The sequence below is a fragment of the Papaver somniferum genome, chromosome 6 (assembly GCF_003573695.1).
Source record: "Papaver somniferum cultivar HN1 chromosome 6, ASM357369v1, whole genome shotgun sequence".
Lineage (NCBI taxonomy): Eukaryota > Viridiplantae > Streptophyta > Magnoliopsida > Ranunculales > Papaveraceae > Papaver > Papaver somniferum.
In genome coordinates this window covers 66239145-66300092 of record NC_039363.1, presented here as the reverse complement: position 1 = coordinate 66300092, position 60948 = coordinate 66239145, and the positions used below count along the sequence as shown (strand labels likewise).

Below are 60948 nucleotides of genomic sequence, written 5' to 3'. Positions count from 1 at the left end.
CCGAGCAATGCTCTAACAATCTCTCCCTTTGTCAATTTTAGTGACAGAACTATCAATACATATGGATAAAAATAAAGCTTTAATAACTCCTCTAATCCATCATGCTTGATTTCCTTGGTATCTTCAACTCTTTGAATTCTTCGTTACTTCAAGTTTCAATGATTCTGAAGGTGTTCAACTCAGCCTCATTGTTGTTGAAGATCCGTATCCATAACGATAACAACTTTTGAAAAAAAATATTCTCAATCGTCGTTATACAGAAACATATTATTATTATCTTCTCCAAAGTTCATTTGTATCACAACTTTGAAATAATACTACAGTGATATGTTTCTCTCCCTTAATCAATACTTATATCTTTTCCATAATTGGTGAAACATATAGATTATTGATTCACTCCCCCCTACATAATGATCCGTAAACCATATGTATGCAGTGATAAACTATTAATTAATTTTCCCCCTTATTGGCAAAGGTGCGGAATCATGGGATTGTAATGAATTCAACCAAAAGATATTTCAAGATTTAAGGAATCTATAGATAATACATAATCACATAGTTAATATGTAACTCCTCATATCGACTTTATTTAGATGATATCACATAGTAAGAAAATACTTAGCGCTCATCTAGGAGATTTAAGATACAAGTATGCCCTGTAAATTCTACAGCCATACACCCTAAAAAGATATAGAAATTAAGCACCAGTTCATTTAAGAACTCTCCCCCCATTTGATTTTGTTAGAGCACTGCTCGGTCGAACTCGTAAGCGTTTCTATCTCAAGATTGTTTGTCAAGTTTCATTGCCAAAACTATAAGTCTTGATTTCTAGTACTACAAATACATATGGTTTACGGATCATTATGTAAGAGAGAGTGGTTTCCATATGAGATGAAGTATTGACTAAGGGGGAGTAATACATATCACCATAGTATTGTTGTCAAAGTTGTGATACATTTGGACTTTGATGCTGTGTAATAATACTATGACACTGTATAACAATACGAAAACATCTTGTTTTTATATATTGTTATATCTACGGATCTTCAACAATTATGATGCTGAGTTGAACACGTTCAGAATTACTGAAGTACTTGGAAGTGATGAAGATTTTGAGTAATGTTGAAGAACCAAGGAAATCAAGCATTTGGATGAGAAGTTAAAAAGTTTATTTATTTTGTAATCCATATGTATTGATAGTTTTGTCACTAAAATTGAAAAAGGGGGAGGTTGTTAGAGCACTGCTCGGTCGAACTCGCAAGCGTTGCTATCTCAAACTTGTTTGTCAGGTTTAGTTGCCAAAACTACAAGTCTTGATTTCTAGTCTACTTATAGCTAAGTCTCGGATTAGGATAGTAAGTGTAGTTGAGCATTAGACTTCACGGCGTTCATAGATTGAAGACGAAGAACTACTAAGGGGAGCTTATGGAAATTCATCAATAAAAGGTTTGTGGAGACTTGAACTCATCTGTCAGTCAAAAGTCTATCTACTCTATCTCCTATTTGAGACAAAAGTCGTATAACTATATAGATTTCGATTTACACATTAGATATTTCGAACTGAGTTTAACTCGCTTACATATTTCTCGAAATATGTGTCGGTAAGCTTCGCTTTAACCAAGTTCATCTTATATTCTTGACGAAAGTCAAAAGATGATCATGTGAAAATCGCCTGGTAACATCTTACATGATTTGTGTGAGACAGACATAGACTCGGAATGTTTCGTATTGATCATTCGATCACTTGAAAATTTCTTTGAAGCTAATAGTTTGTGTGAGACAACTATTGTCGTCTTCTAAGAATGTTTCAATGATTGAAATGGGAGTTTAGAACAATTAACCATGATTGGATATAACACAGTATGCGTACTTGTATGCTAAACTGTTGCATGTTATTCCAAGTCCGGGAACCATAATATGCATACCCGTATTCGTACTGGTTGGTTAATGAAAGTCCGAGAACTTAGTATGCATACCCGTATACGTACTGGAGTAAATTTCATGTACGGAAATTCAACTGACTTAGGAGGTATGCGTACCCGTTCGAGTCTGGCCACATAAGTATGCGTACCCGTTTGTATACTTGAGTAGGTTATGTTCTAAAATCGGTTTGTTCATGAACTAATACATTTACATGTTAAGGAATGCAATCTTTTGAAAACCATGGCGATAATGTTCATGAATTGATTCAAGTGAATCAAAATCGATTTTGCTTCAATTGTGTGTTGTATACTTATATGAGAATATAAACAATTGAACAACTCTAGAACTAGTTTCATTTGAGTCATTTGAACTAGTTATGTTTAAGATGAATAAGGTTGATATGAAAGCGTTCATATTGCTAACTTCGGTTAACTATTGTTGAGCCAACAAGGTGCACACATTTAGGTACGGTTACTCATATCTAAATGAAGTCGCTTTTCATTTGTGTGTAACAAGCTAAGTTCGATCTAAGGTTGAAAGATATTAGCTTGAGTCTAATCAGGTTTTCATCTAACGGTGAATATTGAATGCTTTGTTACCAAGGTAGCGTTGATTGCAAACCCTGATTTGAAGACTATATAAGGGATAAATCTAGCAATTGGGAAACCTAATCCCCACACCTCCTGTGTGATACTAGTTGTGACTAGAGTTGATTATCCTTTAACCTTAGGTTTTTCCAAAACCCTGTAGGTTAACGACTTGAAGACTTCATTGGAATTGTGAAGCCAGACCCAACTATTTTCTCTGTAGTTGCGTGTTCTGATCTTGTTGTTTTCTATCGTATTGAGTATTATCTTATCTAAGATTTGCTCGAGATTTAATCTCTGATAGGCAAGATAAAAAGTAGTCACAAACATCTTCATCTCATCGTTTGTGATTCCACAATATCTTGTTAACCATACAATTAAGAGTATTGTAAGGTGATTGATATTACTAGGCTGATCTTCGGGAATATAGGAGTGGTGTATCAATTGGTTCATGTTCACCTTGATTTATCAAAAGACGGAACAAAACTCATAGGTATTTCTGTGGGAGACAGATTTATCTATTCAATAGACTTTTCTGTGTGAGACAGATCGGTTTATTAAGTCTTCGACTTTGGCTCATAGCAACTCTTAGTTGTGGGTGAGATCAGCTAAGGGAATCAAGTGCGCAGAGTCCTGCTGGGATTCAGAGGCGTAAGGAACGCGACTGTACCTTGATCAGTGTGAGATTGGTTAGGGATCAACTACATTCCAGTACGAAGTTAACTTGGAGTAGGCTAGTGTCTGTAGCGGCTTAATACAGTATGGTGTTCAAATATGGATTAGGTCCCGGGGTTTTTCTGCATTTGCGGTTTCCTTGTTAACAAAATTTCTGGTGTCTGTGTTATTTCTTTTCCGCATTATATTTGTTTATATAATTTAAATATCACAGGTTGTGCGTAGTTCAATCAATTAGATAATCCAACCTTTGGTTGTTGATATAAATTGATTGAAACTTGAACATTGGTTTTTGGTATCATTCAAGTTGTTTCTTATAATAATCACGCTCATGGATTTCTATCTGTTTTACTTGCTGATTACATTAAGAAACAAAGATACAACTCTTGGATATATTTCTTAATTGAGCTCGCTTTATTAGTTGGTGTTCTCAGTATTATATTGGAGTTAGTTTATACAGATTGCCTAAACAAAGTATCGGGTGAGGTTGTTAGACCCCCGCTTTTTCAATTGGTATCAGAGCAGGCTAACATGTTTAAGACCTTATAAGTCTATGTTTGCAGCGATCTGACTCTACGGACAGAAGTGCTATCTCAGTAAACGTACCACCAGTCTTCGATGACTCAAATTACTTATGATGGAAAATTTTTATGCGTGCCTTTCTTCAAACGCGTGATTTTCAATCATGGGTTTATGTTATTAATGTCTATTATCATCCAATGGTTACAGTAGACAGTGTCTCTATTGCAAAGGATATTGGTAGATATGAACCTAACGAGATTCTCGCTGCAAAGCAAAATTCTGTCGGTTTAAATGCTAGCATTCATGCCATTACCCCAGATCTTCAGCACCATGTGACTACGTGCACTCGGTCTAAAGATGCGTGGGATATCTTGGAAACTGTATTCGAAGGGAACACCTATGGAAAGGAAGCTAGGCTTCAAAACCTAAATTCTGATTGGGAAAACCTTTGTATGGCTGATGAAGATTCATTTGATGAATTTAATCACAAAGTGTCTGAAATTGTTAATGCATCTTCTGCATTGGGTAAGACTATTCCTGAAAAGGACATTGTGATGAAAATCTTCAGATCGTTACCAGCCAAATATGATTCTAATAAACATTCCGTTGTTGAAGGAAATAACCTTGATACGCTTTCCAAAAATACTCTTGTTGGGAAGTTAAAAATACTTGATCGTGATCAAAATACAGTCAGGACATATGCATTCAATGTTGTGACCAACACAAGCGAATCTTCTAACTTGACTTAGGATGATGAATGTCGTTCGAATCATGTTGATTTTGATAAATCATCGATTACACAAAAGATCAAGGATATTGTTAAAAGAAGCAAAAGATGTGAGAAACGTGTCTCTCCGGTTAATGCTTCAGATGATTCAATACAAAAAAATTTATCCCAAGTTATCAATATCGTGCATGCTTCCGATTTGTGCAATAAATTTTCAGCTCTCATAGCAGAAACTTCTTCCTACTCAAATTCTAATTCAGGGTTTGAGTCTGACACTGAGATTTTTGAATTCTTGCATAAGTGTGAAGCAATTCACCAAGAAAATCTCCAACTAAAGGCTTCGTTGGAGAAACTTGAGTCATCACTTCAGGTGAAAAATCTTGAGATAGATTGTCTTAATGATGAATTCACCAGGACCCTATCTCTGAAGGAAAAAGAGATTAATACTCTTAAGTGTTACCTGCAAAGGTTGTCTGGAAGTTCTGACAAAATCTCAGCAATGTTATTTGGTCAGAAGTCTTTTGGAAACACAAATGCTTTAGGGTTCAAAAGCAAAACTATGAGCACAAACAACTCTTTTGTTCCAACCGGTTTTGGAATGATTGATGATGAATGTTGTGATAAACAGGAGGAAAATATGCAAGAAAATAAATCTTCCTTGATTTGTTCGTTTTGCAGAAATGCAAATCATGTTCAAAATAAGTGTTGGAAATTCAAGAGGAACAACAAAAGGATTGCCAAACTTCAAAATGACATGCAAAGAATGAATCTGGCCTTGGGTAATCAACAGGGTACTCCTGAAGATAAGAAGAAATATAAAACAACCAGATTCAGACGAGGTAAGAAGCATGTTTATGCAAGAAACCTTGATAAGTCACTATGTGATAAAAGATGTGAGCATTCGGCTCACTCCGTCACTATCTAATTCTAGTGATATCTGCATCCTCATCTTTAACTTGAGAAAATGAGGATTGCATCAAGATTGCTCAAGTTTTGTATAATTGTTTTTTTATTAAGAAAATACCTTCTTAATTAAAATAGATAATGGATCATGAACCGTAAAAGACTTTATCAAAATTCTTCTAGGGTTTGGCTATCCATTAGTCTATTTATATTCATTTGTGATCAAAATTCCCTTCACTTCTTTTATCTTTGAAAGATACAGTTTCATGGCTCCTGTAACCAGAGGTACCACAAAAAGGTATGCAGTTGAATAAGTCAATGTGTATTTTTGTGAAGGAATCATTTCCTCAAGGAAGAAGAAGGAGAGATCTACAAATGATGAAGAAGGTTCTTCCTCTAATTGCCTCTTGTTTGTTTGTCATTTTGATAATAAATTTAGAGGTATGGTGAAGGATTACATCAACGAAAGGAATGATTTAAAATCTCAAATCATTTTCTCTTTAGAAAAGATAGCTCACTATGAACATATGTTGTCTCTAACAAAGAACACCTTGTGTGGACTAAAAAGAGAACTTAGTGAGTTAACTGATATTTCTGAAGATTTGGAGGAATTGAACGGTCCCATAATCAATGGGTTTTTCAATAATAAGAAAGAATTCTCAGTAGACGCTCTGAGAAAGATCTACGATGTGTAAGAAACTTCTTATGCGAATTGATTCTTGTATTTTAAGAAGGATAACTAGGGTTTGAAATAACAATTATTGCCAGTACACATAGCTATTGCCAACGATTTTCATCTTGCAATGTTTTTAGATTTATTTACTTAAATTCTAAAGTTTATTTGGAAGATGATTTTGCAGTATTAATCTTTATTGGTTTCATATATTGCAAAAATTATTATGGGATATTTGTGTTTGAGTCCGTGAACTATGATTGTCCCATATTTGTCAAAAGTTAAGTCTATTGTGTCATTATCACTACACCAAATTCAAGGATTAGTAACTAGATTTCTCAACAGCTTTGGTTCAGTTGCGAATTGCAAAACTCGCAACTGTTTGATTTTGTTACGATTTGCAACAGAAATGAGTTGTACGCATGCGACTCGTGTGTGGCTGCCCACACTTTCAAGCTGACTCGGTTTCAGCCCATTCAGATACTTTGAGTCAGCATCAAAAATGAATCAGTCTTTATGATTATTGAGAACACCTCGTTCTCTTCTTTACCTCTCATTCTCTTTTCTCTTCTTCTCTCGTTCTCTTCCCTAATTCTCTGCTCCTCTTTCCTTCTCTTCTTTGCCAGAAAAAGAAGTTCTCTCGTATTCAACTAAAAAAACATTGAAACCTAAAATCTATACCTTTGTTTCCTTGTTGATTTTTGAGAAAAAACTTATTAGGGTTTAGATTATCAGGGCTCAGACAATTCTTTTTCCCATTTCAATTTCAGACTCCAAACCTCAGCTAAGGCTTTGGTTAAACTGATTTAGGTAATCTATGTTTCTTAAATTTGTTTTTTTTTAAACTGCATGTTGATTTGGATGAAGAATGGAGTTAAAATTGATCTGTAAAATCTGTTAATTAGGTTTAATAATTGGTTCAGTGAGCTTTTTGTACAGATCGAGTATTCATATCATTCTGGTGGACTAGTGGATCTAGCGGGTTCAGATCTTATGTGTACAGGTATGAAAAAGGTTGGTTTCACATCGATTTCAATTTTTTTTTATCATTGTGGTACTTCAATTGAATGACTGAGCATGTGGATTAATATCTTCATCTCTCTCGGTGAATTGAATGACTTAGGAATATAAATTGAATATCTTTAGATGAACTTGTTATAGTGATAGAATTAATCTTAGAGATCTTTATTTTATTTATGTTTTGCTTATTAGATTTGGGTTTTAGGTTTTCTGATAATCATGATGAGTTGATGTTGTTTCTTAAACAGTTCATCCATCAACCAAAATCTCAGAAAAGTAATAGCGGGATTACAAATTATCTGGTCGAGGGGAAATGAGAGAGTTATATAGCCTTCTTGTTTCATCTTTTGTTTTTCTGAGTTTCTTTAAATGAAGATATACAATTTCCAGTAGCATCACTTACTCATGAATGCTACATAACTTTTCAAACTGCGAAGTATTTTAATAATGAGGAATTTAAAGATGAGAAGTACGATGAGTTCATAAAAAGTAAGTTTTTTAGATTCTACAACTCATACCTAACTTTACTTTTAGCTTCCAAGTAGTGCATAAGATATTGCCAGTATCCGGCATTTCTCGATATCTTATTATACCACCTTTAGTTATTAATGTTAGAGACTTGAGGTAATTATTACTACCTAATGCAGAGAATCTACTGCCATTTTCATGGGTATTGCATATCATTACTTTCTTTCTACTTTTTTTTTGGCTGTTTCGTGATGCTAGTACTATTTTTCAGAATATGAGGATGCGTCTTTAAAAACTAGCGGTAGTCTTGCTTTTTTGAACTTCGGTCAAAACGTGATATTTAGCACGGCTCTTTCAATGGCCATGGTATTGTGTTCAGATGGAATTATGAGGGGGGAGATGACAGTTGGTGATTTGGTTAGTTTTCAGTAATATTTTGTCGATCATGTTTTTACATATGATATCCCTTATTCATCTCTTTGATATGAATGTGATTTTGGAATACCAGGTTATGGTAAATGGGATTCTTTTCCAGCTATCTCTTCCTCTCAATTTTCTTGGTGGTGTGTATCGGGAGTCCAAGCAGGGTCTTGTTGATATGAAGTCCATGTTTCAGTTACTAGAGGTATCGCATGAACTTTTCTACTATGTTGTTCCTTCTTAAGATTAGCTACTTATGTATTATTAACTAGGCAGTTGATCTTTGTTTTATGAAAAGTTTCCATATCGGAGCACCATCTGTTTAACTTGATTTTGTAGAAACCATAATTTTTGCATGGGTTTGCAGTAGTGGCTAGTTTAAATAAACGTTTGATATCAGTTCTCCATACTTAAGTTGTTATTTAGAATCAATCTGTGCCTGATGAATTATGTATTCAGCTCTGCATTTAGATTTTTCAATTTTTTTCTTGATTATCATAAGATTTATAATGAACGCCTGTCGGTTCTTTTTTAATTTCAAACCAGCAAAGTGAATCACTACTAATGTAGTATAGATCTTCAATTTGTAGTCTCTGTACTAAGAAACGAGAAATGACCACAGGGCACGCGCTATTGATTCAGTGAGCGAGATCTTTGACATTGTTAATAATCCCGGAGCAAGCACCTCGTGATTCTGTGTGAAAGGATGTCCTACTCGGATAAGTTGGTTTATGGGAACCATATCAGCTGCCTAAGTTGTTGATACAATGTGTCGAAGTTGAACTACAGAACACTTATACATGCTTTAACTTCTATTTGTTCAGCATAAGGACCAAATAATGAGGTTCAAGCACCTTTAATTTGCTTTTCTAATAAGAGGTTTTGTTGCATCTCATTTCCTCACAGGCATACCGGTGGATCATGTTTTGGTCGCAGTTAGAGGGACGACTCTGTTCACGGGAGCTGCTGGGATGATTTAATTATTGTGTTGCTTTTCATTGTTCTACTCTGACTTTTTATATCTAGCTTTTCTTCTTACACTGATTAACATCCTTAACTAATTATGTCTTATAATTTAATGACTTTTAACAGTGTAAACAAGATTTGCTTTTCCTGACTTATTGCGAAGTTTGACACTCTTTTTAGTCGAGTATTTGCAAGTGTAAGTCAACTAGATATGCTTTAGTGAAAGATGGACATCTTAATAAATATACCAAAATCCTGTGCTGATAAACTAGTTTGTTGTACTTGCTGCAATAAATGCTTTTCCGATCTTTTTTTTCCCCCTTAATGTATACTTGTTGTCCTATCCCGTTTCCTGGTTCTCATTGTTTTTTTTCCATTTTCCACATGCATACCAAGTGGTATTACATTCTTCCTTAGAGGTGATCCTTGTTGGTAGATACGCACGTATCCCAGCTGTTCAGGAGCTTGTTAAATCATTGACTGGTAAAGACCCAAATGTTACTGTAAATCTTGGTGAAGTTATGGCGACCTCCTAATTTCGCAACTGTTTTAAACTGTTGCGACCTCCTAATTTCGCAACTGTTTTAAACTTTTGCGAGAATTTTACATTGCAACAGTCTAAAACTGTTGCAACCGAAAATTCGCAACTGCTTATGAGCCCTTGCGAAAATTTGCAACATCGACTTTCGTAATAGATTGAACTGTTGCAACCCCGCTTTGCAACTAAAATATGCCGTTGCTAATCACTAAAAAATGGTGTAGTGTATGCAAATATTGATGGAAGATAGGATGAAATTTTGATTACAAAGATTAAGTCTATGATATCATTATGAAAATATTGATAAAAATAGAATGAATCTTTGAATATTCCCCAGTATTGATCTTTCCCTGATCCACTTCTATGTGAAAGTACTGTGCGGCTCCATAAGTTTTCTTATGTTGTGCATTTCCGATTAAATTAATCATGGGTTCTCTTGTGGTTAATTTAATTGAGTTTTCCGGATACAAATTCATGTTTCATGTAATTTTTTAATGTCCAAATAAATCCTTCTTTTCTTGCAAAAGTAAGGTCGCTCTTGTTGTTCTTTCGGGGATGACAATTTATGCGGGAGAGTTCTTATTTGAACTTGTGCTTAATTGCCAAATATTTGTGGGGAATGCGGATGTGGAATATTGTAGGAGTTTTCTATTCCATGTCGTTAATGCAACAAATTAATAAATATATTTCCCACTAATTAACTGGTAATATAGCGGTAGTAGGAGATCGTTCCCACAGAGAGCTGTGTAATTGATATGTTATTTGAAATAGCAGGATAAAGTAAATAACAAAGGGGGTTTTGGTTGTAAGATAAATATAAAGACAATAAGAAGAAAGGGGTGATCAAGGAATCCTTCGCCGTTACCAAGCGTTAACAGGATTAGAATACTTATCTATCGCTCGTAAGAACCATTCATCACCAACCGTAGAATAACAGCTATATCAGTGTTATCCCTAAAGCTCCTTGTATAACTTGATGCCGAAGTGCTCGCATATCAAGTTCTATCCAACTGAACCACCAAGTAGTAGTGCACTCAAGGTGTAACCCAATCGGAAGCCTTAAGTTATGTGAACTAAGGTTAATCCTAGCAGTTAGACTCTTAGAGCAAGGTCCACTTATTAGTGTTTTGTTCACACACGATTGCTCCACAGAATCCCTCTCTAAGGTCTCGCGCTTTCTACTTGTGTAAGGGTTATTCAACAATTACACGGATATCCTAACCCATTACTAGCAATAGAATGATCAATAGATTAATCTAGCGTGCACTCCAAACAATCTAATAAATCAATCATAAACCCTAGATATAGTGAAAACAAACGATGATGATTAAAACTCTCAATATATTTGTATTATTAATAAAGCTTCACGCTTAGAACATTGAATTCATCCTTAATCAACAAAGGATTTAGCTACTCATATTACAAAGAAGATGAATAATGGTGGTTTCCTCCTAAAGGGGTAAACCCTAGGTTTTTATATAGAATTTGTGATATGAGATTCAATTCTATTTTACATAACCTAATACCTTTTTATAGGTTTACATTACTTGGTCCCCAAGTATTTAGTTTGGTTCAAGAATCCGACACGAAAACACGAAACCAAACGTGCCCTTAGGCTTTCCAAGGTGTGCATAAACGTTTTCCACTTGATAAGTACGCGAACCCAGTCCGTGAACTTCAAATTCCAGCAGATATTTTCGGAATTAAAGTATGAAACCTGTCCACAAACTTTACTGTCTTCGGTATTCAATAAAAACTTGTCTTCATCCGAACTCGGAATGAACTCATTCTTTTTATCTTTCAATTATATTCAAGATGATGATGAGAAATCCTTAATTTGAATGAGTTAATGTGACGGACCAGAGAATTTTGCATCCAGCGGGTCGGGTTACGGGTCGCTTGGCAAGCTCCGACTCCCTGACACGCCATTAAAGTAAAAATTTCGTTAAGTCATAATCCTGCACACGGTAGAAATCCCATTAGTCTCAATATCAGAATTCTATGAGCATATGTCCCATACCATAATACTCATAGAATCTGAAAAGGGTTCCAATTTTCAAAAATTAGGGATCTGCCAGTTGCCAATATAACAGACGACCCATTTCCAATAAAAATAAAAGATAGCCAGTTGCCAAAATCAAAGACGGCCAGTTGTTTTCTTAACGCAGGGCCAATTGCCCAAAATCACCGCTGGCCAATTGCCGAAAAATAACACAGGGCCAATTGCCCGAAACAACAGTCGGCCAATTGCCGAAAAATAACACAAGGCTAATTGCCCGAAACAACAGAAGGCTAATTTCCGAAAATAAGAATTAGACAGTTGACAACTCAAACAATTTCTATGGCCAATTGCCAACTCAAACTATTTATATAGCCAATTGCCAATGCCAAGGTAATTCTTGTTACCAGCCACTATCAGCCAGTTGCCAATAATATATACTTGCCAAATTGCAATCGTCTCTGGATGGATTGTATGAACTACAACGTAGCAACCAACCCTTTTCAAATGATATGAGCAATATTGCAGGATTGTGCTGAACCGCACAGCGGCTGCCTACGTACCCTCTTCGTTGCTCGAAGGGATCAAGCACGACCGTAGTTCGTCACAAGATAGTATGAACAACCCATAGGCAGTAACTATCTCTTACCAGCAGATGATATGAATTATCCAATTCAGATAACAAACTTGTATTTTCAAAAGGTCCATGTAGACATATAGAGCTAAAATAAATTTGTTAAAATGCCAAAACACGGATGTCAGTGAAAACTTAAGTTTCGAATAAATTTCATTTTGAAGCACATATATGTAAGTCTTATAAAATTCCAAATAAAAATGCGATAAAAATATATGAAAGTATTACTCGCCATCCTGGGTGAAGGAATAAGTCAGTAGGTACTACTAGTATTGAAATCACACGACCATAATTAGTAAATGGACGGCTAGACTCCTTGTTGCCTTTGACTTCATTTTTGTTTTATCATTCAACAGAATGAAATCTATCTTTTCCAAAACAATTAACAAAATTTACAAGGAGCATTACCTGATATTGATTAAGCATGGAAACATGCTGACTAGTACAACAATATATAGATCCATTTCCTTTCTCAACGGTGCAGCTAACGGAGATAACAACACACAGTTAGCTAATTTTTTGATATACAGTCTAGTTCATTCTAAGTATAGAACTGGGTTGATTTATTTGGTTAATCCCGAGGAAAACTTTGGGGTCTTACAGTTAAGATCGGTCTTTGGCCCTTCTCTTGATTTTGAGCGTTTTGCTCCTTTTCATCGCACTTCTTCTACTTCTCTTGGACTTGGATACTTGGAATACTTCTCTTCATAGCTCTTTTCAGCACTTTGTAGCTCATTTTTAGATGATTCACCTATTAGAGACAAATAAGAGAAAACAAGAGTTATAATACAAATACATGCAAGAATAATAGCTTAAACAAGTATGGAATGGATACTAAAATCATATGAATTATGTACTTATCATTTTATTGTATCTTTATGAACTCCTTGATGAATGCATTTAGTTTCGATTATATGATTGCATCTAAACAAAGTTGATATGTTTCCTTTTAGTCATGGAGAATCTCTATGAGAATTTCATTATGGTCCCACTAGTTTTCGTACCTTTGCCAATTTATATTGACAAAAAGGGGGAGAATTAATGTGTAGTTCACACTACAAATACATATGGTTTACGGATCATTATGTAAGGGAGAGTGGTTTCCATATGAGATGAAGTATTGACTAAGGGGGAGTAATACATATCACCATAGTATTGTTGTCAAAGTTGTGATACATTTGGACTTTGATGTTGTGTAATAATACTATGACACTGTATAACAATACGAAAACATCTTGTTTTTATATATTGTTATATCTACGGATCTTCAACAATTATGATGCTGAGTTGAACACGTTCAGAATTACTGAAGTACTTGGAAGTGATGCATATTTTGAGTAATGTTGAAGAACCAAGGAAATCAAGCATTTGGATGAGAAGTTACAAAGTTTATTTATTTTGTAATCCATATGTATTGATAGTTTTGTCACTAAAATTGAAAAAGGGGGAGGTTGTTAGAGCACTGCTCGGTCGAACTCGCAAGCGTTGCTATCTCAAGCTTGTTTGTCAGGTTTAGTTGCCAAAACTACAAGTCTTGATTTCTAGTCTACTTATAGCTAAGTCTCGGATTAGGATAGAAAGTGTAGTTGAGTACTAGACTTCACGACTTTCATCGATTGAAGACGAAGAACTAATAAGGGGATCTTGTGGAACTTCATCAATAAAAGGTATTTGGAGACTTGAACTCATCTATCACTCAAAAGTCTATCTACTCTATCTCCTATTTGAGACAAAAGTCGTATAGATATATAGACTTCGATTATACACATTTGATATTTCGAGATGAGTTTAACTCGCTTACATATTTCTCGAAATAGGTGTTGGCAAGCTTTCGCTTTAACCAAGTTCATATTATATTCTTGACGAAAGTCAAAAGATGATCATGTGAAAATCGCCTGGTAACATCTTACATGATTTGTTTGTGACGGTCATTTGATGTAGACTCAGAACGTTTCATATTGATCATTTGATCACTTGAAAATTTCTTTGAAGCTAATAGTTTGTGTGAGACAGCTATTGTCGTCTTCTAAGAATGTTTCAATGATTGAAATGGGAGTTTAGAACAATTAACCATGATTGGATATAACACAGTATGCGTACTTGTATGCTAACTATTGAAAGTCCGGGAACTTAGTATCCATACCGGAGTGAGTTTCAAGTCTCAGAAATTGAATTGAGTTTGGAAGGTATGCGTACGCGTTCGCACACTGGCGAACCCAAACTTAGTCCGACCACTTAGGTATGCGTACCCGTTTGCATACTTGAGTAGGTTATGTTCTAAAATCAGTCTGTTCATGAACTAATACATTTATATATTAAGGAATGCAATATTTTGCAAACCGTGGCTATAATGTTCATGAATTGATTCAAGTGAATCAAAATCGATTTTGCTTCAATTGTGTCTTGTATACTTCTATGAGAATATAAACAATTGAACAACTCTAGAACTAGTTTCATTTGAACTAGTTATGGTTAAGATGAATAAGGTTGATATGAAAGTGTTCATTTGGCTAACTTAGGTTAACTATTGTTGAGACAACAAGGTGCACATGTTTAGGTACGGTTACTCATATCTAAATGAAGTCACTTTTCATTTGTGTATAGGAAGCTAAGTTCGATCTAATAGTTGAAAGATATTATCTTGAGTCTAATCAGGTTTTCATCTAACGGTGAATATTGAATGCTTTGTTACCAAGGTAGCATTGATTGCAAACCCTGATTTGAAGACTATATAAGGGAGAACTCTAGCAACTGGAAAACCTAATCCTCACACCTCCTGTATGATACTAGTTGCGACTAGAGTCGATTCTCCTTTAACCTTAGGTTTTTCCAAAACCCTATAGGTTAACGACTTGAAGACTTCATTGTGATTGTGAAGCCAGACCCAACTATTTTCTCTGTAGTTGCGTTTTCTGATCTTGGTGTTTTTTATCGTATTGAGTATTATCTTCTCTAAGATTTGCTTGAGATTCAATCTCCGATAGGCAAGATAAAAAGTAGTCACAAACATCTTCTTCTCATCATTTGTGATTCCACAATATCTTGTTTCGCTACCATACAATTAAGATGTTGTGAGGTGATTGATATTACTAGGCTGTTCTTCGGGAATATAAGACCGGTGTATCAATTGGTTCCTGTTCACCTTGATTTATCAAAAGACGGAACAAAACTCATAGGTATTTCTGTGGGTGACAGATTTATCTATTCAATAGACTTTTCTGTGTGAGACAGATTGGTTTATTAAGTTTTCGACTTTGGGTCGTAGCAACTCTTAATTGTGGGTGAGATCAGCTAAGGAAATCAAGTGCGCAGAGTCCTGCTAGGATTCAGAGGCGTAAGGAACGTGACTGTACCTTGATCAGTGTGAGATTGGTTAGGGATCAACTACATACCAGTCCGAAGTTAACTTGGAGTAGTCTAGTGTCTGTAGCGGCTTAATACAGTGTAGTGTTCAAATCTGGACTAGGTTCCGGGATTTTTCTGCATTTGCGGTTTCCTCGTTAACAAAATTATGGTGTCTTTGTTATTTCTTTTCCGCATTATATTTGTTTATACAGGTTGTGCATAGTTCAATCAATTAGATAATCTAACCTTTGGTTGTTGATATAAATTGACTGACACTTGAACATTGGTCTTTGGTACCGTTCAAGTTGTTTCTTATAATAATCAAGCTCATGGATTTCTATCTGTTTGATTTGCTGATTACATTAAGAAACAGAGATACAACTCTTGGATATATTTATTTATTGAGCTCGCTTTATTAGTTGGTGCTCTCAGAATTATATTGGAGTTAGTCTATACATATTTCCTTAAAAAAATATTGGGTGAGGTCCATACATCTGAACCGGTCTTGACGTTGTATGTTCTTGAGAAAAGTAACAGGATATGGTGATAAGATTATCGTAAAACTCAACAATTCATGTGGAACCATCATACTCCATCTTCTTGTTATCTTCCTTTGTGCTGTTTTAAATCTTAGAAACGTCCATGGTTTGTGAATGTTCATGAGTTATTCTAGCACTTGTATATAATACAAGGTAGGGGTACCTTGAATATATATATATACAGTTTCTAGGTCAAGAAAACTGAAGGAAGAGAGATCCTTTATAGAATCTTCTTAAGATGTTTGACTCATTACTTCCAAAGGTTTGGACCGGATATGGAACCCACACGGTTACGGGTTCGTGGGCACGTAAAATTTGTGACTAATCAAATTTCCGAGATAGGTTATGTGAACAATTGTAAATAAACCTTGTTCTTAGATCAATAAATAAACTTAGATCACAAGAGATAGTTGATATCAAGAAGCTTGACATAACCGTTTTATAGATTTTCCTTATGGAGAAAAACATAACTTTAAGAGAAAATGTGCACAAAAAAAGATACAATATGCGCCAAGGAGGAATGGGTTACCTTTCTTGAGCATGTTGAGCATTCTCCTTTTCATGCTACAGGAGGAGGCACAATTTACCATAATCAAGTTATTTTATGCTTTGATATACTCTTTTGTTTAGTACATGTTGTGTCTTTAACACAATTTATATTAGATGAATTACAAAGAGATAAGGTGGTAAAAATATTACCTGTATTTAGCCTTTTCCTTGTCCTTCCAATGCCTTGTAATTGGTTACTCTGTTTTCTGAGATCAAAAATGCTACGATCAACCCTTGTCTGAAGGTTCGAAATTTTGCGATTCGATATCCTATTCTGAGTGTGTTTAGAAATAAACGAAACCTTCTTCCTGTTATTTTCTTCATGATTTCTTGAAAGAGGATTGACCATTCTTTTCCAAGTCAGTATTTATCTAATTGGGAGCATCATATCTTGTCTTCGTCTTTACAAAGTTATCCTTTTGATAATCATTACAATTGTGAAAAGGCTTTGCATGATATTTATAGGCAAATCTAGGTTTATCACAGAACTGATTCCTTTGCCTAAAAGTTGGACATTGGCAACCCATAATGTCAGGAGTATTAGCTTTAACATATTATCCAGGTTTGATCACTTCTTGTGATGCCCATATAAGAACATGTCATATACCCTTTTCCTTATTTAGCTTACACAGTGGCTGCCCCAAATAAGTGTGTGTCTGCCTTAATAATTTAGTTACGTGTCCCCTAACCATTTGGTGTTTGTTGCTGGCTAGGGTCATTACACGCGTCCATCTTTTATTAGTCATCTTTAGGGTTTTATCTATGCAATATTTGATTAGAGTGAGATTCATACTCTACATTCTAAAGTAAACAATCTTGCTATTCAACTCAGTACCATGTCTACTAAAGAGGATTTACAATCGATGAAGGTAGAAATTGAAAAGAGTTTTCAGTTTCAATTGGAATTTTTTAAATTCTAATCGAGATCTAAACAAAAATCAACAAGATGCTTCAAGTTCAAATACAGGTGGATTTCAATCTGGGGGTCGTGATTCTACTCAAATTCATCGAATGCCTAAGCTGGATTTTCCTAGATTTGATGGTGGTAACCCAAAAAGCTGGATCCAAAAATGTGAATACTACTTCCAGATGCACAACATCAATGAGAAACACAAGACAAGGATGGCAGCAATCCATCTTGATGGTAAGGCCAATAAATGGTATGATAAATTTTGTCTTACTCAAACTAATATTACTTGGCCATATTTCTGTAATAATGTGTGTGCAAGATTCGATAGGCCTGCACAAGATAACATAGTTGGCTTATTCAATAAATTAGCTCAACTTACTACTGTGGATGCTTATTTTGAAGAATTTGAGTATTACAAGGCTTTGTTATTGGGTGTTCATCATGATTTTCCCGAGTCTTATTTCATTGCTAGATTTATTGATGGGTTGAAAGAAGAGCTAAGAAGCTTAGTCCTTATGTTTGATCCCAAAACACTGCTTCATGATTTTTCACTTGCCAGAATGCAAGAAAAAACCCTTTTCATGCAACAAAAAGGCAAACAAAATTGCACCCAAATTTTTCTCACCCTCATTTTCCACCATAAAATCATTACCCCCAACCCTACTTCACAAAAATCTCCTTTTAAACCACCCAATACTTCCACTTCAATTCCTCAACCAAAAACAATACAAAACTTACCTCTCAAAAGACTTACTCCAGAACAGGTACAGGCAAGCAAAGCACAAAGGTTATGCTTCAACTGTGATGAAGCTTACAAGAGAGGCCATATTTTTAAAAAGCAATATTTATGTGTACTAATAGGGGAGGAAGCTGAAGAAATTTTTGACACTGGTGGTGACACTTCACATGAAACTGATGAGGAGCCTCCACTGGAAAGTGATATGGAAATCTCCTTACATGCCTTGACTGGTAATGTCTCAGGGGACACTATCAGAATTCCTGGTTTTATTAAGAAGAAGGCAATTTTCATATTGATTGATACTGGTAGCACTCACAACTTTATAGATTTTGCTTTAGCTGTCAGTTTACAGTGTTCAATTGCTCAAACTGGAAATTTATTAGTCACAATAGCTAATGGTGATAAAACTGTGAGTTCTGGTGTTTTCTCTCAGCTGGAATGGACTATGCAAGGTCACAAGTTCTGTGGTGATTTGAGACTACTACCTTTAGGTGGGTGTGACATTGTTTTGGGTGCAGATTGGTTAAGGAACTTGGGATATGTTCTTTTCAACTTATCCAAATTATGCATTACTTTCAAACAAAAGGGTAACAAGATCACATTAACTGGTGTTCAACAGAAATCTTCACTGAGTATGATGAGTGGCTCTGCAGTTAAGATTTTTTTTCCAGAAACACTCTCATGGCATTGTGGGTCAATTATTCTCAATCACAAGCTCACCTGTCCCACTCACCACCCCACCACCCATTACAAACTTACTCAATGAGTTTTCTGATATGTTCACTGAGAAGAAAACCCTTCCACCTGAGAGAACTTTGGATCATCAAATCCCTCTCAAGCCCAATTCTGAACCAGTGAATCTCAGACCTTATAGAAGTCCTTATATCCAAAAACCCATTATTGATAACTTGGTCAAAGAAATGCTCCATTCTGGCATCACACAACCAAGTCACAGTCCCTTTGCCTCTCCCATTTTACTTGTCAATAAGAAGGACAACACTTGGAGATTTTGTGTTGATTACAGAAAATTGAACATCATCACCATTAAAGATAAATTCCCAATACCTATTATTGATAAGATGTTGGATGAATTGCATGGATCTAAATTCTTTACTAAGATTGACTTAAATACTGGTTACCACCAAATCAGAGTATCTCCTTCTGACATCCACAAGACAACATTCAGAACTCATCATGGGCATTTTGAATTCAAGGTAATGCCATTTGGTCTCACAAATGCCCCAACTACCTTTCAAGCACTAATGAATGACATTTTTTAACTACATCTTAGAAAATTCATTCTTGTGTTATTTGATGACATTCTGGTTTATGTTCCTTCCTTATAAGATCACTTAGTCCACCTACAAACAACATTGGAGCTTCTAAGACTTCATCAGCTGACATCAAACTTCTCCAAATACTCTTTTGGCCAATCTAGTATTGAATATTTGGGACATATTATTACAGGCACTGGAGTTATGGCTGGCCCTAAGAAGATTTCTGCAATGGTAGACTGGCCAACTCCTACTAACTTAAAGGCTTTGAGAGGCTTTTTGGGCCTTACAGGGTATTATAGAAAATTTGTGAAGAACTATGGTCTCATCAGCAAACCACTTTTTGACCTTTTGAAGAAGGATGCTTTCAGTTGGTCTCTTGCAGCAACAACAACTTTTCTTCAGCTCAAGAAAGAAATGACAACTACCCCTGTGTTAGCTCTTCCTGATTTTACTAAACAGTTCATTCTATAGACGGATGCTTGTGACTTAGGCATTGGAGCTGTACTTATGCAAGAAGGGAGAGTTATAGCTTTTTACAGCAAACCTCTTGGTCCCAGAGCTGCTGCCCTATCCACTTATGAGAAAGAGCTTTTAGCAATTATTCAAGCAGTCACTAAATAAAAGCACTACTTACAAGGTCAGCACTTCATTATAAGTACTGACCATCAAAGCATACGTTACTTCCTTGAGCAAAAGATTTCTACAACCTTGCAGCAAAAATGGCTCATGAAACTTTTAGGTTTTGATTATGAAGTAAAGTATAAAAAAGATTCAGAGAACAAAGTAGCTGATTCTCTCTCTAGAAGAACTCATGTGACTGCTTCTTGCAATTCCATCTCCTTGTCACAATCTTCTTGGGCACAAGAAGTCATTGCTAGCTACATTGATGATCCTAAAGCAAAAGTTCTTATTACTCAGCTCACAATTACTCCTCAAACTACCACTCCATATTCTTATACTAATGGAGTATTGAGGTACAAAAACAGACTCTATATTGGCAACTCTTCTACAACAAAGTCCAAAATTCTTAATTCTTTACACCGCTCAGCTGTTGGTGGCCATTTTGGTATGCAAGATACTTATATTAGAGATAAGTCTTACTTCTATTTGCCTGCAATGAAAAATGATATCCTATTATTTGTTTCAACTTGTGATGTATGTCAAAGGAATAAAGGGGAAAACACATTTACAGTTGGCTTACTGCAGCCTCTCCCTATTCCAGATCACGCTTGGCAACACATTTCAATGGACTTCATTGAGGGCTTACCAATGAGTGATAGGAAATCAGTTATATCGGTGGTTTTTGACAGATTAACAAAATATAACCATTCCATTGGTCTCCACCACCCATTTACTGCTGCTTCTGTTGCAAGGGATTAATTTCACAGATTTTCAAGCTTCATGGTCTGCCATCCTCCATTGTCTCTGACATAGACAAGATCTTCAAAAGCAACTTTTGGAAAGACCTTTTTCAAGCTCTTGGCACTCAACTCCATCTCAGTACTGCTTACCATCCTCAGACTGATAGTCAAACTGAGAGAATGACCTCTTGTCTTGAGAGTTATTTAAGATGTATGTATGGTCACCATCCCAAAAAATGGAATGCATGGATTCCACTTGCACAATGGTGGTACAACACCAATTACCACACCATATTGAAGATGTCTCCATTTCAAGCATTGTATGGTTATCTTCCACCACATTTAGCTTTTCCTTCTACTGCTACTACTTATGTTGCTGAAGTTGAGTCTTGTTTGAAGCAAAGAGATGCAATGCTTGCTTTACTTAAAATGCTCTATATAAATCTCAAGAGAGAATGAAGTTTTATGCTGATCAGAAGAGGACTGATAGTGTATTCTATGTAGGGGACAAGGTTTATCTGAAACTCCAACCATATAGACAGGTATCTGTGGCCCTTAGAAGAAACTTGAAACTTGCTGCAAAGTACTATGGGCCATTTGAGATCATTCAGAAGGTTGGTCTAGCTGCTTACAAACTACAACTTCCAGCTGAAGCAAGAATACATCCTGTCTTTCATGTATCACAACTGAAGCAGCACATTGGTACCACTCACATTCCTTCTCCTTCACTTCCTGCCTTGGATACTGATGGCCAATTCCTTGTCATTCCTGCTGCTGTTCTAGATTCCAGGACAATTATAAGAAATGGCATCTCTGTCCCTCAGCTACTAATTCAGTGGACAAATTCTTTGCCCTCAGATGCTAAATGGGAGGAAGCGAAACACATTGCACATCATTTTCCTAAGTTCAATCCTTGAGGACAAGGATCTGCTGATGGAGAGGGGTGTTGTCATATACCCTTCTCATTCTTTAGCTTACACAGTGGCTGCCCCGAATAAGTGTGTGTCTTCCTTAATAATTTAGTTACGTGTCCCCTAACCATTTGGTGTTTGTTGCCGGCTAGGGTCATTACACGTGTCCATCTTTGATTAGTCATCTCTAGGGTTTTATCTTCCAATCATTATTTTATTTAAGCTGTAAGTAAACTCTTTTGAGGAGTAGTTATGAATTAATAAAAGTTGGCTGCTGCGGCAGAAGTTCCTCTTGTTCCATCCAATTTCTACTCATTTTTCGTTCAAATTCAGTTCATCTTCGTCACTCTCGCTCTCGATTTGACCAAGTACAATACAAAACATCGTTAAGTTTTTCATTCCTTATACGAAGTGACATCCCTTTTGCAGGCGACCTTTATTTCCGCAATAATAACAAACATAAAAAACGTTATTAATTGGATTCGTGTGTGTTGATTTTGGAGGTTGATATAATTTTCCCTTTTGAACATTAAATGTCTGTGTAGGTAATTCACTTTTGCCATCAGTGAAAATCTTTGGTTGAGAAGAAGTACTAGCCTAGATTTTTTTACCCCTTTGTTAATACTTGGAGCATCTATTCCCATATAGCCCAATCCTCGTGTACGATGATTTTTGCCTTCTTATAGCATAGTGGTTAATTTTTATGAACTGGTATTGACCTTTTTCAAGTCCTCTTCTAACTTCTTGATTTTATCAAGAGCAGCAGTTAAATCACCCTCTAGTTGTCTTTCTATAATAACAAAACCTCTTTCTCTGTCTTCAAAACAAATTTGTTGAGAGTTAATCCTTGCTTTGTTCTCTGCAAGTTTTTGTTTTAACACAATGAGATTTCTTCGAAGATTTTCACATTCATAACTTTTTGAACGCACACTGTCTTCGCGATCTTTAAGAAGGGATTATATCAGTTTATAATCACAATCATAACCTTTAAAGATCTTTCTCAATTTCTTGCTTTCTCGGTAGAGAGCAGTCAAAAAACCAATCATACATGACATTAAATTTTTTTCTTTATAAGATGATTAATAGTTTGGTATATTGTAAGACTTCCTTATCAACATCTTTATCAATATCAGCATCACTTTCGTCAAAAAAGTTCACCCAATTGTTCCTCTAGGCGAGTCTCCCAGTTATTTACAGTTTTAGATGATGCCTTGGATGTGACAGTTTTCTCACGTGAACCGACACCTTGAAAGTTGTCTGAATGATTCTGTACTGGTGATACGTTTATCGAGATTTTACTCATATCCATATAATCAGTTGCTTCAAACATGGACTTATTAGGTTTTAACGTGTTTTCCTGCAAAGATACCAATTGAAAACATTGGGGGTACCAAAATACACCACCAACTTTTTCTTAGGTAATCTGTATGGACAAACTCAAATACAATTCTGATAGTTCGAATTAATGAATCTAAATCAAGGAATAATATCTAGAGTTATATCTATTTCTCTCACAATCAGAAAGTTTACTTTGACTACTCCGTGAACCTGATTTACATGTGAGAGTACTTGGGTGATTCCAAAGATCAATTTACAAGTAATCAATCAAGTCGTATCCAACAAACAAGGATGGATGTATCTACTTGATTTAATTTACGTACAACATGTGATATTTCAATTACAAAGATAAACAATATAATGCGGAAAAGAAATAAACAAATACCAGAAATTTTGTTATTGAGGAAACCACAAATGCAGAAAAACCGCGGGATCTAGTCCAGATTGAGCACCAAACTGTTTTAAGCCGCTACAAACACTATCCTACTATCAATTAACTTCGGAATGAAATGTAGTTGAGACGGAATTAAACCCTCACAACAATTCAGTTACAGTCGCATTCCTTACGCCTCTTGAATCCCAGAAGGACTCCGCGCAAATGATTCCCTTAGATGACGTCCTTTACAGCCTAAAAGTTGGTTCAACTCAATTGAATACTTTAAACCGATCTGCCTCCCACATATAAGCATATATGTATGATTTCCTTTTTGATCGTAGAACAAGGTGAGACTGGAAATCGATATCGATAGACAAAGTCTAGATAACCTCAAAATCCGGAGTTATGCTTCCCGAAGAGCAGCCTATATTATTATTCACCTCACAAGTATTAAACTTGTGGAATCAACAAAGTCTGAGACGAAGAGAACTTTGATGATTTATATCTATCTCGATTGATGGAGCAAGCTCAACAATTGATCAAGATCAGGATACTCGAGCTATCAAGATAAATAATATCTGGACCTGGCTTCACCAATCCCTGTGAAGTATTTGTAGTCGCTAAACCGTAAAAGGGTTTTAGTAAGAGGACGACTCTAGTTTACGACTATGACACACAAAAAAGTAGTATCGGGATTCAAAGATCCTAGTTGCTTGAGGTTCCCATTTTGTAGACTTTCAAAGCATATGTTGCTTTAGGTTTAAGCTAAGATAGCTTTGGAACCAAGAAATCAACATCCATCGTTAGATAAATCTTTGAAATGTGATTGACATATCAAGATATACAATCTGGTTAGGATGAACCTTAACCGAACCGTGTATAAAGACAATGTTCATGAATGGTTAGCCGAGACTAGCTAACTGAACTATAAGCTTGATCATTTTCATATACCACTTAAGACTTTAATCTTGAGTCACACTCATGTGATCAAATATGTCTATGGTGTTTTTAGAGATTGTTCAAATGCTAATTATTTCAAATTACTCGACAGGTCAAGTACATATACTTAAACCTTGTTTGTGAACTTATTTGTCATGGTACGTATGCCGGGTATGTGTACCCTTAAGACAATTTAAAGTTTCGGAACATAGAGAACTTTTACAGTATGTGTACCGGGTATGTATACCATACCGGTTCCAAAACCGACAGATCTTTTTCAGTACACGTACTGGTTCGCGTACTGTTCCGGGTTCACAAGTTCACAGACTTTTCAAGGTATGCATACTGGTATGCGTAACAAAAGGTTGTTGTCGACATATAACTACTCCGTTACGTGTACTAGTATGACGTGCAAGGCAAGTGGCGCACACTGATTGCGCGTTACAGAGTTGCAAGCCAAGTCAGTGTCCGGCAATGATTGCATGATACTGCAAAGGTAGTGCTTCACTGTAAAGACATTTGGCTAAGTAATGAAGCTTATTAGTCGACACAATGAAGATTGAGTGAAAGGAAATACATGGCCAAAGTGGAAAGATGCAACATGCAATGTTGGCATTAAGGCATATCCATGGAATTGAGTTGTCCCAAACTCAAGGATGATGTAAGAAGGTATAATAGACCCATAGTTGGTCTATGCATTAGTTCAAGGTTGGCCAAAGATTGAATAATGAAAACAAGCTAGTAATGCAAGAGTATTATTGCTATTGTCGAGCAATTGGCTAAGTAAAGCAAGAATAACGCATATGAGCATAAGTTAGAAATCATATTGACATGAATTTGGCTTAGCTAAAGTGTCCTAAAAAGTTCAGAGAAAGGCTAAATGTGGTGAGGCGCAAGAGTGGCGTAAAAGTGGCGCATTATGGCTCAAGTGTCGGTTATTGGCTTTGCAAGCATGCCAAAGGTGAGAGACGAGTTGGAAGGGTTATGCAATGAGTTCATTACCTTATTAGAGTGTCCTTAACCGTTCAATACAAGTGTGACTTCAATCTGCAAGAAAATACAAAATATGGCAGTTGAAAAGCAGATTGGCGGTTAGGAAACTACCTGTGGACATGTGGCTGTCTGTAGGATGTACAAGCGGTTGCACACAGTTTTGGCCTGATCTTTAGCATGTATAAATAGCTTAGAGATCAATAAGAACAGTGGTTGTTCGATTGAGAGAAGAAATACTAATGTAGAGAGAGTTAAGCATTCACCAAGAGGGTGAATGACCTGTTTTGTTCCATGTGATGGACAAGTTTTGTAATCTTCCTTTGGTGCAATAAAATGGGTTTGTTGCAGTATTCTTTCTGTTTATTGTGGTTCTGATTTGTGTGAGAATTTTTCAAGTACATGGAAGAACCTCTTACGCTTATGAGGGCATGGAGAGTTAGAGAGAAATAAGATGAAGACTTCCGTTATGCCAAGCCCTTAGAGTGAAAGCAGATGCGTACTTTGACGCGAGTATGCAAGGCTGAGTCATCGTGAGTGAAGTTGATTCACTGAACCACAATCATTGGCGGTCATGTCCCATGAAACCTTTAGGCGATTAAATGGGCATGTGACAGCTGGTATCAGAGCTGGGTTAGGGGAAACATTTGCTGATTTTTCTCTCTTTTTACTCAAGTTGGTGTCATTTGTTTGTCGAATTCAGTGAAGAATTGTTTGGGCTTTGCTAGTATGGAGACTAGAAGAAGTTGGTATTGCGTGGAAAGAATAATTGGAATGAACTTTGAATCTTGGAGTAACAACAAGCCATGAAAGTTTATGACAAAGGTTTCAAAATTCTTGCCCAAAGTGTTAGACGAACATGCGAGAATCATTGAAAAACGGGTTTTCAAAGAGTATGCTGACTTCTATGGTGAAAGTCAGGTGTTAAAGTCCATGTTTCTCACAAGTATGCGAAGATTAAGCATCGGTAATGTATAATTTCTTAGTGTTATCAGTAGCGAGTACATTCCAAGTAGTAATGGGAATTTTGCGAAAATTCCTGAACTCAAAGAAGTTGATGGCCTTTGCAGTGGAAAAGTAGATGAAGAACCTGTCCATGCGATAGATTGAAGGTGTTTTCATCATATCCAGTTGATGGAAGATTATAGTTATCTCTCTCGAATGCATATACCTTGGTGGTAATGTAAAGTTTGGTTGCGAACCAGAATTTTTGTGGCAATGTGATGCCATGAAGGAAGAATTGGATGGCCAATTCTTATCTAGCATAAATCTTATGGAAAGGCTGAAGACATAAGCGCAAGTTAGGGGAAAACCGATACACCACGGTCATGCGTTTGCAAAGAGTTCTTCGTTGATGTTAGATGCACACAAGGAGTGTGTTTGCACCTGGTTTATGAGTGGGATCAATATACTTGGAAAGGGGTGTCCAAAGACCTGCATTTGATCGTAACCACAAGCGGATGTTCTTGTCAACTGCAAATCAACAATTGTTGCTACTAAAGTTGATTTTGGAGAAGTGGAAAGACAAGAGTTGCCATTTGTGCATGGATAGTAAAAATGAGTTCCAAGCTTGAAGAATAATGCGACATTCTTTCTTCATGGAATGTAGGCAGTGGCTCCTCATTTGCAAGGATTATGACCTTGTTTTCAACTATGCAAAGTGTTTATCCGCGGAAGCCATTGAGTGATATGACTTTGCTGAGCTATATGGTGAATTCCATTCCAGTTGTGCAAAGGTGCACAAGTTTGTGTCAACATTTGGGTGCTAATTGGCATAGAATATTTGCAACAATAGCATGCGCCAAATGGGATTTTGGCATGGCCAGGATGCATGATGCGTGAAGAAATGCAAGTTAGGAGAACTATAGATGCATGGAGAAGGACAAAGTAGTGGTGATGCATAAAGATGGCATGTGGCCATTATTGAAGAAATCTTCATGAAAGCTAAAGCAACGTGATTGCATCAGTTTGAAGGAGTATTCAACTAATTGTCAATTATATTGTGCTTCTTTATGGGAGTTGCATAAGAACGTTTATAGTTTGAAGAGTGCATGTGGCAAAGTGAATTGCCACATTGTGGACAGTAGGTGATGTCTCGCTTCCTTTGTTGCTTAGAAGCGAAGATGGAGTCAATATTGCAAGGCTTGTTAGGTATTACAAGTTGCAATCAGTTGGCGCGAGTATTTGCTCAAATTTAAGTATACTTTCAGTTTGGGTCGAGTGACCTTGGTGTTGGAATGAAGTCTCTCTATGTAAGGTAGTAGTGAATGAGGGTATTTGAAGTGAAAGATCTTACCTTTGTTCTTCAAAGTAAAGCTAGTTCGCGTGGAAGATGCTACATATCATATTAAGCCAAAATATGCAATAGAAGACGCTGAAAGTGAAAGAAGCAAATATAGTTGGTGGCATAGTCAAGTTTGCTGTTGAGAGTTATGTGGAAGTGCGAAGGCATTTGGCAGCGATAGCATGGAGTAACGCACCAAGAATGAATACGTAAGTCCATCAAGTATATGATTTAAGAGTAACTCATAGTTTGGAAGAACATGATGTTGTTTTTCCGCTACATTAAAGCGTAGCAGTTTGAAAGAACAAGTGATGCCTTGTTAGTTTCAAAGGTGCGTGAAGAGGAGCCTTGTCCGTGAGACGGTGTGAAGCCTCAGGTATCCTAAGTCATGACTATATCAAAGTCATTTATTTCAATCAAGGTGTAGAAACAATGCAAGCAAAGAACAACAAGGTGCTGGTTCTTTGGCATACAAATGGTGCGAAGCTAGGAGGCGTAATTTAAAATATGACTTGGAGGCCAAATCTAGTGTAAGTTTTGTTGCATTGCTGAAGACAACAAAGGTTATGGGTTGTGGCGTGTACCCGAGTGGTATGGAACCATAGCATGCATACCTTAAGGCATGGCATGATTTGGCGTAGGCGCATATGATTGAAGACACTTAGTCTACAGTAAGTCCTGTTGAATTACAAGAGTGCAATGTCAGTCGGAATTGAAGGAAATAAGGTAAGTTATGCATACCAGGGTGATATTTTGGTTGTTTGGCGTGTACACTTAGGCACGGAATGGATTGGAGAAAATATTTGTGATGCTGATGCAATTGTATGTGGAAAATTGGCTTAGGGTTTAGCTAAAAGAGTACTACCGAATTTCAGAGGAGTTCTGAAAAGACGAGGGTACCCAAATATTCCTCAAACTAAAACTTTTCCACCTATAAGTCCTTTATCCGAAAGTGATTGTCTATGGACTGAGTCGAGACAATACAACTAATCGGTTCATACTTCGTGTGATCGTCTATGGATACGAGATCGAGACAATACAACAACTAAGTGTGTTTACTTGATAAAAGGTTCAGAATTAACCAAACACAATAGGATTACTTATCAAGTAAATAGGAATTAACGTTTGTGTAATTTACTTTAAATTATAATAACAACAATTATAATTGCGGAAAATAAAAGTAAATGACACATCAAGATTTTGTTAACGAGGAAATCGCAAATGCAGAAAAACCCTGGGACCTTGTCCAGAATTGAATACTCTCAGGATTAAGCCGCTATACAAAATCAAACCAACTTCGTATAGTTGAGACCAAGCAACTAAACCTATAATTCACCTAGCTTCGTTTGTATTCCCACGCCTCCGACCTGTAATAGGTCACGTACTTGGAACAATTCCTTTTGTTTGTATTCCAAACAGTAAAGGATCAAAAAATTTGTTTGGTATCAACTCTTTTCAACCAAGTGATGTGAGTTCGACAAAAGGATTTTTTGTTTATCTCAATAAACTCTTTTGTCAGGTTCTTAGATCTATTTTATTATTAACTACCAAAGTAATTGTTAAGATTTTGCAATCAATACTTTTAATCACAAAGAATTGTATTGATGCACAGAACGGAGTCTGTTAACAATGGATTATCACAAGACGTCTTTAGATTTTCAAACAGTCTAAAGATCCCCGTCGAAACTTCGATCTAGTTTGAGTGAATCTTATATCAGAAGAGAAGATTCCCAAGCATAAACAAACAAGGTGCAATCAAAGTTCAACCACCGTTAGTCAATCAAATCAAGCGAAAACAAAAGATAAACCGCAGTTATCTAGTTTTCCACCAACGGTACTAGTAGAGCTTCTCAATCCCAAAGAAGTTTTTAAACAGAGCATCCGTAAGAGAATTCGCCTAATTAGGTTACTCTCCTCTCCGAATAGGCGGCTTCACCAGTAGCAGCACAACTGAGATAGTTTTGCTGTCTCTGAGGATTAGTTTACTTGAAATGCAAACTTTCATATTTATAGACCAAGGAAGTTTGGGCACCAAGGAATTTCCAAAACCAAAAATATTCTCAAGATATGCAATATATTCCAGATTTGGTTTCCATAATTCCTGGAAATGCTTTGTCCAAATATTTACCGAAAATCTCTTGGAAAATCTCCAACTAGTAAATGCACATTACTAATTTTCATTTTCCTAAAATAAAATTAAAAACCTTAAATAAAAAATTCTCAATTTATTTTATTCGATCCGGGATTTTCTTCCTTTATCTATTAAGGAATAATTTTGAACAATTAAAGATTAGTGTTACTGCATATGTTCAAAGTATGTCGACATCCTTACTTTGTAAGTCCTCTTTCATACTTACAATCTTGAAACCCACACTTCCAAACAAGTTTAGAATTGATTCATCTCACTTTCAAGAACTATGTGATTGATCAAGAAGACTCAATCACCAAATACGGGTTTCACGGTTCTACCAAAACAAGTTTCGGTTCTACCTCCATGTGAGTACTTTGCATAGTCACGCTAGTTACCAAAATTTGGTTGACTAGGTACTAGGATCGTTTCCCCACATATATATGGTATCTAATTTGTACTTGCTGCACATTTCTATAGGATCGGTTCCCCTTTGCCTAAAAACGTGTTGCACATGTCCACAGGATCGGTTCCCCTTTCTTCTAAAAACTTGTTGCGCCTCATATAAGGATGCATTCACCTTTGTGATAGGTTTCACCTCTTACTAGGATCGGTTCCCCTTTACCCAGTGTCGGTCATATCAATAACATAAAATCGATCATACCATCTCAGGAGATTACTTAAGATCGGTTTCACTAATAAAAGTCATACCAATACAAAAGTAAGGCCTTTATACTAATCACACATATTAGTAGTTCAAAAGATATGCAATGAATAATAATACCAATAATGCCTGGCGATTTCTCTTTCGATTTACAAAACAAGTTCATGAATTTACTTCCTTAAAACAAATGTAAGACATTGTTTCCTAGGATGAAATCTTCACCTTATACCCATACATAATCACAATAGCATTCAAACGATTATGTCGATGTCTTATATATAAAGTTTAATAGTTAAGCAGTAAACCTCGTATTGTATTCCTTAATACTATGTCTAACTAGAGTATAATCATTCATGCTTCGCAGTTTTGTTTTCAATATGCACGACTTGAAAGATACGTTAGGGAATGAAACAGTTCAAGTCAAATATCACTAACCTCAAGTGGAAGGATGATGTTGTCATTGTAGCTCCTTGCTTCTTCACTTCTTCAAGTCTTCGCAATACCTGTAATGTCTCATATCCTAATACTTTCAAGCTAACTTATACGAAGTTGACTCTAGTACATAATCAAACGACTCTTTAAATGAGTTATGGCTCACTAAAATATGACAACCAAACTTGACATACCAACGCTTGGTGGGTTCAACAGAGCTATGCTCTAACAAGTTCTGAAAGTGCATAGCAACAGATCGCAAGTGCATTTGGGTATTAATATGCAATTGCAGTGGGAGTTGAAGCATAGGTTAACGTGACAACAACATTGCAAGTCAGTAGGATCAATGACAAGGCAGTAAGCAAAGTTACGGCATAAAGTACTAGGCAGAGAAGTTTTGGAAAGGTTAAAGGCCAAGCAAAGTTTGCTGAAATCTGAGAAGGGCTCAGAACTGTACAAGGACACAGAACAAGTATAACGAGTATACTTTGTTGCGTTCAACGAGGGTGTTGAACGGATTATGTGGGGTAGGTCTATGACGTTCCATGAAAGTGGCGCACTATGATTGCGCATTCCAGAGTTGCAGGCCAAGTCGGTGTCCGACGATGATTGCGCGATATTGCATAGACTGTCAATTGCTAAGAATGGCATAACCCTGCAGGGCCGGTGAAGAGCAAAGGTAGTGCTACACTATAAATACATTTTTCTAAGTAATGAAGCTTATTGGCCAACATAATGAAGCTTCATTGAGGAAAACACAATACATGGCCAAAGTGGAAAGATGCAACATGCGATGTTGTCATTAAGGCATATCCATGGAATTAAGTTATCCCAAACTCAAGGATGATGCAAGAAGGTAGAATAGACTAAGACTTGGTCTATGCATTAGTTCAAGGCTATCCAAAGATTGAATAATACAAACAAGCTAGTAATGCAAGAGTGGCATTGATATTGTCGCTCAATTGGCTAAGTAAAGCAAGAATAACTCATATGAGCATAAGTTAGAAATCATGTTGACATGAATTTGTCTTAGCTAAACTGTCCTAAAAAGTTCAGAGAAAGGCCAAATGCGGTGAGGCGCAGAAGCGGCACAAAAGTGGCGTAAAAGTGGTGCATTATGGCTCAAGTGTTGGTTATTGGCTTTGCAAGCATGCCAAAGGTGCGAGAAGAGTTAGAAGGGTTATGAAATGAGTTCATAACCTTACTAGAGTGTCCTTAACCATTCAAGACAAGTGTGACTTCAATCTTCAAGACAATACAAAAAGTGGCAGTTGAAAAGCAGATTGGCGGTTAGGAAAACTACATGTGGACATGTGGATGTCTGTAGGATGTGCAAGCGGTTGCACACATATTTGGCCTGATCTTTAGCATGTATAAATAGTTGTTGATGGTAGTTTTTATCTTAGGGTTAGAATTGTAAAACCTTACATCTGATGTGACGTCACTCTATAAGGAAACGGATCCATGAGTGTCAACCTATTCACTGGCACATTTATTGAGCAACTCAATACTCTCTTATGAAATTTACCCAGAATGGTGCATGTAGCAACAATCCCAGGCATTCTGTAAATTTTGGCACCTTGCCTACACTCAATTAATATAAGTTTATTTGAATGCTTTCTGTGCTATGTTCCCCGGCTGAAGTCTTAATGTTCATATGACATGACAATTTGTGTTTACTCCCAGCAGAGTAGCACAAATTTCCAAATATCAAGGATAAGGTCTTTGCATAAGGTATTCAATCAGAAAGCATGTTTCTCTCTGGCAACGAACTTAAAAGAAATCTGTGTCAACAGATAGAATTCAATCAATTATCCTGACTAATTTGCAAAAGTTGGGGTTTTGCACCTTGCGCAGTATATCAGACCTTGCTTGTCGAAATTAAGCCTAGGAAAACTAGGTAATTAATTCTCCACGGATTAGAAGATACAAAATCTTTCCCAGAATCAGAAAACAATGAGACGCAGGATAGGAGCAACAACAAAGAGAGGCGTGGACATGCCTTAGGCCAACCGACGCCATTTGCCATTGGCCACGCCCCATCCTAAACCGACCATATTTCCCTCGACCAATCAGGTCGCCTTAAGCTCTCCACACGCACATAAGTTGTGGCTAGGCCCATACTTGCCGACCCTATTTCCCATCGACCAATCAGGTCGCACTAAACCTGCCACGTGCACCAAAAGGGTGGCCACGCCCATGCTTGGCCGGATCTATGCTTTCGTTGACCAATCGGGTTGCTCTAAACCTTCCACAGCTTTAAAAAGGGTGGAAATTGTGTCAAAAGGTTACCCTACCAAGTTGGCTTCCCAAAACCATGCCAACGTGCCAACGGCATGTCAAACATGCCATTAACAAACATGCCAGATGCACATGCCAAACGGCATGCCAAACATGCCGAACGCGCATGCCAAACGGCGTGCCGAACATGCCAAACGGCGTGCCGAACATGCCAAAAGCATGCCAATCGCACACGCCAAACAGGCATGCCAAGTGCACATGCCAAACGTGCCACCTACTGCATACTACATGCCATATACACTAATTATGGTTTCGACATGCCAAACCGTAATTTAGGCAAAGTTGTCACGCCAACCGAGCCAAACAATTCTCCACAGAACATGGGAATCAATATGGCCATTAAAACTGATGTTGCCACACCATGTTTGAATCTAGCACCAACGTGCCAAAAATCCAGCGGCCATGGCTATGCAAGGAGCCACTTGCACCATCGCGCCGCTGGCATGCACAAACTATGCCAGCCATGCCGCGACGCCACTAGCATGCGATTGTGCCATTTTCAGGCGCCAACGAAAGCCACAATCAACGGCTACCCTTCCCCATGAGATGCAATCTCAGTCATCCAAGTTTTCCACCAGACTAACAGACTTGTGGAAACTTTTAGGCGACCAGCAACCTAAATTCCGTGTCCATGGCTACGACAGGCGCCACTTACACCATCATGCCACTGGCATGCACGTACTATGCCAGCCATGCCGCAATGCCACTGGCATACACTAAAGGCGCCACTGTGCCATTACCAGGCGCCAACAGAAGGTATCCATAATCAACGGTTACCCTTCCTCATGAGATGCGATCTCAGCCATCCAAGTTTTCCACTGAACCGACAGACTTGTGGAAACTTTTAGGCGACCCGCCGCCTAAATCTAGTGGCCATGGCTACGTCAGGCGCCACTTGCACCACTGTGCCACTGACATGCACGAGCCATGCCAGCCATGCTGCAATGCTGCTGGCATGCACCAAAGGTGCCATTGCGCCATTACCAGGCGCCAACTGAAGGTAGCCATAATCAACAGCCACCCTTCATCATGAGATGCAATCCCATCCATCAAAGTTCGCCACCGTGCCGGCAGTCTTGTGGCAAGTTTCAGGCGGCCAGCCAAGACAAGCCTAATAACATCACATGCTATTTTTCTGCGGCAAGCCTCTTAATTTTAACTTGCCACACGTTGCAAAGTGCTACATGTTTTCCACGAAAACACTTGAGACATCAAACATGTCACAAAATGGGGGATACTCATCAAGGTATTGGTCTGGAGGTTTACAGCGTGCGGCGTGCAATACGCCCGTTACAAGAAAGTGTCATGAAGAAGGGAGGTTAGTAATGGCAAGAAGTAATGGTGTAAACGTTTCCTTCATCATGGAAGCATAAATTATGACGTTGCACGTTACTCCATTCTTCTACTACTCAATCGTTTCCACTTCCTACGAGACCAGGGTACGTTTTACTACGACTTGTATAAATAGGTTTCACCTATTTCCACCAAACAACAAGTTTTTGTCAGGAGAGCAACACAATATCCAGAAATCACCTGATAGCTTTTCATTCAGCTAGCCAGTTCTACTTTCTAATACAAGTTGTAAACAACCACACCTTCAGAATCAACTATTCTGGTCTCAACACTTTCTTCGCTTCCCTACCTAAGACCAACCCTTCTCCTTCACTTTGTGACCGAAGCAAGTCTGGAATGGCCATTTCTTGGTTTAGGCCAGGGTTGTACAGATTGATCTCTCGAATCAAAAGTACTCTCGTGTAGTATATTGTTTAGGGTCTAGACTCGTTTCTCATCCACACATAGGAATTTACCAAAAACAGCTGATACGTATTGATCTCTGTACCTTGGTGACTATTATTATAGAGGCGGAATTCAGAATAATAATAGACAAAAACTAGAAAACAGAACACACTAGAAACCAGGTTCGAAAAAATATATCTTCTCTAGATTATGAACAAGAAAACTATTATAATTCTCTCTTTGTTACGCTTACAATCTCTCTAGGTAAATTACCTTAAAATATTTGCTAAGTTTGCTTTTACAATAATTAATTGCCTCACAAACTTCTCTCAAGGTGATTTGTCTCACAAACCTCCCTCTCTGATCTAGGTGTGTCTGTATCACAAACCACACTCTAGATTCTTAGCTATGAGCTAAACATCTCTATTTATAGCTTTAACGGTTTCCCAAACCTTCTAAGGATCTATTTCCTTATCTAGGAGTAGTTCCTTTTCTAGGTATGTTTCCTTATCTAGGTATATTGCCTTGTCTAGGAAGTATTCCTTTTCTAGATATATTTCCTTATTTATGAATAATACCTTGTTTAGGAATATTTCCTTATCTAAGAATACTGCCTAAAAATCAGTAGTCCTTCCCAAATTACATTTTTATCCTCAATAGGTCTTGAGGATCATTAGTTCCCGGAGAGAGGAAGATACACATGTATCATGCGCCCCCACTCAAGAACTTGAACTCCCATGAAAGTTAGATTTGGAGGTTAGGGAACTCGAGGGTTCATTTCAACCTGCTGAACCATCACTCTTTGCTGGAAACTGGACCTTGACGTATAATTTGAAAAGCTTCCATATCTCTTAGTCTTGTCTTAGTCACTCTTCGTTCCATGATGCAATCTTCTTTGAGCGGTTCTTCTTCTCCTTCTTCAAAAACACCAGATGGAGACGTAGTCTTTTTCTTCGCCTTCCGCTAGGGTGTATGAGAATGAATACCTTTATTCGATTCCTTAAGGGTAACTTGAACCGATTACGTGTCTGTTTGTATCTCATCTACCTTTTCTTTCATAGTTTGTGGTTCGCTATGCTTAGGATCATCAACTGACTTTCCCATCTTTGATTCCCTTGTTCTCCTAGCGTCTTCTAGCTTCTCGAGCACCTCACCAAGTTTTACGTAAAAAGACCTAGTGAAAACCATAAACCACAAGAATCTTCTCTAAAAGAACGAACCTTGCTCTTATACCAACTTGATACGTATTGATCTATGTACCTTGGTGACTATTATTATAGAGGCGGAATTCAAAATAATAATAGACAAAAACTAGAAAACAGAATACACTAGAAACCAGGTTCGAAGAAATATATCTTCTCTAGATTATGAACAAGAAAAGTATTATAATTCTCTCTTTGTTACGCTCACAATCTCTCTAGGTAAATAACCTTAAAATATTTGTTAAGTTTGCTTTTATAATAATTAATTGCCTCACAAACTTGTCTCAAGGTGATTTGTCTCACGAACTCTCCGATCTAGGTGTGTTTGTATCACAAACCACACTCTAGATTCTTAGCTATGAGATAAACATCTCTATTTATAGATTTAACGGTTTCCCAAACCTTCTAAGAATCTATTTTCTTATCTAGGAGTAATTCCTTTTCTAGGTATGTTTCCTTATCTAGGTATATTGCCTTGTCTAAGAAGTATTCCTTTTCTAGGTATATTTCCTTATTTATGAATAATACCTTTTTTAGGAATATTTCTTTATCTAAGAATACTGCCTAAAAATCAGTATTCCTTCCCAAATTACATTTCTATCCTCAATCGGTCTTAAGGATCATTAGTTCCCGGAGAGAGGAAGATACACATGTATCAACAACAGAAACCTTTTTCACCCACAACCAATTGGAGACCACAGTGGGAGATTAATCTCTCGGTTACAATATCAATTTCCAATTTCCAATTTTATTCTTCAACCCGATCTCGAGATGGTAGAAGAAAACAATCCGCTCTAGAATCAACGGCCCAGTATCAGTTTATCACGCGACGAGGAGTGACTGGGGACTTTTTACGGTCAGGACGGCGTCGCCCATAAAAACCCGGACTTACGCCCTGAGGATCCATTTTGTTGGGAGACCCTAAAAGCGAGTAAGTCTTGTTTGATAAAGTACATGACCTATTACTTTGGGTTTCCGCGCTGATAATGGAAACTGATAACCATGTTATTCCCAAATTTCATCCTATACTTTCCGCTGTCATACAACATTCATGGTTTCATGACTCTCCTGGGATATTTGCGCTACTTACAGACATAATCAAAACAACATTATTTTAAAATACTTCATTCCAAAGAATAATCCAAAACCCTCATATGTAGCAATTATCTATCGATCCAAAAAACTAGAAAATCAAACCATGAACTAGGCGTTTCTTTGCCTTTCAAAAAAAAAAAACTAAGAAAAAGAAGTTCAGAGGACAGAAGGTATTCAAGGGAAATCATTCAACAATGGTTCGTTCTTCTTGGAGAAAGCATCCTTCGCGCTTTGAAGAGCCGCCTGCTTCAGCTTCAACTCCTGAGACAACCTTTCGACTTCTGCTTCCTGTTGTCTGATCACATCCGCAGAGGGACCTTCGATCGCTTCAGCCTGCAACCTTTGGATCTCCGGAAAACCTTCACAAAACCAAGAGATGTTGAACTCAAAGTCTACGCACATATCCCGACGAAACTTCCAACTTGAGACTACATCTCCAGAAACAGTATGGCCAGTCACATTGCACATGTCATGAATCAAAGATAAAGCTTCTTCAACGCGCTTGACAAGCGCAAATCGGCTAGTGATCTTTTTGGATGTGGAAATATGTCCATACCTTTTCCATGTCTTGGTATATTGCGCCTCATACTTAATTGGTACAATGAAACCTCCAATCATCAAGTGATCTTCATAAGGAGTCAAGAATGGAGGGATGAAAGCGGCACCTACAGCTGAACCCGCAACCAACAAGGGTTCTTTGGTAACAATTGCACCAGAAGATACAGAAGCGTTGTTCGCCGTTTGAAGCATATCAACATCTCCAGGACGATCAACCTCCATCTCCAGATTACCAACGGGCACGGCTTCCATGATTGGATACGAAGCTATATCTTCACTGTGATAATTCTCTCTCCCAGGGTTATCTCCAAAAATGTTTCCTTCCTGCAATGTTATCGATTGAGCATTTATTCCAAATAAATAGTCCAAGAAAAAAAAAACACGTGGAAAACTCACTGACTCGTTTGAGGGCTCACTGAAAGAAGACTTATCGCTACATTCAGAGGTGCTTTTCTCATTTCCACCGGATCTTGAGATTTACTCCTCTCCATCTTCTTCTCCATATTCAAGAGACTCAGTGTCGCCAGCCCCTTCCTCAAGAGGCGCCACTTTCTGACCCTGGGCAAGTCTAGCGAAGACGTTCGAGTTATCTAGACCCTGAGTTAAAAGAAGAGCAGATGTTCAACAGCAAAATGGAGAATTTATGCAATTCAACCAAACCAGTAAGAAGATCATAGGTACTTGCATGTTGAAAGAACTAAAAGTCGCAAGAGCCGTCGAACCCGATTGGAAGCCGCCTGCACAATTTTTCGACCTACGCTCCTTTTTCTGGGGACTGTTCATATCCGGGTTAAGAGATTTCCGCTTAACTGTGGGAATCTCCCTCAATAATGGATGCTCCGCCAAGATCGCAGGGGAAGGCTTTACACGAGGATATTTCACCACTTCGTTGACGAACCCGTGGATAGCAAGAAACTCATCCTGCTAAAATATGTTATATCTGGAGGTAGTCGCTGGATTTCGTTCTGAAAACAGGAAAGGGAAACTTTTACTCGGCGCAAGGACACTGGCATCAAGAGCAGCTGACAACAATTCTTCTGGAGCGGCTAACTGACGAAGAAATAGGACTCATTGGTCAAAGCCCATATGCCGAGCATCCCTGTCAATGTTATAAGGAACGACCTCATAAGATCCTCGGAAAAAAGATGACACGTGTCCGGGAATGCAGCTTCGCATGAATATGATTTATCCAACACTCATATTCTTTTCAGTAGAAAGCAAAGTTCTGTTTGGGGTAGAGGCAAAAGTGTTCGCCTGAAGTATGGATGGATGGACCGGAGCCCAGGGACGAAAGTGAACTGCGTACGCATTGTCGAGGAAGTCAATGAGATTTGATCCAGCTTTCGGACGCCTATTCAACCAACGAAGTATCCTAGAGCCTCCATAGGATTCGGGAAATGAAGCCAGCGGGTTAGGAGCATAACTTTTGAAGTGCTCCCACAGCCATGCTTGGAGGGAAGCAACGTGGATGTACGAGTCTACTTTCACATAACCATTGGAAGCATGCATGTCTGCGGCCAGATGATCCAGATGGGTGTACAAAGATCCAAGAAACAAGTCACCAATGGAGAGAATGACACCTTTCGCAAATTTGATGGCAAATTTGATGAGTTCCTGTCTTATCTTCTTCTTTCCAGAGCCATCATAAAAAATGTCTCTAGATAGCCAGAGAGCCAAAAATGCCGCAACATGGAGCGTACTACTCATCTCCTGATTTGACTCCGATTCACTCGGGAACCATTCAGACACCCACAAGTTATAGAAACATTTTGTCTCATTTTCCTTCCGAACGAACACTGCAGACTTCTCGACGAGGATGGTACACATTTTTTCTTCTTCATCAGACAAAGTGATGTTAAGATTCCCTGTTATTGGAAGATTCAACAATATGGATACACTCTCCAAATAAATGGTCATTTCACCCCACCTACATATGGCCGTGTGAGTATCCGGACACCATCTGGAGATGAAAGTGATCAAGCCCGCAATGTCTTTCCTGATTCGAAGTGTTGCAGAAGCCATGACAACATTGATAATTTGCACCTTGGTCAGATTATCATTCACGCAGTCTTGATCATGAATTGCATCCATTTATCAAAAGACTTCAATGGACTTTGAAAGATCTTGAAGTCGATAGGAGAAGCAAGATACTCTTTTTTCTGAAGACAAATTCGCATTACGCGCCTTGGCCGAACCGATTGGACGTCTCCCTCATTTTCGGAACGGGTCAAAAGGATCGCGACATATTTAGGATGCGTCTTCTTAATTGTGGAAAATTTTGTGAAGAACTCATCATCCATATTCGGTTTGGAGACGCTAGCACTTTTCGACGCAACGGCGAGACCGCTTTCAGGTGACATCTTAATAAAATCCTTTTATGCTGCTTAACTACAATGGAGCAAAAACGGAGAAAAGTCACTACTTTGAGAAAACTTGTTTAACCACAAGTCATAACACGCATAGCTAAAGGAGTGGGGACTAATTCCCGCTTCAACAAGACATATTTTGCCGCGGAAAACACGCCCCTAGCCAAAAACCATGTCTTGCAGCGGGAAGCATGCTCTCGGCCTAAAGGAAGAGTGCACCCCACCGCGGAAATTATGCTCACGACCATGGAGGAAAAAGAAACCCTAAAGCTAGGTTTTCATGGGAAAGGAATTAATGGCAGCCACTCGTCTGTGCATGCCTACTTTGCATAATGGTTGTTTTCGTTGTTACTAATGTGGTGGCTAACATTACTGCGGTGCTACTGTGGAATCATTCATACTGAAGTATTTCTACAAATTTATGGAAGATATACCTATGGCTAGGGTTTACACAATACATAAGAGCAAGAAAAAGAAGAAACATTGGGGATACGTACCTGAAATATGCTCTCCTGCTTTATTGCTACTGCTCTGCCGCTAGCACCAAGACGTGGAAACAAAACCAATAATACGAGATAAAGAGGATAGGTAACGCCTTTTATAGGCATAGTACTTTTGGAGTTCGAGTGAAGGAATGTTTCTTGTTTGGGCTATACAAGGAAAGAGGCAACCAGGCCCACGCTGACAACGCCCTATGGCGCCAACAGGCCGCGGCCAAGCCAGCGCCAAAAGTCCGCGCCTAAGTCGGGACCAACAGTCCGCGTCCCATCCAGTGCCACGCACGGCGCCAAAAATCCACGTCCAAGTCAGCAGACCATCTCTACCGTCCCGCGTCCTAGCCAGCAGCGCCATGGGACATTCCATAGCCAGCCAAAGCAGCTCCATCTACCCTTCCAGCGCCATTGACCTAGCCAGCCAAAGTGGTACCATCTTAGCCGTCCAAAGCAGCACCATCTTCACCAGCCAAAGCATCTCCATCTTATTCGTTCAAAGCAGCGCCATCTTTACCATCCAAGGAAGCACCATCTTAGCCGTTCAAAGCAGCGCCATCTTCACCAGCCAAGGAAGCGCCATCTTATTCGTTCAAAGAAGCGTCATCCACCGCTCTACGAATCAGGAGACAGTCGTGCTATCTCTTCTTCTCCGTCATCTAGCCATCCATGTACCGTCCACCGCTTCACGGATCTAGCCAACAGCACCGCTCCGCGGACCTAGCCAACAACGCTGCTCCGCGGATCTGTCCAGCAGCACCATTCCATGGATATAACCAAGCAAGCAGTGCCATCCATCGTTCAAATCCAACAACGGTATCTACTTTTCCTAGCCAGCCAATGCCCGTTCTGCGGATCAAGTTGCAGTGCCATCTCTGCCGATCAGTAGCCAAAGTTGCAACGCTGATGCCAACACCCCATGTCCAAGTAGAATTTATGCAAAGCCGCCAATGCAAGGATCACAAATTCTTCATGCCTCCTGACAAAGGTTAGCCAAACTTTCCTGACAATCTCTTCATGACTTGTCGTTTCGATTTTATCCTTGTCTGTCACCATCTCATGCTTACCCCGCAACAATGCCACTGTTACGAGCTAAGCAGGGGACTTAATGTTGATGGTGGTTTTTAGCTTAGGGTTAGAATTGTAAAACCTTACATCTGATGTGATGTCACTCTGTAAGGAAACATAGCCATGAGTGTCAACCTCTTCACTGGCACATTTATTGAGAAACTCAATACTTTCTTATGAAATTTACCAAGAATAGTGCATGTAGTAACAATCCCAGGCATTCTGTAAATTTTGGCACCTTGCCTACACTCAATTAATATAAGATTCTTTGAATGCTTTCTGTGCTATGTTCCCCGGCTGAACCCTTAATGTTGATATGGCATGACAATTTGCGTTCACTCGCAGCAGAGCAGTACGAATTTCAAAATATCAAGGACAAGGTCTTTGCATAAGGTATTCAATCAGAAATCATGCTGCTCTCTGGCAACAAACTTAAAAGAACTCTGTGTCAACACATAGAATTCAATCAATTATCCTGACTAATTTGCAAAAGTTGGGGTTTTGCGCCTTATCCAGTATATCATACCTTGATTGTCGAAATTAAGCCTAGGAAAACTAGGTAATTAATTCTCCACGGATTAGCAGATACAAAATCTTTCCCAGAATCAGAAAACAATGAGACGCAGGATAGGAGCAGCAACAAAGAGAGGCGTGAACATGCCTTAGGCCAACCGGAGCCATTTTCCATTGGCCACGCCCCATCCTAAACCGACCATATTTACCTCGACCAATTCGGTCGCCTTAAACTCTCCACATGCACATAAGTTGTGGTTGGGCCCATACTTTCCGACCCTATTTCCCATCGACCAATCAGGTCGCACTAAACCTGCCACGTGCACCAAAAGAGTGGCCACGCCCATGCTTGGACGGCTCCCTGCTTTCATTGACCAATCAGGTTGCTCTAAACCTGTCACAGCTTTAAAAATGGTGGAAATTATGTCAAAAGATTACCATACCAAGTTGGCTTCCCAAAACCATGCCAACGTGCCAACGGCATGTCAAACACGCATTCTAGGCGCACATGCCAAACGACATGCAAAACACGCATTTCAGGCGCACATGCCAAACGTCATGCCAAAAGCATGCCAATCGCACACGCCAAACAGGCATGCCAATTGCACATGCCAAACGTGCCACCTACTGCATACTACATGCCATATACGCTAATTGGGGTTTAGACATGCCAAACCCTAATTTAGGAAAAGTTGTAGCGCCAACCGAGCCAAACAATACTCCACAGAACATGGGAATCAATGTGGCCATTAAAACTGATGTTTCCACACCATGTTTGAATCTAACACCAGCGTGCCAAAAATCCAGCGGCCATGGCTACACCAGGCGCCACTTGCACCATCGCGCCCCTGGCATACACAAACTATGCCAGCCATGCCGCGACGCCACTAGCATGCCATTATGCCCTTGTCAGGCGCCAACGGAATCTACAATCAACGAATACCCTTCCCCATGAGATGCAATCTCAACCATCCAAGTTTTCCACCAAACTAACAGACTTGTGGCAACTTTTAGCCGACCAATCGCCTGAATCCCGTGGCCATGGCTACGACAGGCGCCACTTACACCATCATGCCACTGGCATGCACGCACTATGCCATCCATGCCGCAATGCCACTGGCATACACTAAAGGCGCCACTGTTCCATTACCAGGCGCCAACAGAAGGTAGCCATAATCAACGACTACTCTTCCTCATGAGATGCGATCTCAGCCATCCAAGATTGCCACCGAACTGACAGACTTGTGTCAACTGTTAGGCGACCCGCCGCCTAAATCTAGTGGCCATGGCTATGTCAGGCGCCACTTGCACCACCGTGTCACTGACATGCACGAGCCATGCCAGCCATGCTGCAATGCCATTGGCATGCACCAAAGGTGCCATTGTGCCATTACCAGGCGCCAACAGAAGGTATCCATAATCAACGGCTACCCTTCATCATGATATGCAATCCCATCCATCAAAGTTCGCCACCGAGCCGGCAGGCTTGTGGAAAGTTTCAGGAGACCAGTCAAGACAAGCCTAATAGCGTCACATGCTATTTTTCTGCGGCAAGCCTCTTGATTTTAACTTGCCACATGTAGCAAAGTGCTACATGTTTTCCATGAAAACACTCGAGACATCAAACATGTCACAAACTGGAGGATACTCATCAGGATATTGGTCTGGAGGTTTACAGCGTGCGGCGTGCAATACGCCCGTTACAAGAAAGTGTCATGAAGAAGGGAGGTTAGTAATGGCAAGAAGTAATGGTGTAAACGTTTCCTTCATCATGGAAGCATAAATTCTGATGTTGCACGTTACTCCACTCTTCTACTACTCAATCGTTTCCACTTCCTACGAGACCAGTGTACGTTTTACTACGACTTGTATAAATAGGTTTCACCTATTTCCATCAAACAACAAGTTTTTGTCAGGAGAGAAACACAGTATCTAGAAATCACCTGATAGCTTTTCGTTCAGCTAGCCAGTTCTACTTTCTAATACAAGTCGTAAACAACCACACCTTCAGAATCAACTATTCTGGTCTCAACACTTTCTTCGCTTCCCTCCCTAAGACCAACCATTATCCTTCACTTTGTGACCGAAGCAAGCCCTGAATGGACATTTCTTGGTTTAGGCCAGGGTTGTACAGATTGATCTCTCGAATCAAAAGTATTCCCGTGCATTACATTATTTAGGGTCTAGACTCGTTTCTCATCCACACACGAATTTAACAATAACAGCAGAAACAATTTTCACCCACAAACAATAGCTTAGATATTAATAAGAACAATGGTTGTTCGATTGAGAGAAGAACCACTAATGTAGACAGAGTTAGGCATTCACCATGAGAGTGAATGTTCTGTTTTGGTCCATGTGATGGACAAGTTTTGTAATCTTTCTTTGGTGCAATAAAATGGGTTTGTTGCAATATTCTTTGTGTTCATTGTGTTTCTGATTTGTATGGGAATTGTTCAAGTACATGGCAGAACCTCTTATGCTTATGGGGGTATGAAGAGTTAGAGAGAAAGAAGATGAAGACTTCCGTTGTACCAAGCCTTTAGAGTGAAGGCAGATGCGTACTTTGATGCGGGTACGCAAGGCTGAGTGATTGTGGTTAAAGTTGATTCACTGAACCACAATCATTTCCGGTCATGTCCCATGAAAATTTTAGGCGATTAAATGGGCATGTGACAATTAGGTACATGTACTACAGTTCTCCCCGTTTGTAAGACTGGTATCCATACTGTCTTGTATCCGAGAATAATAGTAGTTGTATATTTATCTCTAATTTAATTTGAAACATTCGCAAATAACATTAATGACACATATCACTCTTCCAGGCTATTTTCGAATGATGATCTTGAATCATAATTTAGATTACAAACAATAGATTGTCCTTAACCGAAATTCATCAAGTATGAACAAATGTTCATTAATCTTAGTCATATATTTCGAGAAGTAATTACCAAGATAAACTTGACTCGAAATTCTTGATATGCTTGTGATAGTCTAATTAGTTATTCAACATCGTCTCATAGATAGAAAGATGAATATAACTTGAGATATAGGTGGTTCAGTCTTCACTTACCTTTTGTTGAAGAAGTTTTCCAAAAGCTTCGGTTGATCTTCGCCTTCAAATGGTATAACGCAATGATGACTGCCGTGATGTCCGTTTCTCAACTACATCTTCTATTCTAATCCGAGACTTAACTAACTGTAGACTAGAAATCAAGATATAATTTCGACAACTAAATTTGACGACAAGATTGATATAGCAACACTTGTGAATTCGACCGAGCAATGCTCTAAAATAAGGATTACATTTAGTCACCGCCAAAAAAAATATATAAACAATCCAAACAAGTTTTTGTTTCAGAAAGTTCATTCTAACCAACGCCCAAAACACTTCTCTGTATTCCGTTATGGGCAATGAATGAAGAATAATTTTTTGCTCGGTTAATGAGTGATGAGTGAAGAAATGATCGAATCCCTACTTTATAAATATTTGTACGAAACTTCTCATTAAGTTGTGGAAAAGATTCGAATAAGTGTTGTTTGACCGATCAGACGATCAAATAAGTTCAATTAAAACACAACCTAAATACATGGAAGAACCATGATTCATCAATTGGATCACTCCAGAAAATAACTATTAGGTTTTTTTTTCTTCTTTTTTAGTTGTAAGTTTATCTCAGAGTTTTTATTTCTATTAACGTCTATCAAGTTTTATTTTAATTTTATTAAATTACATAAATTCATGGTTTGGAAATTTGTAGATATAACTAATTCCTTTCATAACCATACGTAAACTAACTGCGAATTAACGGTCTTAAAAATAGAGAGAAGACGAACACATATCTTGATTTTTTAATTTTTATTTTTTTTTAATAAATAAATGTAATAAGTCAGGAGAGAATAAACTCCGTTAACCATCAAAATAATAAACACATGTGGCACCCCATGATATGCACGGACAAAGGAACAAAAACATATCCGGTATAGAGGATCTGCATCCGGAAAAAACGTGATTTTTTTTCTTCAAATTCTTGTACAATACCAAATAAACTATTTCTTTTTAATTTGAAAAGGAGGAAGTAAACAATAAAACAAATGATATTGTGGTTAAGTTAGTACCACTAGTATTTTTTTTGATCGGCAAAGAAGGGATTTATTGATCAAAAAAATAGAGGGTATAAAAGAATTATACCACCCTAACAAGAGAAACAAGAAAAACAAAAAAGAAGTTGATAACAAACTAACAAGTTAGTGCGGACCAAAATAAATAGAGCATCAATTCCTCATAGCAGCAGAAGAATCCACATTTTCAAACTCTGAAAAAGCTAAAGTCCAAGTGAAGAGGTAGTAGATTGCTTTGCTAATAACAACCCTCACTGTGCTTCTTGTATCTGTTAAAATTCTTCCATTCTTTTGTTTCCATATGCTCCACAAAATGGCAGCATGAACTAAATTCCAAATACTGGTAGTGACTTTATCATGCTGCAGTAAGCCCCAAACATGCAGCAGAGAAGTAATATCATTTGGCATGGTGAAAAACCAGTTCATCTTATTCATAAACTCTCCCCAGACTTGTCTTGGAGAGGAACAATGCAGCAAAAGATGAGAACTAGTTTCAGCTTCATTGCAGTACAAACAATTTTCTGGCACTTTTATTCTTATTCTTCTTCTGAGAAGGCCTCTAGTAGGTAATATGTTGTAAGCAAGTAACCACTAGTATTACTCAGAAAGGTTGTCAAAAATAAAAGAAAAAATTACTCTAAGAGACACTTTGTTTGTTTGGATTGGGTACACCATGGAATTTGGTAATCTCTATAGCAATCTTTCACATATATAGACTCAATTGTTGGTTATTTGGAATTATGTATAGCAATCTTTCAATCTATGGACTCAATAGTTGATTATGTAACAGGAACAAATAGATTAGAGCAACATCATATTGGAATTTATGGCCAACAATGAAGTATAAACCTTGATCCCTTGTTAATTGAGAAATTTTGTTGGGATTTGACCGAATACTATTTTAATAATTTTCCTTTTTTTTTTTTTGGATGGAAAGGTTAAACCTCGTTAACTGAATAATGTAGTACAAGAAGTCAGCTTTCCTTAAGATAAGATAACGAAATGAGCATAAGAAGTCAGCTTTCCTTAAGTTTCATAACTTTAGCTAAGTTCCAATCAAGTTAGACCTGCGGGTTATTTATTTATTTTCTTACCTGAATCTTTTTTTTTATAGATTGTGTACCTGACTCGTACATCTTCTGAGTCAGACCTCGAATTGAAAAAGAAAAAAGAAAAAAAAAAAGATCTGATCCAAAGAAACTAGGTATTGAAATTCACCAATGTCTGGAACGTGATTCAATGTATGTATCTTGTATGCATTTTCTTTCTTTTTTTTTTCATTTTTTCAATATGAATCAGTCCCGCCTTTAATGAAATCTTGGTTGAGTTGATTATTAATAAACGCCGGAGAGTTTTCTCTAACTTCATTTTTAACTCTTTGTAAATCTGTTGAATTCATAACTTGGACTTTACTCTTACTGAGATCCGTACATTGGAATGGCACCTCATCATAGCTACATATCTTCTTGACAAGATCATTAACAGATAACGTCATTGATTAAGTCATCAATTAATTGATAAATTTAGTGTATCCTACTGAGTTAATGAAAAAGGATTCTTATTTCCACATAAAGTAATAAAGATTACAGAGAAGAAGTTTGAATGAACTGAGTCAAACCAAATTAACAAACTTAATCAAAATCATATTTTGAAGATAATAACATCACATAGCATAGGTGTACATTAGACAGCAAGTCAACTACAACTCAAATCAACCCCACATTTCTCCTTTGAAGTTGAAGTTACCACACGTAGTTCTTATGAAGAACAATGATGAACTAAAGCCTAATCTTGATTTCTCAAGATCAAATGACAAAAAATTATTTTCAATTTGAAATGAACCGAGCACTACGGGTTGTTTAGCTTTTGGCCCCCCATCAACGAATGCAAGGCACGCCACATCATCACTAACTTGTTTCATCGAATTCGCTCCGAATATAGTCCAATTCCCTCCATTTCCAAGAACCAGATCAATAGGGGCAACAGGAAGCCCAACCCTTGTGGAACCAAGATTAGTAGTATTCAGACAATACTTGAATGGTATCACTCTCGGGGCTCTAGGGATTCCATTAGTAGCTTTAACAAAAGCTTTAAAAACTGGTTTGTAGATGGGAGAACTTAGTGTAGTGTAAGGAACTACGGTACTAAGTTTCACTCCTCCATTACCTCCAACACCCAAACTAACAACCTTGTTATTGTTAACGTTTATACCCTTTAGATTAATGTAATAATCCGCGCTTTTCGGCTTTTTTACTAAAGAGGTGTATGCTAAAAAGCTCAGTATATCAGCTGGAGTTGGTGGAACCATACGAAATGGCCCATCGCCGAAGAACATCACTCCCGGAGCTGAATCCGAACTAGGGAGACAAACCGAAAACTGTTTTTTGATTTTCATCTTTGGTGACATAAACTGAGAAGAAACTGATATTAAAGATCGAGAAAGACCTGCCATTCCAGAAACACCAACAGGAAGGGAGTTCAGAAGGCTTTGTGGTGCACAAGAAACATACTGCTTTTTGAATTTGGCAATAGATGTCGCCGGGGTTGAACCATTAGTCCAAGAAATACTCAAATCCTTATGGCTTAAATGAGCTAAAGAACATTTGTTAGTGACAGGGTTAACTGGGGTGACAACACATTTACAATGAGCTCTACTTTCACTCTTCAAGGAAGGACATAAAGGGGAGAGATAAGGTTTCACACTAGAACATGCAGGAGAAGCACAAGGAACAGTTGGGTATTTCTTAGGGCAACGATACCATAAAAATGGACCACCAAGATCTATAACATACTTTTCATGGATGTTTAGAGTGATTGAAAAGAGAGAAGTTTTGAGATCTTTAGTGATTGGTGCTACCAGGGCATGTAATGGTTGAGCTAAACCTGATACACAATTTGAAGATGAAAATATGAATACGATTGATGACAATATAGTAAAAAGAATGAGATGGATATTTTGCTTATCTGACATTTCTCCCTGTGGGTTTTTGAAAGATTGATATGAATTACTCGGGGAAGTGGGGGTTCACTTATAAAGGGAAAGATTTTGACTTTTTTTAGTCGATTGGTTTGATTTTTCCTTTGCTAGATCAGGATCATGAATTGGCCTTATAATATTTGTATGTTAGAGAAATTTCGAGGAATCAGTATAGCTGCATTTATCAAGGCAACTGCGCAATAGATTTGCTTGGCTCCACGAGTGTGCCCCAATATTGGCGTCATTGACTTCACGAATATTTTAGCTTGTAAGGTGGTGAACTATGATCCGGTGTACATGGTTTTCGTTAATTGCGCGTTTGGATACCGAAAGCAGAAGTCAGAAATAAAGATATTTTACTTCACAAAAATCGACCTTCTATTTTTGGAAATCGTTCTTACACCCAAACTAACTTTTTGCTTTTTGACATCTAGAAATTAAAAAGTTACTTCTATATATGTGTCCAAGTGAGTTATAAATAGACAAAACTTAGATTTTGGATTACTTCCGTCCTCCTTGATAGGGGGGAACACCCCTGTGCGATCTTGAAGTGTACAATGATATTAAAGGAAGTTAGATGAAGGATGATAAATTGAAATAATATCTCCAAAGAGTATGATTCTTTAAGTTAATATCATAAGAGTATTATTAGATCCCTACAACCACAAAGATGTACCAGGACGATAACCAATAATCGTGTCCCATCAAAACGGATCTCAGTTGGGATGTTTCTCAATAGTCGGTTTTTTGCCTCCAAATAGGTTATAGGCTTATAGGTTGCTTGGTAGCGAAGCCAGAGGTTTATTAGTTCTGGGTCTAGATCCCTAAAATCATGAAAACCATCGAAATATCTTTGTATTTATGTTATAGTATTTTTTATTTAGCGCATTTAGAATTTTGGATTTAGTACACTTAAGTCCACATAATTGTATACTTCTTTAGGCTTCCTCGATTTTAATTGCTAGCTCCGCCAGCTTGCTCATCTGCATCATTTTTCATTTGATGAACTATTTGTTTGCAGTATGAGTGTTCTAATATATCAATAAAAAAACAATACTAATGAATATCAGTCCTAAACCAAAAATAAGGTTTATTCGGGAGAACACAAATTTAGCTCGTTATTTGTTGGTATTGCATAGTAACCGTAGCCCGTAGATTCTTGACAAAAGTTAAGAAAGTGACTCAAGAAATGATCATGTCTTTGATGAAAACCTGCGCCTGTGGTGGTATCCGAAGTTTTATTGTAATTTCTTACGTGATTTGTATCCTTCTTTGGCTAAAACCACTTGTACCATCTATTACTATATATAAAGTGAACTCCCATTGCTACAGTTAATGAATAGTAAATGAAGCTGCAAAATTTTAAAATCCAATTCTGCCCTTGCATTTGTAGGTTTATCAAGAATCCTTTAAAAATTAAGTGAGGCTATAACGGTAAATGTAAAAAACAAATAGAGAGTCAGACTAGGAATAGAGCGGGTCATACTGAAAGGGCCCCATTAAGGCGATATATTGATTGATTTTAGAAATTTTATGGATAATGTGTGTATACAAGGGAAAGCACGTGCTATGCACGTGCGGTATACTAGTGATAAGAAATTAAACATAAATTATTATTAAGGTTCATGGAGCCGTGTTTTTCTCATACTTACCAAAAAGTACGAATTAACATATATATATATATATATATATCATGCTAATATATATGTTTTAATTGGTATGGGGTTCAATTTAATGTAAAAATCGATTATATATCCTGTTATGATATCCTGATCACAACAAAAATAAGATTGATAAGTATAATACTAAAAACAATATTCAATGGAAACAAAGACTTACAAAAGAAAAAATAAGATCTTCCTAGATTGACAAACATCGTTTTCCGTCAACCGATTAAAAATAATCTATTACAATAGCAGCTTAACCATCATGAGCTCTTCATGATGATAACATGTTGCATAAGTAGTCTTCGTGATAGCGTCTGGGTTGTTGCCCGTGGTCCTCAATTATGTGGAGTATGATGTTGTTGTGAATTGCTTCTCCGAGAGGTTTTATGGAGAAACTGATACCTTGTATTTCCCATGTGGCGAAATGACCTTGATCCCCGATGATGGTCAACAGATTCTAAGCCTTGATGTGAAAGCTAAAGTTATTTCTGAAGGAAATAACACGAAGGAATTAGAATGCGGGCAATTATACATTCTCACTAACAAGTTGTTTGGTTGGGATGAAGTACTTCAAAAGGAAAGTTCTATATTTTTGGTGAGTACAAAGTGAAGAAATTCAATCTACTTAGCTTGTTAGACCATCTGCTCGGTCGAACTCGTAAATTTTGTTATCTCAAGCTTTTGCCAATGTTAGATGTACAACGCTATATCTTGATTTCTAGTCTACTAAACTCAAGTGTAAGACTAGGATGAGAGCGTCGTAGTTTAATATCAGAAATCACCGAATACCCTTGAAGATTGAAGACTGAACGAAAATGAATACATCAACGAGGACCTCATCAAAAAAAAATCACAAGAGTATGTGGAAGAAGAAACAAATTGAGCCAAAACTACAAATGGTGAAAAATCCATAAACACGGAAAAGTTTTTTTTTAACCACCTGTGGTGAACATAGAAATGTTCTCCCCAACACAACTCGATTGTGTTGGAAGTGCACCCTCACAAAGAAATTCCCTACTATGAAACATGGTGGGAGAAACACGAGTACTAGTATACATATAATGTTGTTAAAATGCTGAATATTTGGTAAAGTTGCATGATTTATGATATGATTCTTCTAAAAAGGTATGCATATAAACTTGAGCAACATTTATAATTCTATTATTATATGCTTGATGCCATAATATTTCTAAACCAAAACCTTTTCGGTTTATTTTTTGGTGTTCTTATGTTTCGCTAAGTGATTTGGTGGAAACCATAGTATCAGCATGATTAATCATTTAAACATATACTTGAAGTTAATTACCCAATGTTTCCGAAGACAATACTTGAAGTTAATTACCCATTTGGAGTTAATGGCAGTGTATTACACCTTGGGAGATAATTATGACAACCACTTGGAGGATTTATCTATGTGTACTTAGTCGATCTGAAATCCGTGAACTGTACAGATTTGTACACCTGGTTTGTGTACTTATTGATGATGGGTTTTTTCCTAAGGCGAGTATTGTAAAAATCTTTATCTTTCCAACCCGGGTATCAAAAATATCTAGTTTTGTTATATTTTCATTCTGTAAAGAATATCAGAAATATACTAAGTCATAATATGTGTCTATACCGACCTCGCAGTATGTATATCATATACTCCATCTGTTTCAACATTTTTGTCCTCTATACTGTTTTTGTCTGTTTCAAAATTCTATCCTAATTCTGTTTATAATCGTACTTTTTCAATAAACTCTCAAATATACCATTATTTTATTTTTATTATAAATATATTTTTAGTACGATCTTATCTAAAATTGTTAAAAATATTTACCAAAATAGGAAACAAATATGATTAACATTTTTATTACTTTATCTTCGCCACTTTTAAAAAATAACTATGGTAAACAAATAAGGCATCATAAGAAACTCCATGGTTTCCTTAATATTTTGACTTTTTCAAAGCGGACTAAAATTTTGAAATAGATAGAGTATGTGTTTCACCCAGATGAACTCAGAAAATATGCATATATTCAAATCTATGTTTACTATAAAATTCAGTATCTGTATAAGTATAAAGTTATCAGAATAGTGCTGGTGCTTGCTGCAAAAATCCCAAATAGTTCATAATTTTTACATAATAAACCTCAAGCTCTTAAATAGGTTTCCTCATTGGTATAGGAGAAATGGTCATGAAGCAAAGAGATACTCAATTACAGGAGCGCCGTATCAGGTACAATGCAAAAAGAAATTCATTAACTGAAGTTGAAAAGGAAAAAATCTGTAAATATAAACGTATTGCTTATCTGAAACGAGGAAGTGCAACTGCAATCGAAGGCAGTAGTGACCAGGTTGCAGTAATGAATAGTGGCAAGGAACACATTTATATAATTTTGTTGATTTTTTATTCCTACATTCTGAAACTTGAAAATTTGTTTAACCAAATATAACTTGATGTTGTTTTTCCTTATACCATCTTGCACCAACTATCACAGACGCACTTATAGTTAACCACTTTTGAAGAGAAAGATAACATCTAAGTCACTGAGTATATCTTTATTAGTTTGTAATTTATTAAATGCAGTTGTGAGACAAAAAATTGAAAACTTTTAGGTATTGATTTATTTTATATAGTCAGAAGACTTAGGTATAATTGGCAATGAAGGACAGTCTGAAGTCTGTATCAGAATCATGTTCATTGTCGTTAAATTGATTTGCTTACTATATTATATTGTTACATAGTAGACTAATGGTATCGTGTTTTTTTATATTTCAATCTCAGAAACTGAAGGCATTGGCACATACAACGAAAGAAGCAAGAAACATCCACTTCAAGTGAATGAAACACTAGAGCATCATGCTGAAGACAGGGAGAAAAAAGTTAGAATTGGAAGCAACAATGACCAAGGAACGAGAAGAAATATCGGTAAGATGAAACAAGTAGATTTTAATTTTGTTTTTGATTCCTTAAATTTAAACTCATCACACTGTGATTTTTTAGTTGATTATATTTTTAGTTTCATAAGCTAAAATCCTTACAAGGTGATTAGGACACAACAAAGTTGAATTTGCAAAGTTTCATTAGGGTATGATTAATATGATGATCGTTAGTTACTTAATTAAGCTCTGAAATATCTTTTCTATCCTTTCCATACTTGCAGACGATGCAGTTGGTCAAGTTCCACCCCCATCTCAAGTTTATAAGGAAATAATCCAACTGTTAAAGCTATATTTTCAACTCTAAGGTCTTCTCTGTCTCAGATTACGACAATCACAGTCCGAATCCAGAACGGTTGCATTATATTTTCAACTCTTAAGTTCACTCCATATCAGACAACGACAACCATTGTTCGATCCTATAATGTTGTAAGTGTCGTATGTTTGTTACTAACTAAAATTAACCATATTATGAGATTCAACGTTATGTGTTTTTTCTTTCTATGATGCTCTATATTATGATTTAACTTAATGATGATGCCCTCAAAATTCAGGGAACTGGAACAAGTTGTAGTCATAACTCTCAAGGTAACACAGTGGATATCATAAGCCCAAGAGTTGCAGAGCAAATTCAGCGTCGAGAAGTGGATATCGAGAAAGAAAGAGAATGTTAAAGTAATATAGGAGCATTCGTTCCTCGCCGAAGTCTCACATTTGCCGGGCAAACTCAACGTCAAGATAATGAAAACACCACAGAGGCATCCCGAAAAACAAAGGGCAAGGCGGTTGCAATATACCAGGTTTGCACCTTACCCAAACTTATTTTCTTATCTTCTAGGTTGGTATTTTTAGTTGTATCTAGCGGTTTGAGTTTAACTTTTTATGATTAGGATTGCATTTTTCTGGATATGTTTATATTAGGTTGATATATGTTTCTGAATGGTTCTGAATGTACTTCTTTAGATGCATGGGCTACTCTATATTAGTTACTTGAGTTTACTCATTTCATTCTATTACGTTTTCGGAATACTATTTTTTTTTGTTTTTTATTTGATTTGTAATCGATAACGATAACTCCACTGGTCACATTTTTATTGGTACACAGAAACGATGCCGAACGAACGTCAGCTACGTCCCTGGCAGAAACATAGAGGGGGGAATAGTTATCGGTTCCCCTAGAGATAACAACTATGAGTCAACAGATGATAGCAGCTCTGATGATAGGGAACACCACGACATGTATGAGCAAGTTAACACGGAAGGCCGCCAAAGTTGTTGTAAATGAAGGTAGTCAGGAAACCCAATTTCCACTGCGCAGAAGTCCAAGATTTAATGAACAACATCAACATAGAGTACCAGCAGATGCACAAAATGTGATCGGTATAGTCTTATTTTTCTTATCTCGCCATCTACATATATATATTTCGGTTTAGCATATATCCATCTATGTTCGTAGTTTTTTGGTAATTACCTGATGATTATTTCACCAACTCAATGTATGGAGGAACAAATGGCCATTTTGCATTAAACCTTCATAGAAGCCCTCGACTTATGGCGCAAGCTCAATCTCAAGAATCTCTACATGCAGAAAACGAAACATGTAACCTTTTTTTACTTTTCTAAACTTAAGTAGTTAAGTTATTTGTCTATCAACCTTCATAAGGTTTTTGTCATAAGCATATTGTAAGGTTTTTTGGGTTGCTTTGTACGCTAAATATGTATAGATGTTGAGCTCTCGCGATCTATTTACAGCAAGCCCACAAGGAAGTCATACCGAAAGACGAATAGGTTGTCCACGTTGAAGTGTTGTGGGAAGATACTCATTCCATAATTGTGCAAGGGGAATTACTTACCAAATTGGATTTGTAAAGTACCATTTTCCACCATTAAAAATATTTCCAAATGTCAAGAAAAGCTTTTTCATCGTGAATCGGGGAATTTTTGTTGTGGTAATGGATAGATATCTTTACTGGTTGTTGAGCCACCTATAGAACTGTTGGAGTTGTTTGATGATTAGGGAACAAGAGGAAAAGAGTTTAGGATCAACATCGTATCTTATAGTCACTGTTTTTCGCTTACTTCGATGGGGGTTTACTTTGATAAGGATCTCACTGATGGTACAGAAGGGGTTTATACTTTCCTTATTCAAGGCCAACTTTACCATAGGATAGGTAGTCTTTTACCTCCATATAAATCACCTCAATCACGATATCTACAAATATATTTCTATGACATAGATCAAGAGATTAATTGGAGGATGAAGGAAGGTAACGATGTGTTGGATAGAGATGTCTTGAAGTTGTTAAAAGAAATCTTGAATAGACACAATAATTTTGTCCATGTTTTTCGTCAAGGTGCATAACGAGAAGATATCTTGGATTTTCAGTTGATTATTAAAGAGCAACCTAAAGATCAGTTGCAGTACACTCTTCCAAGTGCTTCCTAGGTTACAACAATTGTACCAATAGGTGATGAAAGTTATCAACATACTGAACTTGAAATAGAAGTGCAAACAATGACTGGAAATCTCTTACAGGTCTTTGAGATAGGTGGTAATTACGATCCTATGCAATATTCACTTTTACTCCCTTACGGAAGTTACGGACGGGACATAAATAACAAAGATGAAAACGGAAGAAATATGTCATGCCGTGGATACAATTCTTAAATTCTGCAGGTATTAATACAAGTTTTAATTGTAAAAGTTTTTGAAATTCATGTTTTTCCTGGATTATGACACATCATTAACTATATCTTGCATCGTATCTTCTATAATGTGTTTCCGACTATAACTTCTGTAGGTATTAAGTAATACAGTCTACAAATCCAAAGACCCGAACTCACAATTTTTAAGTATATTTTAGTCAATATTTTGGGTGTGTTTATATCTTTTAATTGTTCGACAGATGCGAAACAATGACGATTCACTTTTTCTTCGAGGTGGTCGCGCGGTTGTTGCAACAGTAAGTTGTGGACAATTGGGTTAAAATTGACTCCGCTAGGCTCATATAGATTACAGGTCATCAAAAGGAAATAAGGGCATAAATATATAAAGGATTACAAGATGTACAAAGAGCGGGCGAAACCAGCGTAGGTAAGTTATAAGCAGAATACATATGTACATTCTGTTTTTTTTCTTCCTAAAATCAAATTCAAACTCAAATCTTCGGAATCCACTTTAGTTTTAGAATAAATCCAAGCACTTGGTATGTTTCTAATTTTATATCCTAAGTACATCAAACTGCGCATGAATTCTTAACATGTTTTTTGTCTCAATAGACGAACTAGGAAAAAGATAGTACTACCTTCTTCATACATTGGTGGGCCGTGTGATATGTACCAGTGATACCAAGATGCTATGTAATTGGTACATAAATATGGGAAGCCTGACATATTTCTTACAATGACTTGCAATCCACTCTGGCCCGATATTGTAGCTGGGTCACGTCCCGGTCAATCTGCATCAGATAAACTTAATTTAACAACTAGGGTATTCCGTGCTAAATTTGAAAATTTGAAAGAAGTTATATTTTAACAAGAATGTACTAGGAAGAGTAGATGCCTATGCTCACGTGATTGAGTTTCAGAAAAGAGGTCTACCTCATGTCCATATATTGATCATTATGGAAAAAGAAGACAAGTTACAAGGCCTTGATGATTATGATCGCATAGTTAGATCACAAATCCCTGATAAGAAGAAAGAGCCCAAATTGTACAAGTGTGTGAAAAATGGATGATTCATGGTCCGTGTGGAAGCAAGTGCATGAGGGAAGGAAAGTGTAAGAGAAGGTTTCCGAAACAGTTTTCTGAATGTATCGTGCAAGGCAAGGATGCTTAACAGTCTACCAGAGGAGAGATTATGGAAATACTATACCAATGAGTAAGAACTTCATGGCGCATAACAGATTTGTGGTGCCTTACAATCCTTGGCTTCTTCATAAATACAGTTTCCACATAAATGTAGAAGTTTGTTCCAGTGTCCAAAGTGTGAATTATCCTTAAAAGTACGTCTACAAGGTACCAGATTGTATTTCCTTTTGAGTGCAGCCAGTGCATCCAGAATCCGAGAGTGACGAGGTAACACGTTATATCAATGCAATATGGGTATATGCTAAAGAGGAAATGCGTAGAATATACAGGTTTGCAATGAATAAGATGTGCCCATTAGTTCAGCGATTGCAGTTGCATCTTCCCAAACAAAATGGTGTCATGTTATACGAGCATCAAACAGTCGATGAGGTTTTGGAAAATGAAAGGAATTCAAAAACGAAGTTGACTGAGTATTTTGTTACAAATGCATGTGATCATATTCTAGGAAATGGTTGTATTGGGAGTTTCCTGAACACAACAAATGGGATAAAACAACTATGAAATGACAGAGAAGAAGAACAAAACAGAGGGTCATTGGTAGGGTATATTCTGTACCCTGAAAAGACGAGGGTACCCAAATACACCACAATCTTTTATTTTGATCACAACCTATACAAGATCCACTGTGTATAAACCTGTTGGAGATACAATCACTCAAGGAATATTTCAACACAGTGTCAACTTGATATAGGGTTAGTCCGGACTGGCCTAACAAAGTGAGAATATCAAAGTCAAGTGGAAAAATCCAATACACTTTGTGTGATCGTCTATGGATATGAAATCGAGACAATACTACAACAAAGTGTTCGCTTGATAACCGAAATCTTATAAGATAAATATCAAGTGCCTACTTAATGTACAACTGTATTTACTTTAATTATAATATAAAAACAATTATAATGCGAAAATAAAGTAAAGCACACAAGTCCAGTTTTGAATACTCAATGAATTAAGACGCTACAAAAAGTAAACCTGCAACTTCGTGTAGACAATACTAAGTAAACTAAAATCCTAGTTACTCAGTTTCAGTAGTATTCTTGTTTTGATAATATCTAGGAGAACCGAAGTTTTGTATAGATATTTGTTTTGACAATATCTAGTAGAACCGAAGTTCTCAATAGATATATGATACTAGATATCCTAGCATAACAGGCGTTCTCTTTAGGACTTAAATCTAATATATCTTCTTAATAGTTCAATCTTTCAAGAGAAGATTCCTTTGGATCATATTCCAAACAGTAAAGGATAAACAGTTTGGTAACAAAACTCACTTTATAATCACAATACCGAAATATATGATATACGCACAGTTAAGGATCTTCTATTTTAAGACCTGTTACCAGATCTGAAGTTCCTCGGTTACAAGATCAAACAAGAGAATGATTACCAAAATAATCAGTCTTGATTACAAGGTTTATGATAAAATCACAAACTACTTGTTGATCTTAAAAAGGGTTATGTTTATTTAAAATAAACATCCTCTTTAATCCCGGAAAATCAAGTCACAAAAAGCTACACCAAAATCAAAATATAAGAACAAAAGTCTTCAAATCTTCAAAGTCTTCAAAGTAACAACCTGTAAAAACAAACTTGATTCCTTATTGATTTGTCGCACAGGACGGAGTCTGTTAACAATGGCAAATCAATGAATCTATCTTACGGATCTAGAAAAACTTAGATCCGTAGAAACGTTAAATCCTTGAACTAGTTTGAGTGAGCCTTATATCAGAAGAGAAGGTTCTCAAGAATAAACAAACTAGGTGCAATCAAATATTCAACAACCGTTAGTCAATCAAATCAATAATCGAAAACTAAAATAACAATGCAATTATCTAGTTTCCCACCAACGGTACTCGTAGAGATTCTTGATCCCACATAAGTATTTAAGCGAGCGGCCGTTAGAGATTTCTCCTAATTAGGGTACTTTCTTCTCCGAATAGGCATCTCCACCAGTAACAACACAACTAGGAAGTTTTGATGGCTCCTAGGATAGTGTGCTAGAGATGAAAACTTAGGTATTTATAGATCAAGGAAGTTTGGACACCAAGGAATTTCCAAAACCAAAAATATTCTCAAGATATGCAATAAATAGCAAAATTCGGTTTTCATAATTCCTGTAAATAAGATGCTCAAATCTTAATGTTGACATTATTCACGTATCCACATTAACCAAATATATATTTGGTATCTATAATATTTCTAGAATAATAGAAAATTCGAAAAGATATTTTTGGATAAATTTTTGTGTTAAAAACACAAAACGTGCTCAGATTGGGTTGAGATTTCTTATGGCCGATTGCACCTCTCACTAGGATCGGTTCCCCCTTGTTGCACCTCTCACTAGGATCGGTTCCCACATATTTATGGTATAAACTTCTATTCTTCTTCACATGTTCATAGGATCGGTTCCCCCAATGCAAAAAACTTGTTGCACATGTTCATACCATCTCAGGTGATTACTTAAAATCGGTTTCACTAATAAAAGTCATACCAATATAAAAGTTAGGAATTATGATTAGTTTTACCAAGATACATAAACACATTTATGAACGGTTATACTCAATCACACATATTGTTAATTCAAAATAATCAAGCGACTCTTTAAAACAATACCAATAAGCCTAGCGATTTCCCTTTCAATTCATAAAGCAAGTTTATGAACATACTTCCTTTAAAAAAATGTAAACATTGTTTCTTAGGATGAAATATTCACCTTTACTCATATACATAGTCATAATAGCATCCAAAATATTATGTAAATGTCATATTTATAAAGTTCAAAAGATAAACATTACACTTCTTAACTCAATAAATTCCTTAGCACTTTGATCATAATAATATAACTTTGCATGTTATGTTTTCAATCTAAAAGATTTGAAAGACACAAGATAGATATGGAACAAGTCAAGTCATAGTTACTAACCTCAAGCTGAAGGATGATGTCTTTGTTGTCTTCAATCCATCTTCAGATCTTTGTGAGTAACTGGAGCACAATACTTCTATCATTTCTAGTATAACCTATCCAAGTTGACTGTAGTTTACATATTAAGCGACTAGAGTTTTGGAACTAAATATGACAACCAATCTTGACATACCAACGCTTGGTGGGTTCAACCGAGTAGTGCTCTAACATACCCCCTATTGCAGCCGAAAGTTTTTTTTTAAGTCTCATGCTTATGCATATTAGGAGTGCCACTTCATTTTTATGCACAGTTGACGGAA

General features: G+C 37.2%; 2 protein-coding genes across 13 annotated transcripts; one reads left to right on the top strand and one right to left on the bottom strand.

Moving 5' to 3' along the window:
• The first annotated feature begins 6572 nt into the window (after positions 1 to 6572).
• Positions 6573 to 9068, top strand: LOC113285734 (ABC transporter B family member 25, mitochondrial-like). Of its 12 annotated transcripts, none has more exons than XR_003328887.1 (6): positions 6573 to 6820; positions 6950 to 7013; positions 7279 to 7519; positions 7770 to 7915; positions 8007 to 8123; positions 8541 to 9068. XR_003328887.1 is itself a non-coding variant. In XM_026534503.1 (5 exons), exons 2-5 carry the CDS (start codon positions 7004 to 7006, stop codon positions 8891 to 8893), a joined length of 342 nt encoding a protein of 113 aa, XP_026390288.1. In that variant the 5' UTR covers positions 6573 to 6820; positions 6950 to 7003; the 3' UTR covers positions 8894 to 9068. The 12 variants fall into 12 exon arrangements, 3 of the variants coding, with proteins under 3 accessions (XP_026390288.1, XP_026390291.1, XP_026390290.1); XR_003328888.1 differs by having other exon boundaries at positions 6950 to 7024; XR_003328889.1 differs by having other exon boundaries at positions 6934 to 7013.
• A 38933-nt stretch (positions 9069 to 48001) lies between these two features.
• Positions 48002 to 49261, bottom strand: LOC113290879 (basic 7S globulin 2-like). Its single transcript, XM_026540468.1, has one exon. It carries the CDS (start codon positions 49259 to 49261, stop codon positions 48002 to 48004), a length of 1260 nt encoding a protein of 419 aa, XP_026396253.1.
• Positions 49262 to 60948: the final 11687 nt, after the last annotated feature.

What these genes read in the sequence shown, in the direction of transcription:
- LOC113285734 (XM_026534503.1), top strand. An exon ending in AGATGACAGTTGGTGATTTG is followed by an intron (nt 7,916 to 8,006) that starts GTTAGTTTTCAG and finishes TTGGAATACCAG; the next exon opens with GTTATGGTAAATGGGATTCT. An exon ending in CCATGTTTCAGTTACTAGAG is followed by an intron (nt 8,124 to 8,824) that starts GTATCGCATGAA and finishes ATTTCCTCACAG; the next exon opens with GCATACCGGTGGATCATGTT.
- LOC113290879 (XM_026540468.1), bottom strand. Translation starts at nt 49,261, where the DNA reads ATGTCAGATAAGCAAAATATCCATCTCATTCTTTTTACTATATTGTCA.